The following is a 72089-nucleotide window of genomic DNA, read 5'->3' as shown; positions in this document are numbered from 1 at the left end:
TGCTCAACATGATTGATTCCATCCCACTCGGCTCAATGCGCATTAGACCGCAAGTGACCAAACATGTTTTCCTAGATAGCTGCCAGGACAGTTGATGATATGTGAAGTTGATGAACCACGTGGAGATGTTTTGGGATTTGAAGCGGTGTGTTGCTGCTTAGGACAGTTGAAATTCACCACCACAATACCTTTCTTAGGTGTCATATCCACTTACACACATATATATGCGGCCAGAGCACTTGGTTTCCAGGGCAATGGGAAATGGCTTATGCACAGAACTTGTCTTTGGCTGTGGAGTTTTCAGCGCATAGAATGAGGAGCTATACTAAAGTTTTACTGGGGTGCTCAATATGCTTTATTCCATCACACATGGCTCAATTGGCATTGGAGCGAATATGACCCTTTAGGATTTCCTAGATATCTGCCAGGACAGCTGATGGTATGTGAAGTTCATGCGCCAGGTGGAGTTGTTTGACACTGGAAGAGCTTTGTTGCTATTCGTGCAGTTGCAATTCACCACCACACTACCTTCCTTAGGTGTCACATCCACTTTCAGAAATATGTGATGCCAGAGCACTTGGTTTACTTGGCAACGGGAAATGGCTTGAGCACTGAACTTGTCTTTGGTTGTGGAGTTTTGAGCGCCCTGAGTGAGGAGCTACATGTTAGTTGTGTGTGAGTGCTCAACATGCTTTATTCCATCCCACTGGTCTCCATGGGCATTTACCGAAAGTGAACAAACAGGGTTTCCTGCATAGCTGCCAGGACAGCTGATGGTATGTGAAGTTCATGAGCCAGGTGGAGTTGTTTTTCCACTGGAAGAGCTGTGCTGCTGTTCAAGCAGTGGCCATTCACCACCACACTACCTTCCTTAGGTGTTATATCAACTTTCAGAAATTTGTGCTGCCAGAGCACTTGGTTTCCATGGCAGCAGGAAATGGCTTTGGCGCTGAACTTGTTTTTGGCTGTGGAGTTTTGAGCGCCTCTTGTGAGCAGCTCCATCTTAGTTGTGTTTGTGTGATCATCCTGCTTGTTTAAATCAAACTGGGCACAATGGACATTTGGACCGCAAGTGACCAAACAGGGTTTCCTAGATAGCTGCCAGGACAGTTGAGGTTATATGAAGTTCATTAGTCAGGTGGAGTTGTTCTGGCACTGGAAGAGCTGTGTTACTGCTTTGGGCAGTTGCCATTCACCACCACACTACTGTCCTTAGGTGTCATATCCACTTTCAGAAAAATGTGCTGCCAGAGCACTTGGTTTCCATGGCAGCGGACAATGGCTTGGGAGCTGAACTTGTCTTTGTCTCTGGAGTTTTGAGCGCTTTGAGTGAGGAGCTACATGTTAGTTGTGTTTGAGTGCTCAACATGCTTGATTCCACCACGTTGGTCTCTATGGGCATTGGACCAGTAGTGACCAAACAGGGTATCCTAGATAGCTGCCAGGACAGCTGATGGTATATGAAGGTGATCAGCCAGGTGGGGTTGTTTTGGCACTTGAAGAGCTGTGTTGCTGCTTCATTCATTGGCCATTCACCACCACACTACCTACCTTAGGTGTCATATCCACTTTCAGAAATATGTGCTGCCAGAGGACTTGATTTCCATGGCAACAGGAAATGGCTTGGGCGATGAACGTGTCTTTGGCTGTGGAGTTTTGAGCGCCTTGAGTGAGCAGCTCCATGTTAGTTTTTTTGTGTGAGTGCTAAACATGCTTGATTCCATGACACTGTGCTCAAAAGGCATTGGACCACAAATGACCGTACAGGGTTTCCTAGATAGCTGCCAGGACAGCTGATGGTATGTGAAGTTGATGAGCCAGGTGCAGTTGTTTTGGCAGTGGAAGAGCTGTGTTGCTACTTCGGACAGTTGAAATTCAAAACCACACTACCTTCCTATGGTGTCATATCCACTTTCACACTTATGTGCCGCCAGAGTACTTGTTTTCCATGGTAACGGGAAATGACTTGGGCGCTGAACTTGTCTTTCGTTGTGGAGTTTTGAGCGCCTTGAGTGAGGAGCTCCATGTTATTTGTGTGTGGTTGCTCAACGTGGTTTATTCCATCACACAGGTTTCCATGGGCATTGGACCAGAAGAGACCAAACAGGGTTTCCTAAATAGCTGCCAGGACAGTTGATGGTATGTGAAGTTCTTGAGCCAGGTTGAGTTGTTTTTGCCCTGGAAGAGCGGTGCTGCTGCTTAGAGCAGTTGTCATTCATCAGAGAACCTACATTCCTTGGTGTCACATTCAGTGTTCCACATATGTGTTGCCAGAGCACTTGTTTTCCATGGCAGCGGAAAATGGCTTTAGGGACTGAGCTGTGTTTGGTTGTGGAGTTCTCCGTGCCCTTAGTGAGAAGCTCCATGTTAGCTGTGTGTTTGTGATCCAGCGGCTTGATTCCGTCACAATGGGCCCAATGGGCATTTGGACCGGAAGTGACCAAACAGGGTTTCCTAGATAGCTGCCAAGACAGCTGATGGTATATGAAGTTCATGAGCTAGGTGTAGTTGTTTTGGCACTGGAAGACCTGATCTGCTGCTTCGGGCAGTGTCCATTCACCAATGAACATATATTCCCTTGCTGTCACATCCAATGTTCCACATACGTGCTGCCACAGCCCTCGGTTTCCATGGCAAAGAGAAATGTATTGGGCCCTATCTTGTCTTTTGCTGTGGAGTTCTAATGGCTTTGAGTGAGGAGCTACATGTTTGTTGTGTGTGGGTGCTCAACTTGCTTGATTCCATCACACTTGGCCCAACGGGTCTTGGAGCACTGGTGACCAAAAAGGGTTTCCTAGATAGCTGCCAGGACAGCTGATGGTATGTGAAGTTCATGAGCCAGGTGGAGTTGTTTTTGCACTGGAAGAGCTGTGCTGCTGCTTCGGACAGTTGAAATTCACCACCACACTGCCTTCCTTAGGTGTCATATCCAGTTTCATGCATATGTGCTGATAGAGCACTTGGTTTCCATGGCAACGGGAAATGGCTTGTTCAATGAACTTGTCTTTGGCTGTGGAGTTTTGAGCGCCTTGAGTGAGGACCTCAATGTTAGTTTTGAGTGGGTGCTCAATCGGCTTGATTCCACCACACTGGGCCCAAATTTCATTGGACCACAATTGACCAAACAGTGTTTCCTAGATAGGTGCCAGGACAGCTGATGGTATGTGAAGTTCATGAGCATGGTGGAGTTGTTTTGGCAATGGAAGAGCTGTGCTGCTGCTTTGGGCTATTGCCGTTTACCACCACACGGTGTTCCACAATCGTCACTTCCACTGTTCCACATATGTGCTTCCAGAGCACTTGGTTTATATGGCAACAGGAAATGTTTTGGGCACTGTGCTTGGCTTTGGCTGTGGAGTTTTCAGCGCCTTCAGTGAGGAACTTCATGTTAGTTTTGTGTTGGTGCTCAACTTGCATGATTGCATCACACTAGGAAAAATGGTCATTGGAGCGAAAGTGACCACATGGGTTCCAAAGAGTGCTGCCAAGACTGTTGATGGTATGTGAAGTTCATGAGCCAGGTGGAGTTTTTTGGCACTGGAAGAGCTTTGTTGCTGTTTCAGGCAGTGACCATTCACCACCACACTAACTTCCATAGTTGTCACATCCACTTTCGCTCATATGTGCTGCCAGAGAATTTGGTTTCCTTGGCAACAGAAAATGCTTGGGCACTGAACTTGTCCTTTGCTGTGGAGTTTTAAGCGCCTGGCGTGATTAGCTCCATATTAGTTGTGTGTGTGTGATCATCCTGCTTGTTTAAATCACACTAGGCTCCCTCTGCGTTTAGACCGCAAGTGACCAACAGGGTTTCTTAGATGGCTGCCAGGATAGCTGATGGTATGTGAAGTTCATGAGCCAGGTGGAGTTGTTTTGGCACTGGAAGAGCTGTGCTGCTGTTCAAGCAGTGGCCATTCAACACCACACTACTTTCCTTAGGTGTCATATCCACTTTCAGAAATTTGTGCTGCCAGAGCACTTGGTTTCCTTGGCAACGGATAATGCTTGGGCGCTGAACTTGTCTTTGGCTGTGGAGTTTTGAGCGCCTCCAGTGAGCAGCTCCATGTCAGTTGTGTTTCTGTGATCATCCTGCTTGTTTAAATCACACTGGGAACAATAAACATTTGGACCGCAAGTGACCAAACAGGGTTTCCTAGATAGCTGCCAAGACAGCTGATGGTATATGAAGTTCATGAGCCAGGTGGAGTTGTTTTGGCACTGGAAGAGCTGTGCTGCTGTTCAAGCAGTGGCCATTCTCCACCACACTGCCTTCCTTAGGTGTCATATCCACATTCAAAAATTTGTGCTGCCAGTGCACTTTGTTTCCATGGCAGCAGGAAATGGCCTGGGCGTTGAACTTGTCTTTGGCTGTGGAATTTTGAGCGCCTTGACTGAGGAGCTACATGTTAGTTGTGTGTGAGTGCTCAAGCTGCTTGATTCCATCCCAGTGGGCTCAAGGGTCATTGGACCAGAAGTGACCAAAAAGGGTTTCCTAGATAGCTGCCAGGACAGCTGATGATATGTGAAGTTGATGAGCCAGGTGGAGTTGTTTTGGCACTGGAAGAGCTGTGCTACTGCTTCGGGCAGTTGCCTTTCACCACCACACAACCTTCCTTAGGTGTCATATCCAGTTTCAGAAATGTGTGCTGCCAGAGCATTTAGTTTCCATGGCAATGGGAAATGGCTTTGGCGCTGGTCTTGTCTTTGGCTGTGGAGTTTTGAGCGCCTTGAGTGAGGAGCTACATGTTAGTTGTGTGTGGGTGCTCAAGCTGCTTGATTCCATCCCAGTGGGCTCAATGGCCATTGGACCAGAAGTGACCAAACAGGGTTTCCTGGATAGCTGCCAGGACAGCTGATTTTATATGAAGGTGATGAGCCAGGTGAAATTGTTTTGGCACTGGAAGAGTTGTGTTGCTGCTTCGGGTTGTGGCCATTTAGCACCACACTTTGTTCTCTATGTGTCACATCCACTGTTCCACATATGTCCTGCCAGAGCACTTGGTTTCCCTGGCAGCGGACAATGGCTTGGGCGCTAAACTTGTCTTTGGCTGTGGAGTTTTGAGCGCCTTGAGTGAGGAGCTCCATGTTAGTTGTGTTTGGGTGCTGAATCTTCTTTATTCTATCCCTCTGGGGTCAATGGGCATTGGACCTGAAGTGACAAAACAGGGTTTCCTAGATAGCTGCCAGGACAGCTGATGGTATGTGAAGTTCATGAGCCAGGTGGAGTTGTTTTGGCAATGGAAGAGCTGTGCTGCTGTTCGGTCAGTTGTAATTCACCAAACACTACCTTTGATAGATGTCATATCCAGGTTAAAATATATGTGCTGCCAGAGCCCTTGGTTTCCTTGGCAACAGGAAATACCTTCGGCGCTGAACGTGTCTTTGGCTGTGGAGTCTTGAGCGCCTTGAGTGAGCAGCTCCATGTTAGTTTTGTTTTGGTGCTCAATATGCTTGATTCCATGACACTGTGCTCAAAGGGCATTGGAGCGGAAGTGACCAATCAGGGTTTCCTAGATAGCTGCCAGGACAGCTGCTGGTGTGTTCAGTTCATGAGCCAGGTGGAGTTGTTTTTGCACTGGAAGAGCTGTGCTACTGCTTCGGGCAGTTGAAATTCACCCCCGCACTACCGTCCTTAGGGGTCATATCCTCTTTCACACATATGTGCTGCCAGAGCACTTGGGTTCCATGGCAGCAGGAAATGGTTTGTGCGCTGATCTTGTGTTTGGCTGAGGAGTTTTGGGCGCCTTGAGTGAGGAGCTCCATGTTAGTTGTGTGTGGGTGCTCAACATGCTTGTTTCCATCACACTGGGCTCCATGTGCTTTTGGTCGGAAGTGACCAAACAGGGTTTCCTAGATAGCTGCCAGGACAGCTGATGGTATGTGAAGTTGATGAGCTAGTTGGAGTTGTTTTGGCACTGGAAGGGCTGTGCTGCTGCTTCGGGAAGTGGCCATTAACCACCACATTTTGTTCTCTATGTGTCACATCGACAGTTCCACATATGTCCTGCCAGATCACTTGGTTTCCATGGCAGCGGGAATTGACTAGGGTGCTGAACTTGGCTTTGGCTGTGAAGTTTTGAGCGCCATGAGTGAGGAGCTACATGTTAGCTGTGTGTGCGTGATCATCCTGCTTCTTTAAATCACACTGGGCTCCATGGGCATTTGGTCCTCAAGTGACCAAACAGGGTTTCCCAGGTAGCTGCCAGGACAGCTGATGGTATGTGAAGTTCATGAGCCAGGTGGAGTTGTTTTGGCACTGGAAGAGCTGTGCTGCTGTTCAAGCAGTGGCCATTCACCCCCACACTACCTTCCTTAGGTGTCACATCCACTTTCGCACATATGTGCTGCCAGAGCACTTGGTTTCCTTGGCAACGGAAAATGCTTGGGCGCTGAGCTTGTCTTTGGCTGTGGAGTTCTAAGCGCCTTGCGTGAGGAGCTCCATATTAGTTGTGTGTGTGTGATCATCCTGCTTGTTTAAATCACACTGGTCTCCATGTGCGTTTGGACCGCACGTGATGAAAGAGGGCTTTCTAGATAGCTGCCAGGACAGCTGATGGTATGTGAAGTTGATGAACCAGGTGGAGTTGTTTTGGCACTGGAAGAGCTGTGCTGCTATTCAAGCAGTGGCCATTCACCACCACACTACCTTCCTTAGGTGTCATATCCACTTCCAGAAATTTGTGCTGCCAGAGCACTTGGTTTCCATGGCAGCAGGAAATGGCCTGAGCGTTGAACTTGTCTTTGGATGTGGAATTTTGAGCGCCTTGAGTGAGGAGCTCCATGTTAGTTGTGTGTGAGTGCTCAAGCTGCTTGATTCCATTCCAGTGGGCTCAAGGATCATTGGACCAGAAGTGACCAAAAAGAGTTTCCTACATAGCTGTCAGGACAGCTGATGATAGGTGAAGTTCATGAGCCAGGTGGAGTTGTTTTGGCACTGGAGGGGATGTGCTGCTATTTCAGACAATTGAAATTCACCACCACACAACCTTCCTTAGGTGTCATATCCAGTTTCAGAAATATGTGCCCTCCCAGAGCATTTGCTTTCCATGGCAATGGGAAATGACTTGGGAGATGAACTTGTGTTTTGTTGTGGAGTTTTGAGCGGCTTGAGTAAGGAGCTCCATCTTAGTTGTTCTGGGTGCTGAACCTTCTTTATTCTATCGCTCAGGGCTCAATGGGCATTGGACCGGAAGTGACCAAACATGGTTTCCTAGATAGCTGCCAGGACAGCTGATGGTATGTGAAGTTCATGAGCCAGGTGGAGTTGTTTTGGCTCTGCAAGAGCTGTGGTGCTGCTTCTGGCAGTTGCCATTCACCAACACACTACCTTCCATAGGTGTCATATCCACTTTCAGACTTATGTGCTGCCAGAGCACTTGGTTTCCAAGGCAACGGGAAATGGCTTGGGCGCTGAACGTGTCTTTGGCTGTGGAGTTTTGAGCTCCTTGAGTGAGGAGCTACATGTTAGTTGTGTGTGGGTGCTCAACATGATTGATTCCATCTCACTCGGCTCAATGCGCATTAGACCGCAAGTGACCAAACATGTTTTCCTAGATAGCTGCCAGGACAGTTGTTGATATGTGAAGTTGATGAACCACGTGGAGATGTTTTGGGATTTGAAGCGGTGTGTTGCTGCTTAGGACAGTTGAAATTCACCACCACAATACCTTTCTTAGGTGTCATATCCACTTACACACATATATATGCGGCCAGAGCACTTGGTTTCCAGGGCAATGGGAAATGGCTTATGCACAGAACTTGTCTTTGGCTGTGGAGTTTTGAGCGCATTGAATGAGGAGCTATACTAAAGTTTTACTGGGGTGCTCAATATGCTTTATTCCATCACACATGGCTCAATTGGCATTGGAGCGAATGTGACCCTTTAGGATTTCCTAGATATCTGCCAGGACAGCTGATGGTATGTGAAGTTCATGCGCCAGGTGGAGTTGTTTGACACTGGAAGAGCTTTGTTGCTATTCGTGCAGTTGCAATTCACCACCACACTACCTTCCTTAGGTGTCACATCCACTTTCAGAAATATGTGATGCCAGAGCACTTGGTTTACTTGGCAACGGGAAATGGCTTGAGCACTGAACTTGTCTTTGGTTGTGGAGTTTTGAGCGCCCTGAGTGAGGAGCTACATGTTAGTTGTGTGTGAGTGCTCAACATGCTTTATTCCATCCCACTGGTCTCCATGGGCATTTACCGAAAGTGAACAAACAGGGTTTCCTGCATAGCTGCCAGGACAGCTGATGGTATGTGAAGTTCATGAGCCAGGTGGAGTTGTTTTTCCACTGGAAGAGCTGTGCTGCTGTTCAAGCAGTGGCCATTCACCACCACACTACCTTCCTTAGGTGTTATATCAACTTTCAGAAATTTGTGCTGCCAGAGCACTTGGTTTCCATGGCAGCAGGAAATGGCTTTGGCGCTGAACTTGTTTTTGGCTGTGGAGTTTTGAGCGCCTCTTGTGAGCAGCTCCATCTTAGTTGTGTTTGTGTGATCATCCTGCTTGTTTAAATCAAACTGGGCACAATGGACATTTGGACCGCAAGTGACCAAACAGGGTTTCCTAGATAGCTGCCAGGACAGTTGAGGTTATATGAAGTTCATTAGTCAGGTGGAGTTGTTCTGGCACTGGAAGAGCTGTGTTACTGCTTTGGGCAGTTGCCATTCACCACCACACTACTGTCCTTAGGTGTCATATCCACTTTCAGAAAAATGTGCTGCCAGAGCACTTGGTTTCCATGGCAGCGGACAATGGCTTGGGAGCTGAACTTGTCTTTGTCTCTGGAGTTTTGAGCGCTTTGAGTGAGGAGCTACATGTTAGTTGTGTTTGAGTGCTCAACATGCTTGATTCCATCACGTTGGTCTCTATGGGCATTGGACCAGTAGTGACCAAACAGGGTATCCTAGATAGCTGCCAGGACAGCTGATGGTATATGAAGGTGATCAGCCAGGTGGGGTTGTTTTGGCACTTGAAGAGCTGTGTTGCTGCTTCATTCATTGGCCATTCACCACCACACTACCTACCTTAGGTGTCATATCCACTTTCAGAAATATGTGCTGCCAGAGGACTTGATTTCCATGGCAACAGGAAATGGCTTGGGCGATGAACGTGTCTTTGGCTGTGGAGTTTTGAGCGCCTTGAGTGAGCAGCTCCATGTTAGTTTTTTTGTGTGAGTGCTAAACATGCTTGATTCCATGACACTGTGCTCAAAAGGCATTGGAACCACAAATGACCGTACAGGGTTTCCTAGATAGCTGCCAGGACAGCTGATGGTATGTGAAGTTGATGAGCCAGGTGCAGTTGTTTTGGCAGTGGAAGAGCTGTGTTGCTACTTCGGACAGTTGAAATTCAAAACCACACTACCTTCCTATGGTGTCATATCCACTTTCACACTTATGTGCCGCCAGAGTACTTGTTTTCCATGGTAACGGGAAATGACTTGGGCGCTGAACTTGTCTTTCGTTGTGGAGTTTTGAGCGCCTTGAGTGAGGAGCTCCATGTTATTTGTGTGTGGTTGCTCAACGTGGTTTATTCCATCACACAGGTTTCCATGGGCATTGGACCAGAAGAGACCAAACAGGGTTTCCTAAATAGCTGCCAGGACAGTTGATGGTATGTGAAGTTCTTGAGCCAGGTTGAGTTGTTTTTGCCCTGGAAGAGCGGTGCTGCTGCTTAGAGCAGTTGTCATTCATCAGAGAACCTACATTCCTTGGTGTCACATTCAGTGTTCCACATATGTGTTGCCAGAGCACTTGTTTTCCATGGCAGCGGAAAATGGCTTTAGGGACTGAGCTGTGTTTGGTTGTGGAGTTCTCCGTGCCCTTAGTGAGAAGCTCCATGTTAGCTGTGTGTTTGTGATCCAGCGGCTTGATTCCGTCACAATGGGCCCAATGGGCATTTGGACCGGAAGTGACCAAACAGGGTTTCCTAGATAGCTGCCAGGACAGCTGATGGTATGTGAAGTTCATGAGCCAGGTGGAGTTGTTTTGGCACTGGAAGAGCTGTGCTGCTGCATTGAGCAGTGACCATTCATCACCACACTACCTTCCTTAGGTGTCATATCCACTTTCAGACATATATGCTATGAGAGCACTTGGTTTCCAAGGCAGCGGTAAATGGCTTGGGCGCTGAAATTCTCTTCGGCTGTGGTGTTCTGGGCGCATTGAGTGACGAGCTCCACTTTACTTATGTTTTGTGTTCAACCTGCTTGATTTTATCCCACTGGACTTATTGGACATTTGATTGGATATGATCCATCAGGGTTTCCCAGATAGCTGCCATGACAGCTGATGGTATGTGAAGTTCATGAGCTAGGTGGACTTGTTTTGGCACTGGAAGAGCTGTGCTGCTGCTTCAGACAGTTGTCATTCATCAGAGATTCTGCATTCCCTTGTTGTAACATTCAGTGTTCCACATACGTGCTGCCACAGCCCTCGGTTTCCATGGCAAAGGGAAATGAATTGGGCGCTGATCTTGTCTTTTGCTGTGGAGTTCTGAGGGCTTTGAGTGATGAGCTACATGTTTGTTGTGTGTGGGTGCTCAACCTGCTAGATTCCATCACACTTGGCCCAACTGGTCTTGGAGCACTGGTGACCAAAAAGGGTTTCCTAGATAGCTGCCAGGACAGCTGATGGTATGTGAAGTTCATGAGCCAGGTGGAGTTGTTTTTGCACTGGAAGAGCTGTGCTGCTGCTTCGGACAGTTGAAATTCACCACCACACTGCCTTCCTTAGGTGTCATATCCAGTTTCATGCATATGTGCTGATAGAGCACTTGGTTTCCATGGCAACGGGAAATGGCTTGGGCAATGAACTTGTCTTTGGCTGTGGAGTTTTGAGCGCCTTGAGTGAGGACCTCAATGTTAGTTTTGAGTGGGTGCTCAATCGGCTTGATTCCACCACACTGGGCCCAAATTTCATTGGACCACAATTGACCAAACAGTGTTTCCTAGATAGGTGCCAGGACAGCTGATGGTATGTGAAGTTCATGAGCATGGTGGAGTTGTTTTGGCAATGGAAGAGCTGTGCTGCTGCTTTGGGCTATTGCCGTTTACCACCACACGGTGTTCCACAATCGTCACTTCCACTGTTCCACATATGTGCTTCCAGAGCACTTGGTTTATATGGCAACGGGAAATGTTTTGGGCACTGTGCTTGGCTTTGGCTGTGGAGTTTTCAGCGCCTTCAGTGAGGAACTTCATGTTTGTTTTGTGTTGGTGCTCAACCTGCATGATTGCATCACACTAGGAAAAATGGTCATTGGAGCGAAAGTGACCACATGGGTTCCCAAGAGTGCTGCCAAGACTGTTGATGGTATGTGAAGTTCATGAGCCAGGTGGAGTTATTTTGGCACTGGAATAGCTGTGCTGCTGTTTCGGGCAGTGGTCAATCACCACCACACTACCTTCCCTAGGTGTCATATCCACTGTTCCACATATGTGCTGCCAGAGCACTTGATTACCATGGCAGCGTTAAATGGCTTGGATACTGAGCATGTGTTTGGCTGTGGAGTTTTGAGCCCTTTGAGTGAGGAGCTTTATGTTATTTTTTGTGGGTCCCCAAGCTGCTTGTTTCCATCAAACTGGACACAATTGTCATTGGATCACAAGTGATCAAACAGCTTTTCCTAGATAGCTGCCAAGACAGCTGATGGTATATGAAGTTCATGAGCTAGGTGTAGTTGTTTTGGCACTGGAAGACCTGATCTGCTGCTTCGGGCAGTGTCCATTCACCAATGAACATATATTCCCTTGCTGTCACATCCAATGTTCCACATACGTGCTGCCACAGCCCTCGGTTTCCATGGCAAAGAGAAATGTATTGGGCCCTATCTTGTCTTTTGCTGTGGAGTTCTAATGGCTTTGAGTGAGGAGCTACATGTTTGTTGTGTGTGGGTGCTCAACTTGCTTGATTCCATCACACTTGGCCCAACGGGTCTTGGAGCACTGGTGACCAAAAAGGGTTTCCTAGATAGCTGCCAGGACAGCTGATGGTATGTGAAGTTCATGAGCCAGGTGGAGTTGTTTTTGCACTGGAAGAGCTGTGCTGCTGCTTCGGACAGTTGAAATTCACCACCACACTGCCTTCCTTAGGTGTCATATCCAGTTTCATGCATATGTGCTGATAGAGCACTTGGTTTCCATGGCAACGGGAAATGGCTTGGGCAATGAACTTGTCTTTGGCTGTGGAGTTTTGAGCGCCTTGAGTGAGGACCTCAATGTTAGTTTTGAGTGGGTGCTCAATCGGCTTGATTCCACCACACTGGGCCCAAATTTCATTGGACCACAATTGACCAAACAGTGTTTCCTAGATAGGTGCCAGGACAGCTGATGGTATGTGAAGTTCATGAGCATGGTGGAGTTGTTTTGGCAATGGAAGAGCTGTGCTGCTGCTTTGGGCTATTGCCGTTTACCACCACACGGTGTTCCACAATCGTCACTTCCACTGTTCCACATATGTGCTTCCAGAGCACTTGGTTTATATGGCAACAGGAAATGTTTTGGGCACTGTGCTTGGCTTTGGCTGTGGAGTTTTCAGCGCCTTCAGTGAGGAACTTCATGTTAGTTTTGTGTTGGTGCTCAACCTGCATGATTGCATCACACTAGGAAAAATGGTCATTGGAGCGAAAGTGACCACATGGGTTCCAAAGAGTGCTGCCAAGACTGTTGATGGTATGTGAAGTTCATGAGCCAGGTGGAGTTTTTTGGCACTGGAATAGCTGTGCTGCTGTTTCGGGCAGTGGTCAATCACCACCACACTACCTTCCCTAGGTGTCATATCCACTGTTCCACATATGTGCTGCCAGAGCACTTGATTACCATGGCAGCGTTAAATGGCTTGGATACTGAGCATGTGTTTGGCTGTGGAGTTTTGAGCCCTTTGAGTGAGGAGCTTTATGTTATTTTTTGTGGGTCCAAAAGCTGCTTGTTTCCATCAAACTGGACACAATTGTCATTGGATCACAAGTGATCAAACAGCTTTTCCTAGATAGCTGCCAAGACAGCTGATGGTATATGAAGTTCATGAGCTAGGTGTAGTTGTTTTGGCACTGGAAGACCTGATCTGCTGCTTCGGGCAGTGTCCATTAACCAATGAACATATATTCCCTTGCTGTCACATCCAATGTTCCACATATGTACTGCCAGATCACTTGGTTTCCAGGGCAAAGGGAAATGGCTTGTGCGCTGAACTTGTCTTTTGCTGTGGAGTTTGGAACACCTTGAATGAAGAGCTACATGTTAGTTTTGTTTGGGTGCTCAAGCTGCTTGATTCCATCACAATGGGCCCAACGGGCCTTTGAGTGGAAGTGACAAAGCAGGGTTTCCTAGATAGCTGCCAGGAAAGCTAAGGGTAGGTGAAGTTGATTTGCAAGGTGGAGTTGTTTTGGCACTGGAAGAGCTGTCCTGCTTCTTAGGCAGTGGCCATTCACCACCACAGTAACTTCCCTTGGTTTCATATCCACTTTCAGAAATATGTGCTGCCAGAACATTTAGTTTCCATGGCAACGGGAAATGTCCTGTGCGCTGAACTTGTCTTTGGCTGTGGAGTTTTGAGCATCTTGAGTGTAGAGCTACATGTAAGTTTAGTTTGGGTATCAATATGCTTTATTGCATCACACTAGGCTCCATGGGCATTGGAGTGGAAGTGACCAAGCAGGGTTTCCTAGATAGCTGCCAGGACAGCTGAGGGCAGGTGACGTTGATGAGCCAGCTGGAGTTGTTTTTGCACTGGAAGAGCTGTGCTGCTGCTTCGGGCAGTGGCCATTCACCACCACACAACCATTCCTAGCTTGCACATCCACTGTTCCACACATGTGCTGCCAGAGCACTTGGTTTCCATGGCAATGGGAAATGGCTTGGTTGCTGAACTTGTCTTTGACTGTGGAGTTTTGAGAGCCTTGAGTGAGGAGCTCCATGTTAGTTGTGTGTGTGTGATCAACCTGCTTGATTCTATCCCACTGGTCTCAAAGGGCAGTGGACCAGTTGTGACCAAACAAGGTTTCCTAGATAGCTCCCAGGACAGCTGATTGTATGTGAAGTTCATGAGCTAGGTGGAATTTTTTGGCACTGAAAGAGCTGTGCTGCTTCTTAGGCAGTGGCCATTCACCACCACAGTACCTTCCATAGGTGTCATATCCAGTTTCACACATATGTGCTGATAGAGCACTTGGTTTCTATGGTAACGGGAAATGACTTGTGCGCTAAACTTGTCTTTGGCTGTGGAGTTTTAAGCACCTTGAGTGAAGAGATACATGTTAGTTTTGTTTGAGTGCTCAATATGCTTGATTCCATCACTCTGTGCTCAATGGGCATTTGACCGGAAGTGACCAAACAGGGTTTCCTAGATAGCTGCCAGGACAGCTGATGGTATGTGAAGTTCATGAGGCAGGTGGAGTTGTTTTGGCACCGGAAATTCTCTGCTGCTTCTTCGAGCAGTAGCCATTCACCACCACAGTAGTTTCACTTGGTGTCATATCCACTTACACACATATGTGCTGCCCAAGCACTTGGTTTCCATGGCAGTCGGAATTGCTTTGGAGGCTGAACTTGTCTTTGGCTGTGGAGTTTTGAGCGCCTTGAGTGAGGAGATACATGTTAGTTGTGTGTGTGTGATAATCCTGCTTGTTGAATCTCGCTGGGCTGAATAGGCATTTGGACCGCTAGTGACCAAACAGGGTTTCCTACATAGCTGCCAGGACTGCTGATGGTATGTGAAGTTCATGAGCCAGGTGGAGTTGTTTTGGTGCTGGAAGATATGTGCTGCTGCTTCGGACAGTGGAAATTCACCACCACACTACCTTCCCTAGGTGTCATATCCACTGTTCCACATATGTGCTGCCAGAGCACTTGGTTTCCGTGGCAACGGGAAATGGGTTTTGCGCTGAACTTGTCCTTGGCTCTGGAGTTTTGAGCGCCTTGAGTGAGGAGCTCCATGTTATTTGTGTGTGGTTGCTCAACCAGGTTGATTCCATCACACAGGTTTCCATGGGCATTGCACCAGAAGTGACCAAACAGGGTTTCCTAAATAACTGCTAGGACAGCTGATGGTATGTGAAGTTCATGAGCCAGGTAGAGTTGATTTGGTACTGGAAGAGCTGTGCTATTGCTTCGGGCAGTTGTCATTCATCAGAGAACCTACATTCCCTTGGTGTCACATTCAGTGTTCCACATATGTGCTGCCAGAGTACTTGGTTTCCATGGCAGCAGGAAATGGGTTTAGGCACTGAGCTTGGGTTTGGTTGTGGAGTTCTGAGTCCCCTTAGTGAGAAGTTCCATATTAGTTGTGTGTGGGTGTTCAAGCTGTTTGTTTCTATCATACTTGGCTAAATGGGCATTTGGACCGCTAGTGATCAAAACAGGTTTCCTAAATAGCTACCAGGACAGCTGATGGTATGTGAAGTTCATGAGCCAGGTGGAGTTGTTTTTGCACTCGAAGAGCTGTGGTGCTGCTTCGGACAGTTGAAATGCATCACTATATTAGCTTTCCTAGGTGTCATATCCACTTAAACACATATGTGCTTCCAGAGCATATGGTTTCCATGGCAACGGGAAATGGCTTGTGCGCTGAACTTGTCTTTGGCTGTGGAGTTTTGAGCGTCTTGAATGAAGAGCTACATGTTAGTTTGGTTTGGGTGCTCAATATGCTTGATTCCATCACACTGGGCTCCATGGGCATTGGACAGGAAGTGACCAAACAGGGTTTCCTAGATAGCTGCCAGGACAGCTGAGGGTATGTGAAGTTCATAATCCTGGTTGAGTTGTTTTGGCACTGGAAGTGCCGTGCTGCTGCTTCGTGCAGTGGCCATTCACTACCACACAACCATTCCTAGTTTTCACATCCAATGTTCCACATATGTGCTGCCAGAGAACTTGGTTTCCATGGCAATGGGAAATGTGTTGTGCGCTGAACTTGTCTTTGGCTGTGGAGTTTTGAGTGCCTTGAGTGAGGAGCTCCATGTTAGTTGTGTGTGTGTGATCATCCTGCTACTTTAAATCACACTGGGCTCAATGGGCATTGGACAACAAGTGACCAAACAGGGATTCCTAGATAGCTGTCAGGACAGCTGATGATATGTGAAGTTCATGAGTCAGGTGGAGTTATTTTGCACTGGAAGAGCTGTGCTGCTGCTTCGGAGAGTTGAAATTCACCACAACACTACCTTACATAGGTGTCATATCCATTTTCAAAAATATGTGCTGCCAGAGCATTTGGTTTCCATGGCAATGGGAAATGGCTTGGGCTCCGAACTTGTCTTTGGTTGTGGAGTTTTGAGCGCCTTGAGTGAGCAGCTCCATGTTAGTTGTGTGTGTGTAATTATCCTGTTTGTTTGAATCTCACTGGCCTGAATAGGCATTTGACCGCAAGTGACCAAACAGGGTTTCCTAGATAGCTGCCAGGACAGCTGATGGTCTGTGAAGTTGATGAGCCAGGTGGACTTGTTTTGGCACTGGAAGAGTTGTGCTGCTGCTTTGGGCAGTTGCCATTCACCTTAACACTACCTTCCATAGGTGTCATATCCACTTTCACACATATGTGCTGCCAGAGCACTTGGTGTCCATGGCAATGGGAAATGGCTTGTGCACTGAACTTGTCTTTGGCTGTGGAGTTTTGAGCGCCTTGAGTGAGGAGCTCCATGTTAGTTGTGTGTGGTTGCACAACATGCTTGATTCCATCACATAGGGCTCAGAGGGCATTGGAACCAAAGTGACGAACAGGGTTTCCTAAATAGCTGCCAGGACAGCTGATGGTGTGTGAAGTTCATCAGCCAGGTGGAATTGTTTTGGCACTAGAAGAGCTGTGCTGCTGCTTCGGGCAGTGGCCATTCTCCACCACACTTCATTGCCTTGGTGTCATATCAACATACAGAATTTTGTGCTGGCAGAGTACTTGGTTTCCATGGCAACGGGGAATGGCTTGGGCGCTGAACTTGTCTTTGGCTGTGGAGTTTTGAGCGCCTTTAGTGAAAAGCTACATGTTTGTTTTGTTTGGGTGCTCAATATGCTTGATTTCATCACATTGGCCTCAATATGCTTTGGAGCGGGAGTGATCCAACAAGGTTTCCTAGATAGCTGCCAGGACAGCAGCTGGGATGTGAAGTTCATGAGCCAGGTGGAGTTGTTTATGCTCTGAAAAAGCTGTGCTGCTTTTTGGACACTTGAAATTCACCACCACACTACCTTGCATAGGTATCATATTCAGTTTCAGACATATGTGCTGCCAGAGCACTTGGTTTCCATGGCATCGGGAAATGGTTTGGGAGCTGAACGTGTCTTTGCCTTGGAATTTTCAGCGCCTTGAGTGAGGAGCTACATGTTAGTTGTGTGTGGGTGCTCAACATTCTTGATTCCATCCCACTGGTTTCCATGGGCATTTGACCACAAGTTACCAAACAGGTTTTCCTCGAGTGCTGCCAGGACAGCTGATGGTGTGTGATGTTCATGAGCCAGGTGGAGTTGTTTTTGCACTGAAATAGCTGTGCGGCTTCTTCAGGGAGTTGTTTTTCATCTGAGAACCTACATTCCCTGATGTCACATTTAGTGTTCCACATATGTGCTGCCAGATCACTTGGATTCCATGGCAGCTGGAAATGGCATGGGCGCTGAAATTCTCTCTGGCAGTCCAGGTTTTCACGCCTTGAATGAGGATCTCCATCTTTGTTTTGTGTGGATATTTAACCCTCTTGATTCCATCAACCTGGGCTCAGTTGACATTGGATAGGAAGTAACCAATCTTGGTTTTGGGAAGACCTGCCAGGACAGATGATGGTATGTGAAGTGAATGAGTCAGGTGGAATTGTTTTGGCACTTGGAGAGCTGTCCTGTTGATTCGGGCAATTGTCATTCACCAACACACTGAGTTCCTCAGGTGTCACTTCGACTTTCAGATATATGTGCTTCCAGAGCACTTGGTTGCCATGGCAGGTGGAAATGGCATGGGCGCTGAAATTGTTTCTGGGTGTCGAGTTTGTCACTCATTGAGTGCAGATCTCCATCTTTGTTTTGTGCTGTTGCTGAGCCTACACATTCCATCAGCCTGGGCTCAATGAGCATTGGAGCGGAGTGACCAAACAAGATTTCGTGGAGACCTGTTTGGACAGCTGATGGTATGTGATGTGAATGTGACATTTCTAGTTATTTTGGCACTGGGAGAGCTGTCCTGTTGATTCGGGCAATTGTCATTCACCAACGCACTGTATTCCTCAGGTGTCATGTCGACTTTCAGATATATGCTGCCAGAGCACTTGGTTGCCATGGCGGGTGGAAATGGCTTTTGCGCTGAAATTGTTTCTGGGTGTTGAGTTTGTCACGCCTTGAGTGCGGAACTCCATCTTTGTTTTGTGCTGTTGCTGAGCCTACACATTCCATCAGCTTGGGCTCAATGAGCATTGGAGCGGAAGTGACCAAACAAGATTTCGTGGAGACCTGTTTGGACAGCTGATGGTATGTGAAGTTCATGAGCCAGGTGGAATTGTTATGGCACTGGACGTGTTGTACTGCTTCTCCAGGCAGTTGCCATTCACCAACACACTGAGTTCGCCAAGTGTCACGTCCACTTTCATACATATGTGCTGTGAAAGCACTTGGTTTTCTTTTTTTTTAAACATATTTTTATTGCCTTTCATTTTTTTACTTAATTACATTTCATTATGTGATACACATTTTATGTACTGGGATTCCCCCTGCCCCTACCCACACCCTCCCCTATGACGGATTGCTCCACCTTGTTGCATTTCCATAATTCAAATTCAGTTGGCATTCTTTCATTGGAGGTATTTACCAAGCATAAAGTCCAGCATCTTATTGTCTTGGTAAGTTCCATGGTTTGTTTGTGAGACCATCTCTGGTCTGATGGTAGAGCCGGCAGAGTATCATCCCAATCCATTAAAAGCCCCAACATAATATTTCCAACCACTTACAACATTGTGCCAATAATTGACATGGTATTGATTAACTAATATATTACTAGGAAAATGCAGGTTCTCAACCATAACATGTGGCTTCTTCTTAGACATTTCAATTTTGGTTTATATTCAACCATGCTCTATACACATTAAATGGCTATAGATTGCTATTCAGCTGTCTCATGCATATTTAAATTTTAGTCTTTAGCAGTTTATAGCATTGAAGCATGTTTTCGTCGAACCTGGCTGTTTTTCAGGTGGTCTAACTCTATGATTCCAATGGGATATAAGTCAACTGTTTAGGTGAGCATGTTTAGGAGGGGTGTGCAGAGAAATCATCCATACCCCAGTGAGGAGTAACAAATCTTTGTGTCCCACCCAGTGAGTTATAAGTGCATCCCCGCTGAATGCTTCCTGTCAGTTTCTAAGCTTTCCTTGTTGTTCTCTATCTATTCTAGTTTTGTTTGTTTATTTGTTTTGAGGGGTTTCTGGAGTGTTCCTGATGGTTATAACGAGAGGGGGTGGGGACCCAAAATTGGAAGCAGAAAAGGACCAGAGAAAGCTCCTCTCCCTAGTCCCAAAGGAAGTTTACTGTTCTTCTGTTTCTGCGGACCACTCAGGGATACTGGTTGTTGTTCCAATGACCTTGGATCCTGCAAGGTAGGATTTGGGCTTCTTCCATCCCATGTGGTAGATCCAAATGGGGGTGGGTGACCTCAGAGTTCTTGGTCTCCGAAGGCACTCCATTTCCCCATGGTCTCCTTGGCAGTAGGGATGTAGTCCTCGGTGCTCGTACTGATAGTCCTTGGTGAGGATCTACGAGTCTTCAGGTTTGGGATAAAAGCCTCCTTCTGTCCACCTGCTCCACTCTGGGGACCCCTCCCTGCTCTAAGGGCATGACCTCCTGTTAAGAGGTTGTTAGGATTACTCCTGATTCCCCCATTTGCCTTTGTAGTTTTGCTATTGTCTAATGCTAATTCGAGTCTGTTGTCTATAAGTTACCAGTTATGATCCTGATAGGTTATATTTCCCGTCTTCCTCACACCTTCTGGGTGATGCAAGATTTCTCTGCTCTTCCTCCCCATTTCCAAGTGTCATGGGTTCTTACAAGTGCATTAGGTCTCACAATTCTTTGATGTAGATCATAAGCAATCTGCCTCATATCATTGGTTACTTCACAAAATCTTATTGCATGAGATACATGCTGTTTGGTGTTGAGATAATATTACTGGTTTTGGATTGACATCATTTCATAACAGCCACATCGATCACAATAACAACAACAACATCAACAACAAATTGTAGCACCCTGCGAAAATCATGTGCCACTGAGTATGCAACACATGCTGAACCAAAAGGAAACACAGAAGTCTTTTGGGAAATGTGATGCCCTCGTATACTTCATGAGCACTTGGTGAATTCTACTAGAGAATAGAGATTATTTGGAAGCAAACAAACTGACATAAAAACATCAAAACATATGTGATACAGCCAAAAGAGCAAACAGATAATCACCGAAAAAAAAAGTATAGATTGGACTGTTGGAGTTACACTTTCCATGTTGGCCTCCTTATATGAAAGAGAATATATGGTATTTGTTCTCTTGTAAATGACTCATTTCACTGAGCATAATGACTTCTAGTTGGGACCAGCTGGATTTAAATAGAATAATATCATTCTTCTTAATAGCTAAATAATATTCCATAGAGTAGATGTACCACAGTTTCTTTAACCACTCTTCCTTGGACGCACATCTGTTTTGTTTCCATGACTTTGCTATTGTAGATTGTGCTGCTGTAAATATAGGATTAAAGATCCCCTTCTCATATGCAGATTTCACTCCTTTTGGGTATATTCCTAAGAGTGGGATTGCTGGGTCATATGGCAGGTTTATTTGCAATTTTCCAAGCACTCTCCATACTGATTTCCACAGTGCTTGTACTAGCCTACACTCCCACCAGCAGTGAAGGAGGGTGTCGGAGTCCAGCTCTGGCTGAGTTTGGAGCTCGGGAAGGGTGCGTGGATGAGGCGTGAAGAGAGAAAGAAAGGAGACGGACCACCAGGATTCCTTGAACGTGGTGGATAAAGCGAGAAATCTGTCCGCTTTATTTATACAGAAGCAGTTTTTTTCTTAGGGCATATTGACATAGCTTCAGGGGGGCACAATTTACAACTCCTTGAGAAATGATTGAGGAAGGATTCCATATTCCTTGCTTATCTTGGCTTGCCAGTCTTCATCTGCTCTCCTCAGGTCTGGACTATAACCTAGGCGCCGCCTGTGTCAACCAGACCCCTATCTTGTATGAGTTAAAAGGTCTGGGGCCTTGGTCTATGGGGATTGGGGTTATTGACATTAGTTGGCCATTAGGTCTGTAAGCTCACACAGTTTGTTGACCAAACAAGTAAAGCAAGGATTATAACGGCGGAAAGAATTGAAGTTAGCATGAGCTAAGTTACTCTATTTAAGTTTCAACTCTTCAATGGATGAGTGAGTGTTTCCAAAGACAATTCTACAAATTATTTCAGTATTAGACAAGGCATTATCCATTCCAATGTTGCAGCCAAGAGTTTCTCAGTAGACAACACATCTTATGCAGTAATACACTCCTACTACAATTCTTATTCTACAACTTAGCTATCACGAAATGGGAGAAATACATCAAGAGAGAAAAAACATGAAGATCTAAGACAAAAAGCTTTAAACATTACATTCCTCTACAACCGCAGGCTCTACAAATTCATAAGTGATCAAACAATAATCAAAAATATATCTTTATGATATTAGTGAAATCACCCTGTATTTCCTCTAGCTAAAAATTTGTGAAAACAACTAAAGCAAATGCATTTTCTATATTCTAAAGAATTGCAAGGACAGGCTAACCTTTTAAGACCACAGTGACTATATTTTTTGCCTTAGCAGGAAAGCCTTCAGAGTTACAGTAGCTATATTCTCCGTCATAGCAGGATGGCCTTTAGGGTCACAGTAACTATATTCTTTGTCATAGCAGGATGGCCTTTAGAGTCATAGTAAGTAAATTCTTTGTCATAGCAGGATGGCCTTTAGGGTCACATAACTATATTTTTGTCATAGCAGAATGAGCTTTAGGGTCACAGTAACAGGATAACTTTTAGGGTCCCTCTTATCAAGCCATTTCCTAGAAAGCATGATAAATATCTGGGCCAGATTTTCTGGCAATGGGTAAACAGCACAGACTTAATTATACTCCTGTGTGTAGTTAAAGGCCCACTCACCAGGACATCCTCAGTCACATTAACTCTTAACCTCACATTGGTTGTAAAAGCCATCTCACAGGGGCAGACAATGCATCAATAGATTACAAAATTCTTAGTGGGGTGGTTGAGTGCCCATGCGAAGGGGGGTGAAAACTGCGTCAAGGTGGTCAGAAATGAATCCACTTAGTCCTGCTAAGCAGCTGGTAGCTCCACGGGCCCAGCCAGTCAGGGAGCTGTTCTCTTCACACCTTCGTGTTATTCACACCTACTGCATGGATCCCATTAGGAGGGTACCTTTCTCCCCACATCCACGCCAGCAGGTGTTGTTTTTTAAGTTCTGAATGTAGGCCAGTCTCACTGGAGTTAGGTGGTACCTCAAGGTGGTTTTCATTTGTATCTCTGTGATGGCTAGAGAGCCTGAGCATCTTTTCATATGTCTGTTAACCATTTGAACCTGTTCTTTTGAGAAATGTCTGTTCATTTCTTTTGCCCATTTTGCTACAGGGTTGGTTTATTTTACTGTGCCTGTGTTTCTGAAGCTCTTTGTAATTCTGGATGTTAGTCCCCTATCACTCATGTAGAATGCAAACATTTTCTCCCATTCTGTTGGTTGCTTCTTCACTTTGTTAATTGTTTCTTTTGCTGTACAGAAGCTTTTTAGTTTGATGTAGTCCCATTTGTTCATTTTGGATTTGATTGCCTTTGCTTTAGGCGTCTTTTCTAAGAAGTCTTTCCCTGTTCCTATATCTTGGAATGTGTTTCCTATGTTTTCCTTTAATAGTTTGATGGTTTCTGGGTGTAGATTTAGGTCCTTGAGCTGATTTTTGTATAGTGCAACAGGTGCGGGTCTTGCTTCTTTATTTTGCAAGCTGCTATCCAGTTGTCCCAACAGCATTTGTTGAATAGACCAGGTTTTTTTGTTAACCTGGATTGTTTTCCATTTTCTTGTCAAAGATTAGTTGACTATACATGTGTGGATTCCCTTCTGGTGTTTCTGTTCTGTTCCACTGATCTTCTTCTCTGTTTCTGTACCAGTATCAGACTGTTTTGATAACCACTGCTCTGTAATATGTCTTGAGGTCTGCAATTGTGATTCCTCCAGTTTGATTTCTATTTTTCAGGACAGCTTTAGCTACTCGTGGTCTTTTGTGATTCCAGATGAACTTCTGTTATCATCTTTTCTATTTCTGAGAAGAATGTTGCTGGGATTTTGATTGGGATTGCGTTGAATCTATATATTGCTTTTGGTAATACGGCCATTTTGATAATGTTGATCCTGCCAATCCAAGAGCATGGTAAGGTTCTCCATTTTTCGTGGTCTTCTTCTATTTGTTTTTTAAATGATTTATAGTTTTCATCATAGAGGTCTTTCACATCTTTAGTTAGCTTAATTCCTAGGTATTTAAGATTCCTTTCCTCTATTTTAAAGGGAACTGTACTTACAATTTCTTTCTCAGCAGTGGAATTATTTGTGTACACTAGTGCCATCGATTTGTGTTAATTAATTTTGTATCCTGCTAATTTGCCAAAGTCTCTTAGAAGTTTCAACTGTCTCTTGACTGAGTCTTTTGGTTCTCCTATGTAAAGAATCATGTCATCTGCAAATAGCGATAATTTCAATTCCTCATTTGCAAGTTGCATTCCTTTAATTGCTTTTTCTTGCCTAATAGCTCTGGCAAGGACTTCCAAAACTACATTGAAGAGTAGCGGTGAGAGTGGACATCCCTGTCTAGTTTCAGATTTTAGCGGGATGACTTCCAGTCTTTCCCCATTTAGTATGATACTGGCATTGGGTTTATCGTAAATTGCTCTGATTGTGTTATAGATTGTTTCTTCTATGCCTATCTTGTTTAGGGTTTTTAACATGAAGTGGTGTTGGGTTTTATCAAATGCCTTCTCTGCATCTATTGAGAGGATCATATGGTTTTTATTTGTCAATTTGTTGATATGATGTATCACATTTATTGTTTTGCAAATGTTGAACCATCCCTGCATGCCTGGGATGAATCCCACCTGGTCCTGGTGAATGATCTGCCTGATGTGTTGTTGGAGTCTGCTGGCTAGTATTTTATTGAAGATCTTTGCATCTGTGCTCATCAAGGATATTGGTCTGTAGTTCTCTTTTTCTGTTGTTTCTCTCTCTGGCTTTGGTATTAAGGTGATATTAGCTTCATAGAAAGAGCTTGGAAGGATTGCCTGTTTTTCTATTGTTTGGAAAAGCTTGTGTAAGATTGGGGTAAGTTCCTCTTGGAATGTTTGGTAGAATTCAGCAGTGAAGCATCTGGTCCTGGACTCTTCTTGGTTGCGAGGGCTTTAATTACTGATTCAATCTCAGTATATGTTATTGAGCTGTTTAGATTGTTAATTGCTTCTTGACTCTATTTTTTCTGATTTGTTCGCATATAGTTGCTTGTAATAGTTCCTGATGATTCTTTGTATTTCTGAGGTATCTGTTGTTATATCTCCTTTCTCATCTCAGATGCTATTGATGTGTATTTTCTCCCTGCTTTTTTTAATTAGTCGAGCTAGTGGGGAGTCTATTTTGTTGATTTTCTCAAAGAACCAGCTCTTTGATTGATTGATCTTGGTCTCTATTTGGTTTATTTCCTCCCTTATTTTGATGATTTCTTTTTTCCTACTCATCTTGGGATTGCTTTGTTGTTGTGTTTCTAGTTCCTTCAACTGTAAGGTTAGCTGATTTACTTGGTGCTTTTCTTGTTTCTTGACGTAAGCACTGATTGAATGAACTTTCCTCTCAGCACCGCCTTGATTGTGTCCCATAAGTTTTGATAAGTTGTGTTGATGCCTTCATTTGTTTCCAGCAATTTTTTAATTTCCCCTTTGATTTCCTCTCTAACCCATTGCTCATTTAGTAACATATTATTCAGCCTCCATATGTTTGTAACTCTTCCTTGGTGCTTTGAATTCTTGGTCTCAAGCTTCACTCCTTGGTGGTCTGAGAAGATGCATGGTATGATTTCCACTTTTTTAAATTTGCTGAGGTTTGTTTTATGGCTTATAATATGATCAATTCTGGAGAAAGTTCCATGTACTGATGAAAAAAAGGTGTATTCTCTGTCTGTAGGATGAAAGGTTCGATAGATGTCAACTAAGTCCATTTGCTCTAGGGTTTGGGTGAGTTCTATCATTTCTTTGCTGAGTTTCTGTTTTTTTTTTGATCTGTCCATTTGCATTAATGGGGTATTATGGTCTCCCACTATGATCGTATTGGAGTCTATTTCTCCCTTTAAGCCCGTTAATATTTGTTTCGCGCAGCTAGATGCTTTGGCATTTGGAGCGTAAACATTTATTATGCTGATCTCTTCCTGCTGGAGGCTTCCTTTGATCATTATGTGGTATCCTTCTTTGTCTCTTTTGAGGCTCTTCACATCAAAGTCTATGTCATCTGATGTAAGTATGGCTACACCTGCTCGCCTTTCTTTACCATTAGCTTGAAATATCTTTTTCCATCCTTTCACTTTCAAATTTTTCTGATCTTTGTTGGTGAGATGCATCTCCTGTAAGCAGCAGATAGTTGGGTTTTGTTTTTTGATCCAATCCTCCAATATATGGCGTTTGACTGATGAGTTTAAGCCATTTACATTCAGCGTTATTATGGATAAGGGGCAGTTTGATCCTGTCATTTTGGCGATGTGTTGTTCTATGATTGGGTCTTCGGTTAGCCTTTTAGTGGGATGTTCTCCACATTTGCCTTTGTTTCTGGTGGTTGCTGTTTCTTTTTTCTTTCATGGGAACATCCTTGAGTATCATTTGTAGGGCAGGTTTAGATGAGACAAAATCTTGAAGTTTTTCTTTATTGTGGAAGAATTTTATTTCATTTTCAAAGACAAAGGAGAACTTTGCAGGGTAAGTTATTCTGGGTGGAAAATTTTTCTCTTTTAGAATCTGGAATATGTCACTCCAGTCTCTTCTGGCCTGTAGTGTTTCCTCTGAAAGGTCAGCTGTGAGTTTGATTAGGGTTCCCCTATATGACACCTGATATTTTTCTGGTGCACATTTAAGGATTTTTTCTTTTTGTTCAACTGAAGAGAGCTTGATTATCATGTGTCATGAGGAAGTTTGTTTTTGGTCAACTCTGTTGGGAGTTCTGTAGCCCTCCTGTATATTACTTTCTAATTCTTTGCTCAGATTAGGAAAGTTTTCCTGTATTATTTCACTGAATAGGCCTCTAATCCCAGCTTCTCTTTCTGCACCTTCTGGAACTCCCATAACTCTTATGTTAGACCTTTTAATTATATCTTTTAATTCTTGGATATTTTTTTAGCTTGACCTAGCTCTGCTTCCAGCTTTTTGCTTGTTTCTTCATGGTGATAGAAACTATCTTCTAGTTCTGAAATTCTTTCTTCTGCCTCATTCATTCTGTTGTTGAGACTCTCCACTGTATTTTTAGTTTTCTCTACTGTATTCTTCATTTCTGATATATCAGCCTTAATTTGATGTATTACTGCTATTTCTTCTTTGAACTCTTGTTTGTACTTCTCATTGTTGACCAGCAGCTTTGCAATGAGTTTTCTGAGTTCTTTGTCCCCCATTTTCTCAATGTCTTCCTCAGTTAACTCTGGGAGTGGGCGAAGCTTTTGCTCCTTTGTTGGAGAGACTTCAGTAACATTCATAGTGCTTTTGTCTTGTCTTTTACCTTTTGTAGTTGCCAATCTGGTGGATGAAATCATCTCTATGGTGTATTACCTACAGGTCTATAAGTTGATTGTTATGTTCAATCAGTGCCCTGGGTTTGGGGAACACAGCTGCCAGGAATAATTTCTTCGTCTGTGGCACTGATTTTGTAAGCAGCACTGAGCTTGTCGTCCCCTGCTGGCCAATAAGTCTAAGTACCTCTTGGGGTTATTTTGGGTGGAGTTGGAGGCGTGCCTTTTCAGGGCTGTTTTTTTCCGTGGAGCTAAGACAGAGGTATTTTTGTCCCCAGGTCAGCTCTTGGGTGATTCAGCTGACCTCCCTTCAGTGTAAGAGCGTCTGCTCCCGTGACACTGTTATCTGAGAGTTGCTGAATTAGCGCATGCGCAGTTTGCCACTTCTCCTCTTGCAATTTATCAGTGTTTGGAGCACATGCGTCAGTCCAAGATGGCACCCGTATGAGGCAACAGTAAAGATCAGGGGGCTGTCGCCATCAACTCCAGGGACCACACAGACCCCACAGGCTGCAAGGTTGTTGCCGTGGGCTCAGCTCCATGCAATTAACCAGCAACACGCCCACTCTGGATCTGCACTTAGGGTTCACACCTGCTGCCCTGCCACCCAATATGGCTCCAGGTGGAGAGCTGCAGCTGCTGTCTTTCAGTTCCACGGACCACACATACCCTGCAGGGAGCAAAGCTGGTGCTCCCCTCCACCCTTGGATCAGTTCCGTATGAACAGCCAGAAAGGAGCCTGTGTGTTGCTCTGTCAACTCCGTGTTCTGTCTCTCCACACAAGATGGCACCCTCAGTCCCCGAATTTCTCTGCCTGCAGCTAGTCCCAGTCACTCAGCTTGTCTGTCCGCTCCCAGACCACACTCACTTTCCTAGCTCACCACATGGACACAGGCTCTCACCTGGCGGTCACAACTTCTGTGTGGAGGCCACTGCTGGATGTTTGGCTGGCACTGGAAACGGATTGCTGGAGCATGGATCACCAGAGCCTGGATCATTAGAGACCGGATCACTGGGATTTGAGTTGCTGCTTGCCGACTACTGGTGGGAACTTCTATCCACTACAACACTGCTGTCTCATTTCCACAGCTTCCCTGTGTCCAGGGGGGGTTCCTGGTAACACTGCTTACTGCCTGAACCCTACTTATCCCCTGTAATCTGCTTATTGTACTACTCCCTGCCTAAAGATTCTCCACCTTATCAAACGTGCTGAACTCTTTGCCGTCATCTTGGTTCCTCAGCACTTGGTTTCGATGGTAGCTGGAAATGGCTTGGGCATTGAAATTCTCCCTGGCTGTTGACTTTTGCATGAATTCTGTGAGGATCTCCATCTTTGCTTTGTGCGGTTGCTGAACCTATAAATTATATTATACTGGGCTCAATGGGCATTGGACAGGAAATGACCAAACAAAATTTCCTGGAGACCTGACAGGACAGCTGATGGTATGTGAAGTGAATGAGCCAGGTGGAGTTGTTCTGTTACTGGAGGAGCTGTCCTGCTGCTTTCGGCAGTTGCCATTCATTAACACATTGAGTTCCTCAAGTGTCATGTCCACTTTCAGAAATATGTGCTGCCAGAGCACTTGGTTTCCATGGCAGCTGGAAAAGGCTTGGGAGCTGAACTCGTCTCTCACTGTCAGTTTTACATGTGCTCAGCCTGCTTGATTCTCTCCCACTGGGCTCAATGGGCATTGGAACAGAAGTGACCAAACAGGGTTTCCTAGATAGCTGCCAGGATAGCTATGGTATGTGAAGTGAATAACCCAGGTGCATTTGTTTTGGCACTAGAAGAGCTGTGCTGCTGCTTCGAGCAGATGCCATTCACCACCACAAGCAGTTCCCCAAGTTCACCTCCCAGCCACTTTCAGAAATATGTGCTGCCAGAGTTCTTAGTTTCCGCAGCAGCGTGAAATGACTTGGGCGCTGGAATTCTCTCTGGCTTTGGAGTTTTGAGCGCCTTGAGTGAGGATCTCCACCTTTGTTTTTTGTGGGTGCTCAACCTGTTTGATAACATCACACTGGGTTCAATGCACATTGGACTGGAAGGGATCAAACTGGGTTTCAGAAGACCTGCAAGGACAGCTGTTGGTATGTGAAGTGAATGAGCCAGGTGGAGTTGTTTTTCCCTGGATGAGCTGTGCTGCTGCTTCGGGCAGTTGCCATTCACCAACACACAGAGTTCCCCAAGTGTCACCTCCCAGCCACTTTCAGAAATGTGTGCTGCCAGAGCACTTGATTTCCATGGTAGCTGGAAATAGCTTGGGCGATAAACTGCTCCCGGACTGTGGAGTTTTGAACACCTTGAGGGAGTATCTCCCTTTTTATTTCTGTGTGTACTCATCCTGCTTGATTACATCCCCTCGGGGTAAATAGCATTGGATAGGAAGTGACCAGACAGGGCTCCGGGAGACCTGCAAGGACAGCTGATGATATCTGAAGTTCATGAGCCAGGTGGAGTTGTTTTTTTCCCTGGACGAGCTGTGCTGCTGCTTCGTTCAGTTGCCATTCACCAACAAACTGAGTTTTTCAAGTGTCACGACCCAGATACCTTCAGACATATTGGCTGCCAGAGCACTTGGTTTCCATGGCAGCTGGAAATGGCTAGGGCGCTGAACTTCTCTCTCGCTGTGAAGTTTTGAACGTTTTGAGTGAGAATCTTCATATTTGTTTTTTGTGGGTGCACAACCTGCTTGATTCTATCCCCTGTGTTCATTAGGCATTGGACAGGATGTGACCAACTACGGTTCCAGGAGAACTGCAAAGAGAGCTGACGGTATGTGAAGTGAATGAGCCAGGTGGAGTTGTTTTACCAATGGAAGATGAGCTGCTGCTTCTTGCATTTGCCATTTACCAGCACACTGTGTTCCTTAGGTGTCACATCCACTTTCAGACAAATGTGCTGCCAGAGCACTTGATTTCCAAGGCAGCTGGAAATGGCTTGGGCACTGAAATTCTCTCTGGCTATCAAGTTTGTTACGCCTTTAGTGAGGATCTCCATCTTTGTTTTTTGCAGTTGTTGAACATACAGATTCCATCAGCTGGGGCTCAATGGGCTTTGGACAGAAAGTGACCAAACAAGATTTCCTGGAGACCTGTTTGGACAACTGATGATATGTGAAGTGAATAACCAATGTGGAATTGTTTTGGCACTGGAAGAGCTATGCTGCTGATTAGGGCAGTAGCCACTCACCAACAGAGTTAAGCATGTGTCACGCCCACTTTCAGACTTATGTGCTGCCAGAGCTTTTTGTTTCCATGGCAGCTGGAATTGGCTTGGGAGCTTAACTTCTCTCTGGCTCAGAAGTTTTGAGTGCCTTTAGTTTGGATCTCCATCTATGTTATTTGTGTGTGTTCATCCAGCTTGATTCCATCCCCCTGGGCTCCTTGGGCATTTGACAGAAAAGAACCAAACAGGGATTCCGGGAGACCTGCAAAGATTATTGATGTTATGTGAAGTGAATGACTCAGATGTAGTTGTTTTGGCACTGGAAGAGCTGTGCTGCTGCTTCAGGCAGTTGCCATTGATCAACATACTGAGTTCCCCAAGTGTCACGTCCACTTTCAGACATATGTGCTGCCAGAATTTTTGGTTTCCATGGCAGCTGGAAATGGTTTGGGTGCTGAACGTCTCTCTGATTGTGGATTATAAGCGCCAGTAGTGAAGATCTCCATCTTTGTTTTGTGTGTGTGTGCTCAACCTACAAATTCCACCTCCCAGGGCTCAATGGACATTTGACATGCATTGAACAAACAAGATTTCTGGGAGATTTGCTAGGACAACTGATGCTATTTGAGTGAATGTACCAGATGGAGTTGTTTTGGCACTAGACGAGCTGTGCTGCTGCTTCGATCAGTTGGAAGTCACCACCAAACTGAGTTTCCTAGGTGCAATAACACTGCTAGATATATGCGCTGCCACAGTTCTTGGTTTCCATGGCAGCTGAAATGTCATGGAGCTGAATTTCTTTCTGGCTGTGCAATTTGTCACGCCTTGAGTGAGGATTTCCATGTTTGTTTTTTGTGTGTGCTGAACCTGCTTGATTCCATCCCACAGGGCTCAATGGGCATTGGACAAGAAGTGACCAAACAGGATTTTACATAAACGTCTTAGAAGGTCTCCTGAAAAGCATGTCTGGTCACTTCCTGTGCAATGTCATTTGAGAGCAGGGGGAAAAAATCATCCTGCTTGATTCCATCCCATTGGCCTCAATGGGCATGGGGCAGGAAGTGACCACATAGGGTTTCTGGGAGACCTGCAAAGACAGCTGATGGTATGTGAATTGGAGGAGCCAGGTGGAGGTGTTTTGCCACTGGTAGACCTGTGCTGCTGCTTCGGGCAGTTGTCATATACCAGCACACTGTGTTACCTAGGTGTCACATCCACTTTAAACAAATGTGCTGCCAGAGCACTTGGTTTCCATGGTAGCTGGAAATGACTTGGGCGCTGAAATTCTCTCTGACTGCCTAGTTAGTCACGCCTTGAATGAGGATCTCCATCTTTGTTTAGCGGGGTTGCTGAACAAACAGACTATATCACACTGGGCTCAATGGGCATTAGACAGGAAGTGCCCAAACAAGATTTCCCGGAGACGTGACAGGGCAGCTGATGGTATGTGAAGTGAATGAGCCAGGTGGAGTTGTTTTGGCAATGGAGAGCGGTGCTGCTGCTTCAGGTAGTTGCCATTTACCAACACTCAGTTCCCCAAGTGTTGCCTCCAAGCCACTTTCAGAAATATGTGCTGCCAGAGCACTTGGTTTCCATGGCAGCTGGGAATGTCTAGGGTGCTGAGGTTCTCCCTAGCTGTGTACATTTGAGCGTCTTTAGTGAGAATCTCCATCTTTGCTTTGTGTGTGTGCTCAACCTGCTTGATTCCATCCCTCTGGGCTAAATGGGCATTGGAAAGGAAGTGACCAAACAAGGTTTCAGGGAGGTCTGCAGAGACAGCTGATGGTATGTGAAGTGAAGGAGCGAGTTGGAGTGTCACGTTCATGTTCAGACATGTGTGTTGTCAGAGCACTTGGTTTCCATTGTAGCTGGAAATAGCTGGGGCACCGAAATCTTCTCTGGCTGTGCAGTTTTATGTGAATTCTGTGAGGATCTGCATAACACTGGGCTCAATAGGCATTGGACAGAAGGGACCAAACAAGATTTCCCAAAGACCTGATTGGACAGCTGATGGTATGTGAAGTGAATGACCCAGGTGCATTTGTTTTGCCACTGGACGAACTGTTCTTCTGCCTTTGGGGGCAGTTGCCATTCACCACCACACTGATTTCCTCAAGTGTCACATCCAATTACAGACATATGTGCTGCCGCAGCAATTGGTTTCCATGTAAACTGGAAATGGCTTGAGCGCTGAATTCTTCTCTGTTGAGTTTTACATGAATTCTGTGAGGATCCCGACCTTTGTTTTGTGAGTGTGCTCAAACTGCTTGATTGTATCCACCTGGGCTCAATGGGCATTTGACAGGAAGTGACCAACCAGGATTTGGGGGAGACCTGCAGGGACTGCTGTTGGTATGTGAAATGAATGAGCCAGGTTGAGCTCTTTTGGCACTGGAAAAGCTGTGATGCTGCTTCGGGCAGTTGTCATTTAACAATCCACTGTGTTTCCTAGGTGTGACAGCCACTTTCAGATATATGTGCGGCCAGAGCACTTGGTTTCCATGGCAGCTGGAAATGGCTTGGGCACTGAACTTATATCGTGCTGTCGAGGTTGTTACGCCTTTAGTGAGGATCTACTTCTTTGTTTAGTGCGGTTGCTGAAACTCCAGATTACATCACCTTGAGCTCAATGGGCATTAGACAGGAAGTGACCAAACAGGGTTTCAGGGAGATCTCACGGAGTACTGATGGTATGTGAAGTGAATCAGCATGGTGGAGTAGTTTTGGTACTGGAAGTTCTGTGCTGCTGTTTCGGGCAGTTGCCATTCACCACCACAGTGCTTTCCCAAGTGTCACGTCCCAGCCAGTTTCAGACAAATGTGTTGCCAGAGCACTTGGTTTCCATAGCAGCTGTAAATGGCTTGATCTTCTCCCTGGGTGTGGAGTTTTGAGCGCCTTTAGTTATGATCTCCATCTTTGTTTTGTGCGGTTGCTGAACCTACAGATTCCATGAGCCTGGGCTCAATGATCATTGGACAGGATGTGCTCAATGATCATTGGACAGGACATGATCAAGCAAGATTTCCTGGACATCTGCTGGACAACTGATGGTATGGGAAGTGAATGAACTAGGTGGTGTTGTTTTGGCACTAGAGAGCTCTGCTGCTGCTTTTGGCACTTGCCACTCACCAACACAGTTTTCCATAGGTGTCACTACAACTTTGATTTTGTTGCCAGAGCATTTGGCTTCCATGGCAGCTGAAAATGGCTTGGACGCTGACCTCTTGTCTGGCTTTGGAGTTTTACATGAATTCTGTGAGAATCTCCGTCTTTGTTTTGTGCGGATGATGAACCTATATATTACATCACACTGGGTTCAATGGGCATTGGACAGGAAGTGACCAAACAAGAAATCCTGGAGACCTGCATGGACAGCTGAAGGTATGTGAATGAATGAGCCAGGTGGAGTTGTTTTGGCACTGGACAAGCTGTGTTGCTGCTTCGGGCAGTTGCCTTTCTCCACGGCACTGATTTCCCCAGTTGTCATGTCCCAGGCTCTTTCAGAAATAGGCGCTGCCAGAGCACTTGGTTTCCGAAGCAACTGGGAAATATCTTGTATGCTGATGTTCTCCCTGGCTGTGGAGTTTAGAGCACCTTGACTGAGGATCTCCATCTTTGTATTGAGTGTGTGTCAACCTGTATGATTCTATGCCCCTGGGGCTTAATGGGCATTGGATAGGAAGTGACCAAACAGTGGTTCCGGAAGACCTGCAGGACAGCTGATGGTATGTGAAGTGAATGAGCCAGGTGGAGTTGTTTGGGTCCTGGAAGAAGTGTGTTGCTTCTTCAGGCAGTTGACATATACCACCGCACTGAGTTCCTCAAGTGTCACCTCCCAGTCACTTTCAGAAATATGTGCTGCCAGAGCACTTGATTTCCATGACAGCTGGAAAAGGCTTGGGTGCTGAAATTCTCTCTGGCTGCGGAGATGTGAGTGCCTTGAGTGAGTATCTTCATCTTTGTTTTGTGTGCGTGGTCAACCTACTTTATTGTACCTCCTGGGCTCAATTGGCATTGGACAGGAAGTGACCAAACACGCTTTCCTGGAGACCTGCCAAGACAGCTGATGGTATGTGAAGTGAATGAGCCAATTGGAGTTGTTTTGGCACTGGAGAGATCTTCTGCTTTTTCGGGCAGTTGCCATTCACCACCACATTGAGTTCCTCATGTGTCACATCCGCTTTCAGATATATGTGCTGCCAGAGCACTTGGTTTCCATAGCATCTGGAAATTGGTTGGGGACTGAAATTCTCTCTGGCTCAAGAAATTTATGTGCATTGAGTGTTAATCTCCAACTTTGTTTTGTGTGTGTGCTCAACCTGATTGATTCCAACTGATTGAGTGCAATGTGCTTTTGGGCAGGAAGTGACCAAACATGGATATCGGGAGACCTAAAAGGACAGCTGAGAGCATGGGAGTTGGATGATCCAGGTGAAGTTGTTTTGCAACAAATGCCTGTGCTGCTGCTTTGGGCAGTTGCTATTCACAACCACACTATGTCCCCTAGGTGTCCCATCCACTTTCAGACATATGTTCTACCAGATGTTTTGGATTCCATGGCAGCTGGGAATGTCTCTTCAATAAATGCCATTGGGACAACTGGTTAATAGCCTGTAGAAACATAAAAATAGATCCACATCTCTCACCATACACTAAGATCAGATCTAAATGGATAAAGATCTAAACCTACATCCAGAAACCTTCAAACTTTTGGAAGAAAATGTCGGAAACACACTGCAACACTTAAGGGTAGGCCCTCACTTCCTAAAAAAGACTCCAAATGCAGTAGAAATCAAGACCAAAATAAACAAATGGGACCTCATCAAACTAAGAAGCTTCTGTACAGCAAAGGAAACAATCAACAAAATAAAAAGGCAACCCACAGAATGGGAGAAGATCTTCGCACACGGCATAGGTGATAGAGGGCTGATCTCCAGAATATACCTAGAGCTACAAAACAACCAAAATGTCGAAACAAACAAGCCACTCAAGAAATGGGCATGGGAAATGGGTAAACACTTCACAAAGGAATAAACCCAAATGGCAAATAAACATGTGAAAAAATGCTCAAGTTCCCTGGCAATAAGGGAAATCCAAATTAAAACATCAATGAGGTACCACCTAACGCCAGTAAGACTGGCCTACATGAATAAAAGAACCAACAACACTTGTTGGCGAGGTTGAGGGGAAAAGGGATCCCTACTCCACTGCTGGTGGGGCTGCAGGCTGGTGCAGCCTCTATGGAAATCAGTATGGAGAATATTCAAACAACTCAATTCAACATACCGTATGATCCAGCAATAGCACTGCTAGGAATATGTCCAGAACAATTGTTTTATGAGAAACCAACATGCACTCCTATGCTCATAGCAGCACAATCAGTAATTGCAAAAACATGGAAGCAAACAAAATGCCCATCAACAGAGGATTGGATAAGAAAGCTATGGTTCATCTACTCCATGGAATACTACTCAGCTATTAAACAAAACAAAATGCAGTTCTTTGTGGCCAAATGGGCCAAACTGGAAACCATAATGCTAAGGGAAATGATCCAATCCCAAAAGGTTAAATACCACATGTTTGCCTTAATTTAAGATGATATGATGTTATGTATAACATGTTATGTTTTGAATGTTATATGTTGTGTATAAACTAAAATTGAAGTATAGGTGAGGTGGTCACAGAAGGTGGCTGGGAACTCGCATTTACTTTTAACATATTGGTTACTCATTACTATGTCAATTAATTCCATAATGATGTAAATTTTTGCTGATGGTATGTTGGAGCTTTCAATTGACTGGGATGATACTCTGCTGGCTCTGTCTTCAGACCAGAGAGGGTATACCAAAGAAGCCGTTGAACTTGACGGGACAATAAGATGCTGGACTCTATGTTTGGTATACGCTTGCAATGGGGGAATCTCAACTGAACTTGAGCTGTGATTATGCAACAAGGTGGAGGAATCCACCAGGATGGGAGGGTTTGGGCAGGGGTGGGGAGAACCCAAGTACCTATGTAACTGTGTCACATAATACAATGTAAAAATGAAGTAAAATAATAAATAATTAAAAGAAAAAAAAAAACAAAATGGCTTGGGCGTGCTGAACTTCTCTTCGCATTTTGAGATTTTAGCGCCTTTAGTGAGAATCTCCATGATTCTTTAGTGCAGCTGCTCTAACTGTTTGATTCCTTCAAGCCTTGCTCAATTGGTTTTTGGGAGGAACTGACAAAACAGGGTTTCTGTGAGACCTGCTAGGACAGCTGATTGTATGTGTAGTGAATGAGCCAAGTGGAGTTGTTTTGTCAGGGGAAGACTTATGCTGCTGCTTCGGGCAGTTACCATTTACCACCATAATGAGTTTGCTAGGTGTCCCACCCACTTTCAGACATATGTGCCTCCAGAACACTGGGTTTCCATAGCAGCTGGAAATGGCTGGGGCGCTGAACTTCTCTCTGAGTCTGGAGTTTTGAGCGCCTTCAGTGAGGATCTCCATCATTGTTTTGTGTGTGGTTCAACCTGCTTGATTCCATCCCCCTGGGCTGAATGGGCATTGGACAGGAAGTCATCTAACAGGGTTTCCGTGAGATCTACTATGACAGCTGATGGTATGTGAAGTGAATGAGCCAGGTGGAGTTGTTTTGGCACTGGAAGAGCTGTGCTGCTGCGTCAAGCAGCTGCCATTCACCACCACACTGAGTTCCCTAGATGTCACATCCACATTCAGACATACGTGCTGCCAGAGCACTTGGTTTCCATTTCACCTGGAAATGGCTTGAGGGCTGGGCATCTCTCTGGCTCTGAAGTTTTTCGTGCCTTGACTGTCATTCTCCATCTTTGTTATGTGTGAATGCTCATCTTGCTTATTTCCATCTGACTCAGCACAATGAGCATTGGAAAGCAAGTGATCCGATCAATTAAAGGGTCCAACACACCGTCAGCAACAATTAACTTCGTTGTCTAATCAATAGTTATAATATTGAGTAAGCAATATGTTAAAAACAATTGCAATTTCGGGCCCGACGGCGTGGCCTAGCAGCTAAAGCCCTTGCCTTGAAAGCCCCGGGATCCCATATGGGCGCCCGTTCTAATCCCGGCAGCTCCACTTCCCATCCAGCTCCCTGCTTGTGGCCTGGGAAAGCAGTTGAGGACGGCCCAATGCATTGGGACACTGCACCCGTGTGGGAGACCCGGAAGAGGTTCCTGGTTCCCGGCTTCAGATCAGCGTGCATCGGCCCGGTGCGGCTCACATGGGGAGTGAATCATCGGACGGAAGATCTTCCTCTCTGTCTCTCCTCCTCTGTGTATATCTGGCTGTAATAAAATGAATAAATCTTTAAAAAAAAACAATTGCAATGTCTTGACCTTCTTCTGTGATCACCCCATTGTTAATTCAGTTTTAGTTTATATACGATATATGACGTAATATCCATTACATAATATGTTATACATAACATCATATCATCTTAAATTAAGGCAAACATGTGTTATTTAACCTTTTGGGATTGGATCATTTCCCTTAGCATTATGGTTTCCAGTTTGGCCCATTTGCCACAAAGAACTGAATTTTTTTTTTTTTTTACTAGCTGAGTAGTATTCCATGGAGTAGATGAACCATAGCTTTCTTATCCAGTCTTCTGCTGATGGGCATTTCGGAGGCTTCCAGGTTTTTGCAATTACTGATTGTGCTGCTATGAGTATAGGGGTTCATGTTGGCTTCTCATAAAACAAGTGTTTTGGGTATATTCCTAGGAGTGCTATTGTTGGATCATACAGTATGTCGATTTTGAGTTGTTTCAGTGTTCTCCATACTGATTTCCATAGAGGCTGTACCAACCTGCAGCCCCACCAGCAGTGGGGTAGGCTTCCCTTTTCCCCACAACCTCGCCAACAAGTGTTGTTGGTGCTTTTATTCATGTAGGCCAGTCTTACTGGCGTCAGGTAGTACCTCATTGATATTTTAATTTGGATTTCCCTTATTGCCAGGGAACTTGCGCATTTTTCATATGTTTATTTGCCCTTTGGGGATGTTCCTTTGTGAAGTGTTTACCCATTTCCCATGCCCATTTCTTGAGTGGCTTGTTTGTTTTGACATTTTGGTTATTTTGTAGTTCTTTGTATATTCTGGAAATTAGCCCTCTATCACCTATGTCGTGTGCCAAGATCTTCTCCCATTCTGTGGGTTGCTTTTTTACTTTGTTGATTGTTTCCTTTGCTGTACAGAAGCTTCTTAGTTTGATGAGGTCCCATTTGTTTATTGTCGTCTTGATTTCTATTGCTTTTTGAGTCCTTTTTAGGAAGTAGGGGCCTACCCCTAGATCTTGCAGAGTATTTCTCACATTTTCTTCCAAAAGTTTGAAGGTTTCTGGATGTAGGTTTAGATCTTTATGCATTTCGATTTGATCTTAGTGTATGGTGAGAGATGCAGGTCTAGCTTTTTGTTTCTGCAGGCTATTAACCAGTTGTCCCAATGGCATTTATTGAAGAGACCTTCCCATTTGCCTGGATTGTCGTTTGTCTTTTTGTCAAAGATTATTTGGCTGTATTTGTGTGGGTTCCCATCTGGTGTTTCTATTCTGCTCCATTGATCTTCTTCTCTAGTTTTTTTCCAGTACCAGGCTGTTTTGATAATCACTGCCCTATAGTATGTCCAGAGGTCCGGAACTGTGATTCCCCCTGCTAACTTCCTGTTCTTGAGAACGGTTCTAGCTATCCGTGGTTTTTTGTGTTTCCAAATGAACCTTTGAATCATTGTTTCCACTTCCATGAAGAATGTTTTGGGCAAGTTGATTGAGATTGCGTGAATGTATATATTGCTTTTGCCAGTATAGACACTATAATGATATTGATTTTACCTATCCAGGAGCATGGGATGTTATTTCATCTTTTGAGGTCCTGCTTGATTTCTTTTTTAAGTAGTTTGTAGTTTTCCTCAAATAGGTTTCCTACATTTTTGGTTAGGTTTATTCCCAGATACTTCATACTTTTCTCTGTTATTTTGGACGGTATCTTGCTGGTTATGTCTTTTTCCATCTTTGGGCTATTTGCATACACTATGGCTGTTGATTTTTGTTCATTAATTTTGTATCCTGCCACTCTTCCAAACTCTCATTTAAGATCTAGCAGTTTCTGTATTGAGTCTCTTGGCTCTTCTATGTAGAGAATCATGTCATCTGCGTGTAGTGAGAGTTTGACTTCTTCCACTCCCATTTGGATACTTTTTTTTTTTCTTGTCTTATGGCCTCAGCGAGTACCTCTAGAACTATGTTGAACAGCAGTGGATAAAGCTGACATCCTTGTCTTGTTCCAGATTTCAGTGGGAAGGCTTCTCCATTCAGTATGATGCTGGCGTTGGTTTTTCATATATTGGTTTGATTATGTTGTGGATTTTTCCATCTATGCCTACCTTGCTTAGGGTTTTTAGTAGGATGTGGTGTTGGATTTTGTCAAAAGCTTTTTCTGCATCTATTGATACTATCATGTGGTACTTGTTTTGCAATTTTTGGATGTGGTGTATCACATTTATGGATTTCCGGGTCTTGAACCATCCCTGCATTCCAGGGATGAATCCTACTTGATCTGGATGAATGATCTGTCTGATGAATAATCTGTCTGATGTGTTTTTGAGTTCTATTGGCTAGGATTTTGTTGAGAATCTTAGTGTCGATGTTCATCAGAGAAATGGGTCTGTAGTTTTCCTTCTCAGTTGGGTCTCTGTCGGGTTTTGGGATTAAGGTGATGTTGGCTTCATAGAATGAGCTTGGAAGAGTTGCCTTTTTTTTTATTGTATTGAAGAGTTTGTAGAGGACTGGGGTCAGTTCTGTTCGGAATGTTTTGTAGAATTCTGGAGTGAAGCCGTCTGGGCCTGGGCTTTTCTTTGTTGGGAGGTCTTTAATCACTGATTCAATCTCTACTTCAGTTATGGGTTTGTTCAGGTCGTTTGTTGCCTCTGGGCTAAGTTTTGGCAGGTGGTAGAAGTCTAAGAACTTTTCCATTTCTTGGTGGTCTTCTGATTTGTTGGAGTACAGTGCTTTGTAGTAATTTCTAATTATGTCCTTAATGGATGCGGTGTCTGTTGTTATGTTGCCTTTTTCATCTTTGATGCTGTTAATTCTAGCTTTCTCTTGTTTTTTTTCTTTATTAGTTGGGTCAGCAGGGTGTCTATCTTGCTTATCTTTTCAAAAAACCAGCTTTTTGATTCATTGATTTTGTGTATAGTTTTTTTGTTTCTATCTGATTAATTTCTTCCCTTGTTTTGATGATTTCTTATTTCCTGTTGTGTGTGTGGCTCTTCTGCTGTTTTCTCCAATTCCTGGAGGTGTGTGTTTAGTTCCTGTATTTGGTGTATCTCTTGGGCCAAGACATGGGCTCCAATTGTGATGAGTTTACCCCGTAGCACTGCTTGGGCAGTGTCCCACAAATTTTGGAATGTTGTGTCAGAGTTTTCATTGGTTTCCATAAATTTTAGATCTTATCTTTAATTTTTTCTCTGACCCATTGTTCGTTTAATAACATATTTTTCAACCTCCAGGTGTTTCTGTGTTTCCTGGGGCATTTTGAATTGCTGGGGAAGGTGCCATATACTGCTGAAAAAAATGTATAATCTGTGGCAGTGGGGTAAAAAATTCTATAAATGTCTACCAAGTCCAGTTATTCTATTGTTTGTATGAGCTCTGTTGTTCCTTTGTTGAGTTTTGTTTTGTTGATCTGTCTATTGTTGTTAGGTGGGTGGTAAGGTCACCCAATATTATTGTGTGCATATCAATGTCTCCCCTTTAGTCTGTATGTAATTGCTTCACGTAACTAGGTGCGTTGGAATTTGGTGCATATATATTCACAATGGTGATTACTTCCTGATGTATCAGTCCCTTCACCAATAAATAATGACTTTCCAGTCTTTCTTCATGTTTGTCAGCTTGAGGTCTATATCATCTGAAATTAGAAAGGCTACACCTGCTTTGAGCTAGAGAAACAGATTATATATTTTTTTCAGCAATATATGTCAACTTCCAAAGGATCAACCACATGATAGGACACAAAGCAAACCTAAATAACTGCAAAAATATAGGAATCATAACACGAACCTCACAGAACAACATGGAATGAAACTAGAAACCTAGCTTTAAGCATAATCATTCAGACATAGACTAGAACCTCACCATGATACTCAAATTCACATAAAACAACCTCTTCATCCTCAATGGAGCCACAGCTTTCATCCTAACCTCAAGAGTAACCCTAACTGTATTCTGAATCCACACAGTCCTTTCCACAGTCCTAACAATAACCCTCAATCAAAGCACTAACTCAAACCAAGCCTGAACAGGAAATGGAACCCAAACTCTCTATCCAACATTAATCCAAACACTATTCTTTACCTAGTACTAATCCTCACACAAATCCTACTTCATGCCACATACAAAACCTAAGTCTGGACCTAATCTTATTTGTCAGTTGAACCCTCACTCTCACCCTCACCCTAACCCTAACCCTCACCCTCACCCTAACCCTAACCCTAATCCTAACCCTAACCATTGGGATAACCATAACTCAAATCTCAAAACCTCACAGTAACCTCATTACTAGACTTGACCTTTAGCATTAGACCTAGCTCTCACCTTAATTCCACCTAAGCATAATCCTAGCTCTATTCCTACTAGTAACCCAAATCAGAAACCTCAATTGAACCTTTACACTCCACCTTGCCCTAAACTGAAATCTAGGCTTTGACATCACTGCAACCATAAGCCTAGATAGCATTCTAACCCTGATTCCAACCCTGTATCCAACCATGGTATTGATCCCAACCATCTCCCGGAAGTCATCTCTTTTACACTATGGTGACCCACTTACATGACACTGGACTGCACTAGGGAAACTTCACTGAGAGCCGTGACAGGAAATGGAATGTAAGGTCTGCCTATGGAAATCAGCTTGGCTTGGCTCTTCCACATTACATAGGTTATTCCACACACTACCTCTAATGGAGAACTAGGATTAGATTGGCTCCTTGAAGAGACACAAGGATTCTCATTGACGGAAAATGGCAATGCTTTCACAGTACCGCTGTTGAAATGTTCCTAGGCTTCAACACATTGTCAGCGGATTTGCTAACTCACATTCAAGGGAAACCCAACCCCACACACTCACGCTCTGCTGGCTTCCATGGAGTCTGCACGTCTTCTCTGCTAGGGCCTGTGGCGAGAAGGAACAAAGAAAGCAGAGCTTGAAGCACTCACCATCTTTCTCTACTCCACAGAATAGACCGCCTGTCACCATGGCTTTTCTAGAATACTGAGGCTACAGGATTCTGGGCTGCTATGACCAGGCAGCTGCTGATTGGACAGCTTGCAGGGCCACACAGCCCTGTGAGGTCTTAGAGATGCAGCCAATCAGAATGCTCCCTGTCATCAGGACAGCCACAGGGAGTGACGTGAGTGAAGCAAGAGTGATGCCCGAGCGTGTGCTGGGCAGAATCAGGCTGGACTGCAAGACCCATTGGTTCCAGTGGAAGACAGGCCTGCAAACACAACCAACCCAGCAACTGCAACAAGCAGCTGATCGGGCTGATGGGCTGTGCCGGGCCCTGGACTTGCTAGTATAGGCAGAATCTGGACTGGGAATACCTCAGACACAGAGGAGATCTTTGGGGATCTCTCTATTGAAACTGCTGCACACAGAACCCTAACCATGAGAAGACAGAGGACAGAACAAGTCAATCACCCACTTCAGCCACGTATTGGCAGAGAAAACCTGGGCAAACGCAGACTCTAAGATGGACTGTGTCAATCAGTGTATGCTGCAGAGAACTCATCGTGCTTACAGTTGCATGATTGGCAGCAATTCATGACTATCAAAACCACTTGAGAAACAAAGAAACAAACAAGAAACCCACTTGAGCAGGACTCTCGCAGCAGGCCCCACATCAGGGTCCTGGGGCCGGGAGGAGACTGGGTGGGGCTTCTTCCTTTATCTCCCTCCCCATTTACCCCCAGATACAGTAAAGGAACGGGATATGGAAATAATAGCCTTACTCACTGTCCTGTAGCCCTTGAACCTTTTGACCCAAATCAACTACGTACAGATTGTCAACAATAGAATTCAACAAAAACAAAAGGAGTTAGGGTTAGCTTTAGGAGTTTGATTTGTGTTTGAGCTAGGGATGCACTTAGTAGTAGTAGTAGAAATCGGGTCATGATTTGGTCTGGGGGTATGATCAGGTAAAGTCTAGGGCTTGGCTTAGAGTCACAGAAAGGGCTGGCCTCAGGGAAGATTTGTTTCAGGAAGCCGGCTGGTTCAGCATGAAGGGAATCTTTAGTGTTGTTTTTGACACTTGGGGCTATGATTCTGCTTGGTTTTCTGTTGTGCTTGAATGCTGCTATTTCAGTTAGATTGTTGTAAAAATGTTGGGATTACGATTGGCGTAGGACTAAGGTTAGGTCGAGGAGTAGAGATGGACAAAGATTAAGGTTAGTATTTGGGACAGGGTTAAGTCAAAGCAGAGGTCGATGAGAGTAGCGCTAGGATCTAAGATTAGAATTAGGGCTACTTCTACAGGAAGAGTTGAGACTAACCCTGCCTGTAAGGCTGACTGAGTCATAGATGTAATCAGCAGACAGGCTATAGGCCTAATCCTAAACCTCACGTTGACCCTAGTCATAAATTCAAGCTAGAGTGCCATAACTCTTTTGCTTTTAAGAATTACGATGTTTTATTGGATAGTATGATATACAGCACTTACCCATCCCCTAGATAGAAGACTACCACAAATACGTATTGCAACCTAGAGCACACCCAAAGCCAGACAGGTTGATCTCCAACCCTGGCCATCATCCTAACCCGCATGCTGATACTAGCTCTAGTTCTAACTCTAGCCAAAATCCTAAAAGTGATCCTATTCCTAAACCCAACTAAATCCCTAGTCCCAACAACAACTCCAACCCTGACACAGATGGAGACATCACTGTCATACTAAGCCTAGCCCTAACACTGAATCCAATCCCAGCGACATTTCTAAACCTAAACTGCAATGCTAATGTGAATCATCACCCCCATTAGAACACTAAGCCTAAATCCAACTGTAGCCTAAAACTTCACCACAAGATTTGCACCTAACACTAGATTTGGACCTAACCTTAATCCTACAACAACTTTCACAGCAGCATTAGCCCACACCCGAACATGAACTCTAGCTCTAAGCATAATCATTTGGACATAGACTAGAACCTCACCATGATACTCAAATTAACACAAAACAACCTCTTCATCCTCAATGGAGCCACAGCTTTCATCCTAACCTCAAGAGTAACCCTAACTGTATTCTGAATCCACACAGTCCTTTCCACAGTCCTAACAATAACCCTCAATCAAAGCACTAACTCAAACCAAGCCTGAACCAGAAATGGAACCCAAACTCTCTACCCAGCATTAATCCAAACACTATTCTTTACCTAGTACTAATCCTCACACAAAACCTACTTCATGCCACATACAAAACCTAAGTCTGGACCTAATCTTGTTTGTCAGTTTAACCCTCACCCTCACCCTCACCCTAACCCTCACCCTCACCCTAACCCTAACCCTAACCCTAACCATTGGGATAACCATAACTCAAATCTCAAAATCTAACAGTAACCTCACTACTAGAATTGACCTTTAGCATTAGACCTAGCTCTCACCTTAATTCCACCTAAGCATAATCCTAGCTCTATTCCTACTAGTAACCCAAATCAGAAACCTCAATTGAACCTTAACACTCCACCTTGCCCTAACCTGAAATCTAGGCTTTGACATCACTGCAACATAAGCCTAGATAGCATTCTAACCCTGATTCCAACCCTGTATCCAACCATGGTATTGATCCCAACCATCTCCCGGAAGTCATCTCTTTTACATTATGGTGACCCACTTACATGACACTGGACTGCACTAGGGAAACTGCACTAGGAGCTGTGACAAGAAATGGAATGTAACGTCTGCCTATGGAAATCAGCTTGGCTTGGCTCTTCCACAATACATAGGTTACTCCACACACTACCTCTAATGGAGAACTAGGATTAGATTGGCTCCTTGAAGAGACACAAGGATTCTCATCGATGGAAAATGGCAATGCTTTCAAAGTACCGCTGTTGAAAAGGACCTAGGCTTCAACACATTGTCAGCGGATTTGCAAACTCACATTCAAGGGAAACCCAACCCCACACACTCACGCTCTGCTGGCTTCCATGGAATCTGCACGTCTTCTCTGCTAGGGCCTGTGGCGAGAAGGAACAAAGAAAGCAGAGCTTGAAGCACTCACCATCTTTCTCTACTCCACAGAGGAGACTGCCTGTCACCATGGATTTTCTAGAATGCTGAGGCTACAGGATTCTGGGCTGCTATGACCAGGCAGCTGCTGATTGGACAGCTTGTAGGGCCACACAGCCCTGTGAGGTCTTAGAGATGCAGCCAATCAGAATGCTCCCTGTCATCAGGACAGCCACAGGGAGTGACGTGAGTGAAGCAAGAGTGATGCCCGAGCGTGTGCTGGGCAGAATCAGGCTGGACTGCAAGACCCATTGGTTCCAGTGGAAGACAGACCTGCAAACACAACCAACCCAGCAACTGCAACAAGCAGCTGATCGGGCTGATGGGCTGTGCCGGGCCCTGGACTTGCTAGTATAGGCAGAATCTGGACTGGGAATACCTCAGACACAGAGGAGATCTTTGGGGATCTCCCCATTGAAACTGCTGCACTCAGAACCCTAACCATGAGAAGACAGAGGACAGAACAAGTCAATCACCCACTTCAGCCACGTATTGGCAGAGAAAACCTGGGCAAACGCAGACTCTAAGATGGACTGTGTCAATCAGTGTATGCTGCAGAGAACTCATCGTGCTTACAGTTGCATGATTGGCAGCAATTCATGACTATCAAAACCACTTGAGAAACAAAGAAACAAACAAGAAACCCACTTGAGCAGGACTCTCGCAGCAGGCCCCACATCAGGGTCCTGGTCTCGGGAGGAGACTGGGTGGGGCTTCTTCCTTTATCTCTCTCCCCATTTGCCCCCAGATATAGTCAAAGAAGGGGATGTGGAAATAGAGCCTTACTCACTGTCCTGTAGCCCTCGAACATTTTGACCCAAATCAACTACGTACAGATTGTCAACAATAGAATTCAACAAAAACAAAAGGAGTTAGGGTTAGCTTTAGGAGTTTGATTTGTGTTTGAGCTAGGGATGCACTTAGTAGTAGTAGTAGTAGAAATCGGGTCATGATTTGGTCTAGGGGTATGATCAGGTAAAGTCTAGGGCTTGGCTTAGAGTTACAGAAAGGGCTGGCCTCAGGGAAGATTTGTTTCAGGAAGCCGGCTGGTTCAGCATGAAGGGAATCTTTAGTGTTGTTTTTTGACTCTTGGGCTATGACTCTGCTTGGCTTTCTGTTGAGCTTGAATGCTGCTATTTCAGTTAGATTGTTGTAAAAATGTTGGGATTACGATTGGCGTAGGACTAAGGTTAGGGCGAGGAGTAGAGATGGACAAAGATTAAGGTTAATGTTTCGGACAGGGTTAAGTCAAAGCAGAGGTTGATGAGAATAGCGCTAGGTTCTAAGATTAGAATTAGGGCTACTTCTACAGGAAGAGTTGAGACTAACCCTGCCTGTAAGGCTGACTGAGTCGCTTGACTTTTCATAGATGTAATCAGCAGACAGGCTATAGGCCTAATCCTAAACCTCACGTTGACCCTAGTCGTAAGTTCAAACTAGAGTAGCCATAACTCTTTTGCTTTTAAGAATTACGATGTTTTATTGGATAGTATGATATACAGCACTTACCCAACGCCTAGATCGAAGACTAGCTCAAATACGTATTACAACCTAGAGCACACCCAAAGCCAGACAGGTTGATCTCCAACCCTGGCCATCATCCTGACCCGCATGCTGATGCTAGCTCTAGTTCTAACTCTAGCCCCAATCCTAAAAGTGATCCTAGCCCTAAACCCAACTAAATCCCTAGTCCCAACACCAACTCCAACCCTGACACAGATGGAGACATCACTGTCATACTAAGCCTAGCCCTAACACTGAACCCAATCCCAGCGACATTTCTAAACCTAAACCGCAATGCTAATGTGAATCATCACCCCCATTAGAACACTAAGCCTAAATCCAACTGTAGCCTAAAACTTCATCACAAGATTTGCACCTAACACTAGATTTGGACCTAACCTTAATCCTACAACAACTTTCACACCAGCATTAGCCCACACCCTAACATGAACTCTAGCTCGAAGCATAATCATTCGGACATAGACTAGAACCTCACCATGATACTCAAATTCACATAAAACAACCTCTTCATCCTCAAAGGAGCCACAGCTTTCATCCTAACCTCAAGAGTAACCCTAACTGTATTCTGAATCCACACAGTCCTTTCCACAGTCCTAACAATAACCCTCAATCAAAGCACTAACTCAAACCAAGCCTGAACCAGAAATGGAACCCAAAATCTCATTCCAGCATTAATCCAAACACTATTCTTTACCTCGTACTAATCCTCACACAAATCCTACTTCATGCCACATACAAAACCTAAGTCTGGACCTAATCTTATTTGTCAGTTGAACCCTCACCCTCACCCTAACCCTCACCCTCACCCTAACCCTAACCCTAACCCTAACCATTGGGATAACCATAACTCAAATCTCAAAACCTCACAGTAACCTCACTACCAGACTTGACCTTTAGCATTAGACCTAGCTCTCACCTTAATTCCACCTAAGCATAATCCTAGCTCTATTCCTACTAGTAACCCAAATCAGAAACCTCAATTGAACCTTTACACTCCACCTTGCCCTAACCTGAAATCTAGGCTTTGACATCACTGCAACCATAAGCCTAGATAGCATTCTAACCCTGACTCCAACCCTGTATCCAACCATGGTATTGATCCCAACCATCTCCCGGAAGTCATCTCTTTTACACTATGGTGACCCACTTACATGACACTGGACTGCACTAGGAAAACTTCACAGAGAGCCGTGACAGGAAATGGAATGTAAGGTCTGCCTATGGAAATCAGCTTGGCTTGGCTCTTCCACATTACATAGGTTATTCCACACACTACCTCTAATGGAGGACTAGGATTAGATTGGCTCCTTGAAGAGACACAAGCATTCTCATTGATGGAAAAAGAAAATGATTTCACAGTACCGCTGTTGAAAAGTTCTTAGGCTTCAACGCATTGTCAGCGGATTTGCAAACTCACATTCAAGGGAATCCCAACCCCACACACTCACGCTCTGCTGGCTTCCATGGAGTCTGCACGTCTTCTCTGCTAGGGCCTGTGGCGAGAAGGAACAAAGAAAGCAGAGCTTGAAGCACTCACCACCTTTCTCTACTCCACAGAGGAGACTGCCTGTCACCATGGCTTTTCTAGAATGCTGAGGCTACAGGATTCTGGGCTGCTATGACCAGGCAGCTGCTGATTGGACAGCTTGTAGAGCCACACAGCCCTGTGAGGTCTTAGAGATGCAGCCAATCAGAATGCTCCCTGTCATCAGGACAGCCACAGGGAGTGACATGAGTGAAGCAAGAGTGATGCCCGAGCGTGTGCTGGGCAGAATCAAGCGGGACTGCAAGACCCATTGGTTCCAGTGGAAGACAGGCCTGCAAACACAACCAACCCAGCAACTGCAACAAGCAGCTGATCGGGCTGATGGGCTGTGCAGGGCCCTGGACTTGCAAGTATAGACAGAATCTGGACTGGGAATACCTCAGACACAGAGGAGATCTTTGGGGATCTCCCCATTGAAACTGCTGCACTCAGAACCCTAACCATGAGAAGACAGAGGACAGAACAAGTCAACCACCCACTTCAGCCACGTATTGGCAGAGAAAACCTGGGCAAACGCAGACTCTAAGATGGACTGTGTCAATCAGTGTATGCTGCAGAGAACTCATCGTGCTTACAGTTGCATGATTGGCAGTAATTCATGACTATCAAAACCACTTGAGAAACAAAGAAACAAACAAGAAACCCACTTGAGCAGGACTCTCGCAGCAGGCCCCACATCAGGGTCCTGGTCTCGGGAGGAGACTGGGTGGGGCTTCTTCCTTTATCTCCCTCCCCATTTACCCCCAGATACAGTCAAAGAAAGGGATGTGGAAATAATAGCCTTACTCACTGTCCTGTAGCCCTCGAACCTTTTGACCCAAATCAACTACGTACAGATTGTCAACAATAGAATTCAACAAAAACAAAAGGAGTTAGGGTTAGCTTTAGGAGTTTGATTTGTGTTTGAGCTAGGGATGCACTTAGTAGTAGTAGTAGTAGAAATCGGGTCATGATTTGGTCTAGGGGTATGATCAGGTAAAGTCTAGGGCTTGGCTTAGAGTTACAGAAAGGGCTGGCCTCAGGGAAGATTTGTTTCAGGAAGCCGGCTGGTTCAGGATGAAGGGAATCTTTAGTGTTGTTTTTGACACTTGGGGCTATGACTCTGCTTGGCTTTCTGTTGAGCTTGAATGCTGCTATTTCAGTTAGATTGTTGTAAAAATGTTGGGATTACGACTGGCCTAGGACTAAGGTTAGGGCGAGGAGTAGAGATGGACAAAGATTAAGGTTAATATTTGGGACAGGGTTAAGTCAAAGCAGAGGTCGATGAGAATAGCGCTAGGTGTAAGATTAGAATTAGAGCTACTTCTACAGGAAGAGTTGAGACTAACCCTGCCTGTAAGGCTGACTGAGTCGCTTGACTTTTCATAGATGTAATCAGCAGACAGGCTATAGGCCTAATCCTAAACCTCACGTTGACCCTAGTCGTAAGTTCAAACTAGAGTAGCCATAACTCTTTTGCTTTTAAGAATTACGATGTTTTATTGGATAGTATGATATACAGCACTTACCCAACGCCTAGATCGAAGACTAGCTCAAATACGTATTACAACCTAGAGCACACCCAAAGCCAGACAGGTTGATCTCCAACCCTGGCCATCATCCTGACCCGCATGCTGATGCTAGCTCTAGTTCTAACTCTAGCCCCAATCCTAAAAGTGATCCTAGCCCTAAACCCAACTAAATCCCTAGTCCCAACACCAACTCCAACCCTGACACAGATGGAGACATCACTGTCATACTAAGCCTAGCCCTAACACTGAACCCAATCCCAGCGACATTTCTAAACCTAAACCGCAATGCTAATGTGAATCATCACCCCCATTAGAACACTAAGCCTAAATCCAACTGTAGCCTAAAACTTCATCACAAGATTTGCACCTAACACTAGATTTGGACCTAACCTTAATCCTACAACAACTTTCACACCAGCATTAGCCCACACCCTAACATGAACTCTAGCTCGAAGCATAATCATTCGGACATAGACTAGAACCTCACCATGATACTCAAATTCACATAAAACAACCTCTTCATCCTCAAAGGAGCCACAGCTTTCATCCTAACCTCAAGAGTAACCCTAACTGTATTCTGAATCCACACAGTCCTTTCCACAGTCCTAACAATAACCCTCAATCAAAGCACTAACTCAAACCAAGCCTGAACCAGAAATGGAACCCAAAATCTCATTCCAGCATTAATCCAAACACTATTCTTTACCTCGTACTAATCCTCACACAAATCCTACTTCATGCCACATACAAAACCTAAGTCTGGACCTAATCTTATTTGTCAGTTGAACCCTCACCCTCACCCTAACCCTCACCCTCACCCTAACCCTAACCCTAACCCTAACCATTGGGATAACCATAACTCAAATCTCAAAACCTCACAGTAACCTCACTACCAGACTTGACCTTTAGCATTAGACCTAGCTCTCACCTTAATTCCACCTAAGCATAATCCTAGCTCTATTCCTACTAGTAACCCAAATCAGAAACCTCAATTGAACCTTTACACTCCACCTTGCCCTAACCTGAAATCTAGGCTTTGACATCACTGCAACCATAAGCCTAGATAGCATTCTAACCCTGATTCCAACCCTGTATCCAACCATGGTATTGATCCCAACCATCTCCCGGAAGTCATCTCTTTTACACTATGGTGACCCACTTACATGACACTGGACTGCACTAGGAAAACTTCACAGAGAGCCGTGACAGGAAATGGAATGTAAGGTCTGCCTATGGAAATCAGCTTGGCTTGGCTCTTCCACATTACATAGGTTATTCCACACACTACCTCTAATGGAGGACTAGGATTAGATTGGCTCCTTGAAGAGACACAAGCATTCTCATTGATGGAAAAAGAAAATGATTTCACAGTACCGCTGTTGAAAAGTTCTTAGGCTTCAACGCATTGTCAGCGGATTTGCAAACTCACATTCAAGGGAATCCCAACCCCACACACTCACGCTCTGCTGGCTTCCATGGAGTCTGCACGTCTTCTCTGCTAGGGCCTGTGGCGAGAAGGAACAAAGAAAGCAGAGCTTGAAGCACTCACCACCTTTCTCTACTCCACAGAGGAGGCTGCCTGTCACCATGGCTTTTCTAGAATGCTGAGGCTACAGGATTCTGGGCTGCTATGACCAGGCAGCTGCTGATTGGACAGCTTGTAGAGCCACACAGCCCTGTGAGGTCTTAGAGATGCAGCCAATCAGAATGCTCCCTGTCATCAGGACAGCCACAGGGAGTGACATGAGTGAAGCAAGAGTGATGCCCGAGCGTGTGCTGGGCAGAATCAAGCGGGACTGCAAGACCCATTGGTTCCAGTGGAAGACAGGCCTGCAAACACAACCAACCCAGCAACTGCAACAAGCAGCTGATCGGGCTGATGGGCTGTGCAGGGCCCTGGACTTGCAAGTATAGACAGAATCTGGACTGGGAATACCTCAGACACAGAGGAGATCTTTGGGGATCTCCCCATTGAAACTGCTGCACTCAGAACCCTAACCATGAGAAGACAGAGGACAGAACAAGTCAACCACCCACTTCAGCCACGTATTGGCAGAGAAAACCTGGGCAAACGCAGACTCTAAGATGGACTGTGTCAATCAGTGTATGCTGCAGAGAACTCATCGTGCTTACAGTTGCATGATTGGCAGTAATTCATGACTATCAAAACCACTTGAGAAACAAAGAAACAAACAAGAAACCCACTTGAGCAGGACTCTCGCAGCAGGCCCCACATCAGGGTCCTGGTCTCGGGAGGAGACTGGGTGGGGCTTCTTCCTTTATCTCCCTCCCCATTTACCCCCAGATACAGTCAAAGAAAGGGATGTGGAAATAATAGCCTTACTCACTGTCCTGTAGCCCTCGAACCTTTTGACCCAAATCAACTACGTACAGATTGTCAACAATAGAATTCAACAAAAACAAAAGGAGTTAGGGTTAGCTTTAGGAGTTTGATTTGTGTTTGAGCTAGGGATGCACTTAGTAGTAGTAGTAGTAGAAATCGGGTCATGATTTGGTCTAGGGGTATGATCAGGTAAAGTCTAGGGCTTGGCTTAGAGTTACAGAAAGGGCTGGCCTCAGGGAAGATTTGTTTCAGGAAGCCGGCTGGTTCAGGATGAAGGGAATCTTTAGTGTTGTTTTTGACACTTGGGGCTATGACTCTGCTTGGCTTTCTGTTAGCTTGAATGCTGCTATTTCAGTTAGATTGTTGTAAAAATGTTGGGATTACGACTGGCGTAGGACTAAGGTTAGGTCGAGGAGTAGAGATGGACAAAGATTAAGGTTAATATTTGGGACAGGGTTAAGTCAAAGCAGAGGTCGATGAGAGTAGCGCTAGGTGTAAGATTAGAATTAGAGCTACTTCTACAGGAAGAGTTGAGACTAACCCTGCCTGTAAGGCTGACTGAGTCGCTTGACTTTTCATAGATGTAATCAGCAGACAGGCTATAGGCCTAATCCTAAACCTCACGTTGACCCTAGTCGTAATTTCAAACTAGAGTAGCCATAACTCTTTTGCTTTTAAGAATTACGATGTTTCATTGGAAAGTAAGATATACAGCACTTACCCAACCCCTAGATCGAAGACTAGCACAAATACGTATTACAACCTAGAGCACACCCAAAGCCAGACAGGTTGATCTCCAACCCTGGCCATCATCCTAACCCGCATGCTGATACTAGCTCTAGCTCTAGTTCTACCCCCAATCCTAAAAGTGATCCTATTCCTAAACCCAACTAAATCCCTAGTCCAAACACCAACTCCAACCCTGAAATAGATGGAAACATCACTGTCATACTAAGCCTAGCCCTAACACTGAACCCAATCCCAGCGACATTTCTAAACCTAAACCGCAATGCTAATGTGAATCATCACCCCCATTAGAACACTAAGCCTAAATCCAACTGTAGCCTAAAACTTCACCACAAGATTTGCACCTAACACTAGATTTGGACCTAACCTTAATCCTACAACAACTTTCACACCAGCATTAGCCCACACCCTAACATGAACTCTAGCTCTAAGCATAATCATTTGGACATAGACTAGAACCTCACCATGATACTCAAATTCACACAAAACAACCTCTTCATCCTCAAAGGAGCCACAGCTTTCGTCCTAACCTCAAGAGTATCCCTAACTGTATTCTGAATCCACACAGTCCTTTCCACAGTCCTAACAATAACCCTCAAACAAAGCACTGACTCAAACAAAGCCTGAACCAGAAATGGAAACCAAACTCTCTATCCAGCATTAATCCAAACACTATTCTTTACCTAGTACTAATCCTCACACAAATCCCACTTCATGCCACATACAAAACCTAAGTCTGGACCTAATCTTGTTTGTCAGTTGAACCCTCACCCTCACCCTAACCCTAACCCTAATCCTAACTATTGGGATAACCATAACTCAAATCTCAAAACCTAACAGTAACCTCACTACTAGACTTGACCTTTAGCATTAGACCTAGCTCTCACCTTAATTCCACCTAAGCATAATCCTAGCTCTATTCCTACTAGTAACCCAAATCAGAAACCTCAATTGAACCTTTACACGCCACCTTGCCCTAACCTGAAATCTAGGCTTTGACATCACTGCTACCATAAGCCTAGATAGCATTCTAACCCTGATTCCAACCCTGTATCCAACCATGGTATTGATCCCAACCATCTCCCGGAAGTCATCTCTTTTACACTATGGTGACCCACTTGCATGACACTGGACTGCACTAGGGAAACTTCACTGAGAGCCGTGACAGGACATGGGATGTAAGGTCTGCCTATGGAAATCAGCTTGGCTTGGCTCTTCCACATTACATAGGTTATTCCACACACTACCTCTAATGGAGAACTAGGATTAGATTGGCTCCTTGAAGAGACACAAGGATTCTCATTTACGGAAAATGGAAATGCTTTCAAAGTACCGCTGTTGAAAAGTTCCTAGGCTTCAACACATTGTCAGCGGATTTGAAAACTCACATTTAAGGGAAACCCAACCCCACACACTCACGCTCTGCTGGCTTCCATGGAGTCTGCACGTCTTCTCTGCTAGGGCCTGTGGCGAGAAGGAACAAAGAAAGCAGAGCTTGAAGCACTCACCATCTTTCTCTACTCCACAGAGGAGGCTGCCTGTCACCATGGCTTGTCTAGAATGCTGAGGCTACAGGATTCCGGGCTGCTATGACCAGGCAGCTGCTGATTGGACAGCTTGTAGAGCCACACAGCCCTGTGAGGTCTTAGAGATGCAGCCAATCAGAATGCTCCCTGTCATCAGGACAGCCACAGGGAGTGACGTGAGTGAAGCAAAAATGATGCCCGAGCGTGTGCTGGGCAGAATCAAGCTGGATTGCAAGACCCATTGGTTCCAGTGGAAGACAGGCCTGCAAACACAACCAACCCAGCAACTGCAATAACCAGCTGATCGGGCTGATGGGCTGTGCCGGGCCCTCGACTTGCTAGTATAGACAGAATACTTCAGACACAGAGGAGATCTTTGGGGATCTCCCCATTGAAACTGCTGCACTCAGAACCCTAACCATGAGAAGACAGAGGACAGAACAAGTCAATCACCCACTTCAGCCACGTATTGGCAGAGAAAACCTGGGCAAACGCAGACTCTAAGATGGACTGTGTCAATCAGTGTATGCTGCAGAGAACTCATCGTGCTTACAGTTGCATGATTGGCAGCAATTCATGACTATCAAAACCACTTGAGAAACAAAGAAACAAACAAGAAACCCACTTGAGCAGGACTCTCGCAGCAGGCCCCACATCAGGGTCCTGGTCTCGGGAGGAGACTGGGTGGGGCTTCTTCCTTTATCTCTCTCCCCATTTGCCCCCAGATATAGTCAAAGAAGAGGATGTGGAAATAATAGCCTTACTCACTGTCCTGTAGCCCTTGAACCTTTTGACCCAAATCAACTACGTACAGACTGTCAACAATAGAATTCAACAAAAACAAAAGGAGTTAGGGTTAGCTTTAGGAGTTTGATTTGTGTTTGAGCTAGGGATGCACTTAGTAGTAGTAGTAGAAATCGGGTCATGATTTGGTCTAGGGGTATGATCAGGTAAAGTCTAGGGCTTGGCTTAGAGTTACAGAAAGGGCTGGCCTCAGGGAAGATTTGTTTCAGGAAGCCGGCTGGTTCAGCATGAAGGGAATCTTTAGTGTTGTTTTTGACACTTGGGGCTATGACTCTGCTTGGCTTTCTGTTGAGCTTGAATGCTGCTATTTCAGTTAGATTGTTGTAAAAATGTTGGGATTACGACTGGCGTAGGACTAAGGTTAGGTCGAGGAGTAGAGATGGACAAAGATTAAGGTTAATATTTGGGACAGGGTTAAGTCAAAGCAGAGGTCGATGAGAGTAGCGCTAGGTGTAAGATTAGAATTAGGGCTACTTTTACAGGAAGAGTTGAGACTAACCCTGCCTGTAAGGCTGACTGAGTCGCTTGACTTTTCATAGATGTAATCAGCAGACAGGCTATAGGCCTAATCCTAAACCTCACGTTGACCCTAGTCATAATTTCAAACTAGAGTAGCCATAACTCTTTTGCTTTTAAGAATTACGATGTTTTATTGGAAAGTAAGATATACAGCACTGACCCAACCCCTAGATCCAAGACTAGCTCAAATACGTATTACAACCTAGAGCACACCCAAAGCCAGACAGGTTGATCTCCAACCCTGGCCATCATCCTAACCCGCATGCTGATACTAGCTCTAGCTCTAGCTCTAGCTCTAGCCCCAATCCTGAAGGTGATCCTAGCCCTAAACCCAACCAAATCCCTAGTCCCAACACCAACTCCAACCCTGACACAGATGGAGACATCACTGTCATACTAAGCCTAGCCCTAACACTGAACCCAATCCCAGCGACATTTCTAAACCTAAACCGCAATGCTAATGTGAATCATCACCCCCATTAGAACACTAAGCCTAAATCCAACTGTAGCCTAAAACTTCACCACAAGATTTGCACCTAACACTAGATTTGGACCTAACCTTAATCCTACAACAACTTTCACACTAGCATTAGCCCACACCCTAACATGAACTCTAGCTCTAAGCATAATCATTCGGACATAGACTAGAACCTCACCATGATACTCAAATTCACACAAAACAACCTCTTCATCCTCAATGGAGCCACAGCTTTCATCCTAACCTCAAGAGTAACCCTAACTGTATTCTGAATCCACACAGTCCTTTCCACAGTCCTAACAATAACCCTCCATCAAAGCACTAACTCAAACCAAACCTGAACCAGAAATGGAACCCAAACTCTCTATCCAGCATTAATCCAAACACTATTCTTTACCTCATACTAATCCTCACACAAATCCTACTTCATGCCACATACAAAACCTAAGTCTGGACCTAATCTTGTTTGTCAGTTGAACCCTCACCCTCACCCTAACCCTAACCCTAACCCTAACCATTGGGATAACCATAACTCAAATCTCAAAACCTAACAGTAACCTCACTACTAGACTTGACCTTTAGCATTAGACCTAGCTCTCACCTTAATTCCACCTAAGCATAATCCTAGCTCTATTCCTACTAGTAACCCAAATCAGAAACCTCAATTGAACCTTTACACTCCACCTTGCCCTAACCTGAAATCTAGGCTTTGATATCACTGCAACCATAAGCCTAGATAGCATTCTAACCCTGATTCCAACCCTGTATCCAACCATGGTATTGATCCCAACCATCTCCCGGAAGTCATCTCTTTTACACTATGGTGACCCACTTGCATGACACTGGACTGCACTAGGGAAACTTCACTGAGAGCCGTGACAGGAAATGGAATGTAAGGTCTGCCTATGGAAATCAGCTTGGCTTGGCTCTTCCACATTACATAGGTTATTCCACACACTACCTCTAATGGAGAACTAGGATTAGATTGGCTCCTTGAAGAGACACAAGGATTCTCATTTACGGAAAATGGAAATGCTTTCAAAGTACCGCTGTTGAAAAGTTCCTAGGCTTCAACACATTGTCAGCGGATTTGCAAACTCACATTCAAGGGAAACCCAACCCCACACACTCACGCTCTGCTGGCTTCCATGGAGTCTGCACGTCTTCTCTGCTAAGGCCTGTGGCGAGAAGGAACAAAGAAAGCAGAGCTTGAAGCACTCACCATCTTTCTCTACTCCACAGAGGAGGCTGCCTGTCACCATGGCTTTTCTAGAATGCTGAGGCTACAGGATTCTGGGCTGCTATGACCAGGCAGCTGCTGATTGGACAGCTTGTAGAGCCACACAGCCCTGTGAGGTCTTAGAGATGCAGCCAATCAGAATGCTCCCTGTCATCAGGACAGCCACAGGGAGTGACGTGAGTGAAGCAAGAGTGATGCCCGAGCGTGTGCTGGGCAGAATCAGGCTGGACTGCAAGACCCATTGGTTCCAGTGGAAGACAGGCCTGCAAACACAACCAACCCAGCAACTGCAACAAGCAGCTGATCGGGCTGATGGGCTGTGCTGGGCCCTGGACTTGCTAGTATAGATAGAATACTTCAGACACAGAGGAGATCTTTGGGGATCTCCCCATTGAAACTGCTGCACTCAGAACCCTAACCATGAGAAGACAGAGGACAGAACAAGTCAATCACCCACTTCAGCCACGTATTGGCAGAGAAAACCTGGGCAAACGCAGACTCTAAGATGGACTGTGTCAATCAGTGTATGCTGCAGAGACCTCATAGCGCTTACAGTTGCATGATTGGCAGCAATTCATGATTATCAAAACGACTTGAGAAAAATAAGAAACAAACAAGAAACCCACTTGAGCAGGACTCTCGCAGCAGGCCCCACATCAGGGTTTTGGGGTCAGGAGGAGACTGTTTGGGGCTTCTTCCTTTATCTCCCTCCCCATTTACCCCCTGATACAGTCAAAGAAGGGAATGTGGAAATAATAGCCTTACTCACTGTCCTGTATCCCTTGAACCTTTTGACCCAAATCAACTACGCAAAGATTGTCAACAATAGAATTCAACAAAAACAAAAGGAGTTAGGGTTAGCTTTAGGAGTTTGATTTGTGTTTGAGCTAGGGATGCACTTAGTAGTAGTAGTAGTAGAAATCGGGTCATGATTTGGTCTAGGGGTATGATCAGGTAAAGTCTAGGGCTTGGCTTAGAGTTACAGAAAGGGCTGGCCTCAGGGAAGATTTGTTTCAGGAAGCCGGCTGGTTCAGCATGAAGGGAATCTTTAGTGTTGTTTTTGACACTTGGGGCTATGACTCTGCTTGGCTTTCTGTTGAGCTTGAATGCTGCTATTTCAGTTAGATTGTTGTAATATGAACTCTAGCTCTAAGCATAATCATTCTTACATAGACTAGAACCTCACCATGATACTCAAATTCACACAAAACAACCTCTTCATCCGCAATGGAGCCACAGCTTTCATCCTAACCTCAAGAGTAACCCTAACTGTATTCTGAATCCACACAGTCCTTTCCACAGTCCTAACAATAACCCTCCATCAAAGCACTAACTCAAACCAAACCTGAACCAGAAATGGAACCCAAAACTCATTCCAGCATTAATCCAAACACTATTCTTTACCTAGTACTAATCCTCACACAAATCCCACTTCATGCCACATAGAAAACCTAAGTCTGGACCTAATCTTATTTGTCAGTTGAACCCTCACCCTCACCCTAACCCTCATCCTCACCCTCACCCTCACCCTAATCCTAACCCTAACCATTGGGATAACCATAACTCAAATCTCAAAACCTCACAGTAACCTCACTACTAGACTTGATCTTTAGCATTAGACCTAGCTCTCACCTTAATTCCACCTAAGCATAATCCTAGCTCTATTCCTACTAGTAACCCAAATCAGAAACCTCAATTGAACCTTTACACTCCACCTTGCCCTAACCTGAAATCTAGGCTTTGACATCACTGCAACCATAAGCCTAGATAGCATTCTAACCCTGATTCCAACCCTGTATCCAACCATGGTATTGATCCCAACCATCTCCCGGAAGTCATCTCTTTTACACTATGGTGACCCACTTGTCGCTGTCCCGCAGTAATGGACTTGGTGCATGGAGCCGATAATAACACACGTGGACCCTGACGGTCAAAAGCCATAGTTTATTAGTAGCATCAAACTATATACACTAAGGACCATACAGGATAAGGGAGGAAGTATTGAGCTCATCAACAAAAGCATCAATGCTTTTGTTTGGAACTCTTTTGTCTTGTATATTCTACCAATTGTTCTCATATACATACTCTCCACTCAACTGTTCTTATGCAAATGATATCCAATAAGGTATACAAAAGGTAGCCATTTGGTTATTCTCGTACAAATATTATGCAACCAACTGTAATCCTGTGCTCACTGACCTTCTACTGTCACAATGTCCTCCTACAAATCCCCCTTCTGTGTTTTGTAAAATTAGTCCTGAATGATGTATGTAGGGGGAACATGCTCTTGGAAGAGCAGAAAAATCGGGAGAACAATATTATATATTATATAATTTCTGCCGAGGTTAGATGCTTTTATGTTTAACTGAAATCAGAGTGGCAGAGGAACAGTGTAAAGACCAACATTAACATACATAGTAGCTGAGTTCAACCATAACATCAAAGTTCTTTACAGTTACAGTTACATCTTGTTTAGCATTATCAGTTTTAAATTGATAAAAACTTTTCAGGGAGATTCTTAACCTAATTTAAACTTTGCAGTTTATAGTGATTAAGCACTGTTTTTTACAGAATTTTGCATTTAACAATTGAAGAATAGAAAAGTCTTAGGCAGGTGAGCAGGGAAATCCCCAACAACTTAGTGAGTGAGGAAGAATTTAACTCTGCATGGGGCTCACAAGCAACCCTGATGTTTGGTATAAGAGAGGGCTGGGAGCCAAGGCTGGAACTAGTTAAGAACTAGAGGAAGCTCCTCCTACAATCCTTTTGTCTCTGAGTGCCTCCCGGGGCTCCTGGCTTAAGTTCCCAGGTTACCAGACCCTATGAGCAGGGTACTGGGCTGCTTCAATCCCTTGCGAGAAATCCAATTGGAAAGGACTGACCTCAGAGTTCTCGGCCTCCAAGGTCACTCATCTTCCTTGTGATGTCCTTGGCAGTCGGGATGCCATTCTCGATGTCCTTGATGAGGCAGGTTTCCACTGCTCCTGCAGCGAAAGCACACGGGAGGCCTCTGGGGGTCTCTGGGACTAGGATAGAGGGCTCCTCTTATCCTCCTGCTCCACCCTGAGATCCCCCTTGCTCTATACACACAAACTCCTTTAAGAGGGTGTCAGAGTCATCCTTGGATACCACCACAAATTTCTATGGCTTTTCTAATGTCTAAGGTCATTAAATCTATAAATAACAAGTTACACTTAAAGTCTTCCTCAAACATTCTAAGAAGGTGGAGAATTTCTCTGCACTCCTGACCTGTAGTGGAACCAGAGGAATATTAAACAAATTTAGCTTTTCAGTTCTTAGAGGCAGCTCCACTGGAGGTTCCATCTTCTCCAGGGGCAGCGTTCAGTTCAAGGGAGTTGCAGCACTTTCGAGGTCAGATAAGCCATAGTTTTGAGGATCCATCAGGAAATTCTAGGGACAAGAGCATAACCTATCCCATGGATTATTGGTGTTTATCAAATGCATCATAATGTCAAGGACAGTTGCGCTTGATGCACCAATCTCTTAGAATCCCTCATGTCACCCGGTGTTGGGAGGGGTCTGGCCTCCTCCTCCTCCAATGTCTCCTTGATAGCGATGGATCTTTCAGGATGAAGTCGCGAAGTTGTATTACTGCAGGCGCTTCCTCCGGTGAATGGAGTCCAGAGCTTTACATTACCAGCTGGCACCCACACAGGCTGCAGCTCAGTTTCTGGAAAAACACACACAAACCCTCTTCCCACAGTTAGCAAGGGATCAGGACCTCTCCACTTGTGAGTGGCTGGGTCCCTCCATCAAACGAAAGGCATCTGTGTTGGGCCTGCAAGCAGCCTCTAGTGACGCAGAGCTGGTGCTCACCAGGAGACAAAATCTGAACAAAATTTAAGGTGAGTAAGACCAAATTAATGCATTTACAGGGGTAGCATATTCCCCCCTCTGCTTTTAAAGCATAACTTTAACATTCTTGTGCTTTTACAATCCTATCAGAAAGTTCTGGGCATGGCTGCAGGTTGCCACAGCCCCAAGGCAACCTGCTCTTGATAAACAAACAGCAATACATGATAACAATTTAAAACAACCTTTTACAAAGGACAAAATGTTAAGACACACATGTATGCGTGCACACACACACACACACACACACACACACTTTTGGAGACTTGAATATTATTCTCAACCAAGCTTAGTAGTAGTGTTCACCAAAAACCAGTAAGTGAAACGCCATTAAATAGTTTTGAACTGAGAAACTCAGACAAAAACATTGATCACGCTATGAAATCCCTCCATCAATCTAAAATTGCAAATTTCAGTCTTCCCAGCAATACAGCCATGTTAAGAATACATAATTAGCAACACAAACTAAAATTAAACCTTCACAACTCCATGGATGGATACAACGTTTTGACACAATAAAATTTTACTCCATTTGTTATTTGGCAATAATCTTAGTATAATCCAATAGCCTGGTCAACTGTCTCCACAAAATGGGAGATAGATCCATTGGCATTCTTGAGGCCTCGTAAGAATACCAAGGGAAGCCCTAGGATTTGAAACCTTTGAATTCTTAAATGCTTTTTTAAGGATAGCTAAAAATATCTGAAACAAGATTTGCTGTTGACATTAGCATAACACATGATAGATTACAATTGGTTATTGATGCGAGATCATCACTCAAATAGCTTTAAAACAAATACAAAACCTTGACACTTTAAAGGCAGTGAGAGATTTGATAACCAGCCAAAAACACAAGAATTACATTAATACATGCAATTAATACATGCAAACGCTTTGTAGACAATGAATATCACATTAACTTATACCTTGAAATAATCAAATAGTGTTAGTGTTCGAGTTCAATTTTATACCAAATTATTTATGATAAATTTTACATTTTTATTAAATGTCCCCCCAAAAAACCCTCAAGATTTACAAGCCTAGTATTTTCTTTGAATTCCAAGCTCCCAAAAGTTGCAATGGATATACAGATGAAGTCAGTTTGCTAAACATCTACCACAACAAAAGACCTTGAAATTGGTGATTATTATGAAAGCTAGCCATTAAACTGAAGGCCAGCTTCCTCAGCATTATAAAATATTCCAAAAGACATGCGGTTACAACTTGGGTACATTAACAAACAAAACAGCAAACATTCACTTTATAATGATATAATGACATCACCCAAACACTCCTTAAAGCAAGAACATCGCTTTTGTTAATTTTAAACAATGAGAACGTAATGAGACAGGGAACATAAAAATGAACTTAATATAAAGACTTGTACTTAAAAATTAGCATACATGATTAAGCAATGCTGTATAGGAAAAAGTGCTATATGAATAACATGCATACACCACAACTGATTGGAATTTCAGCCTCCAGGATTTATATTTGCAGGGTGAGGAGCAGAGGTGGGGCAATAAGACAGTGGCAGTTTTAAGTTTGTAGCTTCTCTGCAGATTCCCATTTTGTAAACCTGTGAATGTTTGGGACCTGGGCCTGACCTCTCCCGGAGTCTTCTGGCCACAGGCATCTGCCATCACGGTCAAATTTGGATTTACATTCTTTTTTCCAGTGTCGTCCTCTCTGGCACTTAGGACATATTCCAGGGGAGTGACTGTTAAAAGTATCCGCATGGTATTTTTGAGTTGAAGGAAGCATTTGGCAATCTTTTCTAAGGTGTCCTGGCTTGCCACAATTAAAACATTTAGCCTTCATTTGTTTTTGAATAGCAAAAGTTTCAAGTGCTGCTAGGCGGGCACAGTGCTTAAATGTCCCTCTGTTGCGACAGGCTCTCAGGTAACCCAGAAGATCCTCTTTTTCTTTTATAGGACAAACAACAGCCTGGCAGCCCTCATTTGCATTATCAAACGCCAGTTGCTTTAACAACAATTTCCTAGTGCCTTCTCCCCTAACTTGTTTTTCAATGGAGTCTGTCAAACGTCTTACAAAATCAGCATAAGATTCTCTGGCTCCTTGAATGACTTTTGTATAACTGCCTGTAAATTCAGACCCAGTTTCAGTTTTCTCCCATGCCCACAATGCTACGTCTCGTATATGCATGAGCGCAGCTTGAGGTAACTGTATCTGTTGCTCTGTAGTAACCCACTGTCCATCTCCAACCAACATATCATAAGTCAATTGTCCCCCATCAGGGAGTTGCCGACCTGATGCTCCTAAGGATCGCAGTTTTTCCTTAGCCATATCGCTTCTCCACATTTTCCATTGTAAATATTGAGAAGAAGAAAACCCTATTTTTGCTATTACTTCAAAATCATAAGGAATCCAGTTTGCTCCCTGGCTCCAGCCATTTAAATATTCCCACACATAAGAAGAAGTAGGTCCGTAGGACACACAAGCCTTTTTAAAAGCTATGATGGCATTAACATCTAGGCTTTCATAGGTAGGTTGGTTATTTTCTTGACTAAGTATGATTGGAAAAAGCAATCGGAATTCATGAGGTCTCCGGGGAACATCAGACATTTGGAAACATTTTTGATCAGATTTAAGAGCAAGATGGCATGGGCTGATATTTAACTGCTGCTTTATCCCTGCCTCATTTACCTCACTAGAGAAATCCTGTGGTTTAACACTGAAAATGTTCTTTTTCTTAGTTCTAATTTCATTTTCAGTCACATTATGGTAACATCTTCCAAGTTTTCTTTTCCTGATTTCCACATCTGTAGTATAAGGCCTTTCTCTTTTAGCTGCATTACAGTGGCATCTCCTCATGGGAGGGTCTCTCACACATTCTTTCTCATCTCCATCTGTAGTATAAGCCATTTCTTTCCTAGCCACATTACGGTGGCGTCTCCCATTAGGGAAATCTCTCACAGGCTCCTCTTTGCCATCCTCCTCATCTGTACTATGAGGCGTTTCCTTTTTAGCCATATTACAGCGTCCTTTCCTGTTAGGTGGGCCTCTTAAGGATTCCCTTTCTCTTTCTTCCTTGTTCGTATTATGAAACACTTCTTTTTTAGCTACATTTTGGGGGTGTCTCCCCTTAGAGGAATTTCTTGCAGATTCCCCTTCTAAAATTATAATAATAGCTCTAATTAAAGCCGATATAATCCAAAAACTAACTTGAATATCTTCTATCCATCCGGCCTTTTCACCATTTTTCTGAGTAAAATTCTTAAGTCCAGTTTCTAGTGTCCATTCATTTGGAGACCAAGGATTATATTCACTAACAAGCTCTAAATAAGAACGCAATTGCTGCCTAGTTACCTTCGCTCCACTTTTCACTAAAAAATTCTGCATAAGAGAGATAAAAGAGTGCCCTACACTGGTTCTGGCCCATTGTCCCACTCACCACTTTCTGTGGGGGTCTCCGCTGTACTTTCTTTTCTTCTTTCAAGTCCCCATTCAGGCGCCAGTTGTTGCTGTCCCGCAGCAATGGACTTGGTGCACGGAGCCGATAATAACACACGTGGACCCTGACTGATGGTAAAAGCCATAGTTTATTAGTAGCATCAAACTTTATACACTGAGGGCCATACAGGATAAGGGAGGAAGTATTGGGCTCATCAACAAAACCATCAATGCTTTTGTTTGGAAGTCTTTTGTCTTGTATATTCTACCAGGTGTTCTCATATACATACTCTCCACTCAACTGTTCTTATGCAAATGATATCCAATAAGGTATACAAAAGGTAGCCATTTGGTTATTCTCCTACAAATATTATCCAACCAACTGTAATCCTGTGCTCACTGACCTTCTACGGTCACAATGTCCACCTACACCCACTTACATGACACTGGACTGCACTAGGGAAACTTCACTGAGAGCTGTGACAGGAAATGGGATGTAAGGTCTGCGTATGGAAATCAGCTTGGCTTGGCTCTTCCACATTACATAGGTTATTCCACACACTACCTCTAATGGAGGACTAGGATTAGATTGGCTCCTTGAAGAGACACAAGGATTCTCATTGACGGAAAATGGAAATACTTTCATAGTACCGCTGTTGAAAAGATCCTAGGCTTCAACACATTGTCAGCGGATTTGCAAACTCACATTCAAGGGAAACCCAACCCCACACACTCACGCTCTGCTGGCTTCCATGGAGTCTGCACGTCTTCTCTGCTAGGGCCTGTGGCGAGAAGGAACAAAGAAAGCAGAGCTTGAAGCACTCACCATCTTTCTCTACTCCACAGAGGAGGCTGCCTGTCACCATGGCTTTTCTAGAATGCTGAGGCTACAGGATTCTGGGCTGCTATGACCAGGCAGCTGCTGATTGGACAGCTTGTAGGGCCACACAGCCCTGTGAGGTCTTAGAGATGCAGCCAATCAGAATGCTCCCTGTCATCAGGACAGCCACAGGGAGTGACATGAGTGAAGTAAGAGTGATGCCCGAGCGTGTGCTGGGCAGAATCAGGCTGCACTGCAAGATGCATTGGTTCCAGTGGAAGACAGGCCTGCGAACACAACCAACCCAGCAACTGCAACAAGCAGCTGATCGGGCTGATGGGCTGTGCTGGGCCCTGGACTTGCTAGTATACACAGAATCTGGACTGGGAATACCTCAGACACAGAGGAGATCTTTGGGGATCTCCCCATTGAAACTGCTGCACACAGAACCCTAACCATGAGAAGACAGAGGACAGAACAAGTCAATCACCCACTTCAGCCACGTATTGGCAGAGAAAACCTGGGCAAACGCAGACTCTAAGATGGACTGTGTCAATCAGTGTATGCTGCAGAGGCCTCATCGTGCTTACAGTTGCATGATTGGCAGCAATTCATGACTATCAAAACCACTTGAGAAACCAACAAACAGACCTAAATCCCACTAGAGCAGGATTCTCGCAGCATGCCCCACATCAGGGACCTGGGGTCAGGAGGAGACTGGGTGGGGCTTCTTCCTTTATCTCCCTCGCTATTTACCCCCAGGTACAATCAAAGAAGAGGATGTGGAAATAATAGCCTTACTCACTGTCCTGTAGCCCTTGAACCTTTTGACCCAAATCAACTACGCAAAGATTGTCAACAATAGAATTCAACAAAAACAAAAGGAGTTAGGGTTAGCTTTAGGAGTTTGATTTGTGTTTGAGCTAGGGATGCACTTAGTAGTAGTAGTAGTAGAAATCGGGTCATGATTTGGTCTAGGGGTATGATCAGGTAAAGTCTAGGGCTTGGCTTAGAGTTACAGAAAGGGCTGGCCTCAGGGAAGATTTGTTTCAGGAAGCCGGCTGGTTCAGGATGAAGGGAACCTTTAGTGTTGTTTTTGACACTTGGGGCTATGACTCTACTTGGCTTTCTATTGAGCTTGAATGCTGCTATTTCAGTTAGATTGTTGTAAAAATGTTGGGATTACGATTGGCGTAGGGCTAATTTTACGGTGAGGAGTAGAGATGGACAAGGATTAAGGTTAGTATTTGGGACAGGGTTAAGTCAAAGCAGAGGTCGATGAGAGTAGCGCTAGATGTAAGATTAGAATTAGAGCTACTTCTACAGGAAGAGTTGAGACTAACCCTGCCTGTAAGATTGGCTGAGTCTCTTGACTTTTCATAGCTGTAATCAGCAGACAGGCTATAGGCCTAATCCTAAACCTCACTTTGACTCTAGTTATAATTTTTAACTAGAGTAGCCATAAATCTTTTGCTTTTAACAGTTATGACATTTTATTGGAAAGTAAGATATACAGCACTTACCCAACCCCTAGATCGAAGACTAGCACAAATAGGTATTACAACCTAGAGCACACCCAAAGCCAGACACGTTGATCTCCAACCCTGGCCATCATCCTAACCCGCATGCTGATACTAGCTCTAGCTCTAGCTCTAGCCCCAATCCTAAAAGTGATCCTATCCCTAAACCCAACCAAATCCCTAGTCCAAACACCAACTCCAACCTGAGACACAGATGGAAACATCACTGTCATACTAAGCCTAGCCCTAACACTGAACCCAATCCCAGCGACATTTCTAAACCTAAACCGCAATGCTAATGTGAATCATCACCCTCATTAGAACACTAAGCCTAAATCCAACTGTAGCCTACAACTTCACCACAAGATTTGCACCTAACACTAGATTTGGACCTAACCTTAATCCTACAACAACTTTCACACTAGCATTAGCTCACACCCTAACATGAACTCTAGCTCTAAGCATAATCATTCGGACATAGACTAGAACCTCACCATGAACTCAAATTCACACAAAACAACCTCTTCATCCTCAATGGAGACACAGCTTTCATCGTAACCTCAAGAGTAACCCTAACTGTATTCTGATTCCACACAGTCCTTTCCACAGTCCTAACAATAACCCTCAATTAAAGCACTAACTCAAACCAAGCCTGAACCAGAAATGGAACCCAAACTCTCTATCCAGCATTAATCCAAACACTATTCTTTACCTAGTACTAATCCTCATACAAATCCTACTTCATGCCACATACAAAACCTAAGCCTGGACCTAATCTTATTTGTCAGTTGAACCCTCACCCTCCACCTAACCCTCACCCTAACCCTAACCCTAACCCTAACCATAACCCTAACCATTGGGATAACCATAACTCAAATCTCAAAACCTACCAGTAACCTCACTACTAGAATTGACCTTTAGCATTAGACCTGGCTCCCACCTTAATTCCACCTAAGCATAATCCTAGCCTTGGTTCCAGGGGAAGACAGGCCTGCAAACACAAACAACCCAGCTACTGCAACAACCAGCTGATCGGGCTGATGGGCTGTGCCGGGCCCTCGACTTGTTAGTATAGACAGAATCTGGACTGGGAATACTTCAGACACAGAGGAGATCTTTGGGGATATCCCCATTGAAACTGCTGCACTAGGACACTAACCATGAGAAGACAGAGGACAGAACAAGTCAACCACCCACTTCAGCCAGGTATTGCCAGGACAACTGATGGTATGTGATGCTGATGAGCCAGGTGGAGTTGTTTTGGCACTGGAAGAGCTGTGCTGCTGCTTCGGACAGTTGAAATTCACCACCACACTACCTTCCATAGGTGTCATATCCACTTACACACATATGTGCTGCCAGAGCCCTTGGTCTCCATGGCAACGGGAAATGGCTTGGGCGCTGAACTTGTCTTTGGTTGTGGAGTTTTGAGCGCCTTGAGTGAGGAGCTCCATGTTAGTTGTGTGCGGGTGGTCAAGCTGCTTTATTCCATCACACTGCCCTCCATGGGCATTGGACCGCAAGTGATCAAACAGGGTTTCTTAAATAGCTGCCAGAACAGCTGATGGGATGCGAAGTTCATGAGCCAGGTTGAGTTGTTTTGGCACTGGAAGAGCTGTGTTGCTGCTGCTTGGGACTGTTGTCATTCATGAGAGAACATACATTTCCTTGGTGTCACATTCCGTGTTCCACATATATGCTGCCAGAGCACTTGTTTTGCATGGCGGCTGGAAATGTTATGGATGCTGAACTTGTGTTTGGCTGTGGAGATTTGAGTGCCCTTAGTGAGGAGCTCCACGTTAGTTTTGTGAGGGTGCTCAAGCTGCTTGTTTCTATCACATTGGCTCAAAGGGCATTGGACCAGTAGTGATCAAACAGGGTTTCGTAGATACCTGCCAAGACAGCTGTTGGTTTGTGAAGTTTTTGAGCCAGGTGGAGTTATTTTTGCACTGGAAGAATTGTGCTGCTGCTTCGGACCGTTGCCATTCACCACCACACTACCTCCCCTTGGTGTTATATCCACTTACACACTTATGTGTTGCCAGAGCATTTGTTTTCCATGACAACGGGGAATGGTTTGGGCGATGAACTTGTCTTTGGTTGTGGAGTTTTGAGCGCCTTGAGTGAGTCGTTACATATCAGTTGTGTTTGGGTGCTCAAGCAGCTTGATTCCATCCCATTGGTCTTAAAGGGCATTGGACCGCAAGTGACCAAACAGGGTTTCCTAGATAGCTGTCAGGACAGCTGGTGGTATGTGAAGTTCATGATCCAAGTGGAGTTATTTTGGCACTGGAACAGCTGTGCTGCTGCTTCGTGCAGTTGTCATTCATCAGAGAAACTACATTCTCTTTTTGTCACATTCCGTATTCCACATATGTGCTCCCAGAGCACTTGGTTTCCATGGCAGTGGGAAATGGCTTTGTCGTTGAACTTGTGTTTGGCTGTGGAGTTCTGAGTGCCCTTAATGAGGAATTCCATGTTAGTTTTTGTAGATGCTCAAGCTGCTTGTTTCTATCACACTTGGCTCAATGGGAATTCAAGATGATGTGATCAAACAGGGTTTCATAGATAGCTGCCACGACAGCTGATGGTATGTGAAGTTCATGAGCCAGGTGGAGTTATTTTGGCACTGGAAGAGCTGTGGTGCTGCTTCGGGCAGTGGCCATTCACCACGACACTGTGTTCTCTATGTGTAACATTCACTGTTCCACATATGTGCTGCCAGAGCACTTGCTTTCCTTGGCAATGCGAAATGGCTAGGGCCCTGAACATGTCTTTGGCTGTGGAGTTTTGAGCGCCTTGAGTGAGGAGCTGCATGTTAGTTGTGTTTGGGTGCTCAAGCTGCTGTATTCCATCCAACTGGACTCAATGGGCATTGGACCAGAGGTGACGAAACAGGGTTTCCTACATAGCTGCCAGGACAGCTGATTGTATGTGAAGTTCATGAGCCAGGTGGAGTTGTTTTGGCACTGGAAGAGCTGTGCTGCATGTTCGGACAGTTGAAATTCAACACCACACTACCTTCCTTAGGTGTCATATCCAGTTTCAGACATATGTGCTGCCTGAGATCTTGGTTTCCATGGCAGCCGGAAATGGCTTGGACGCTGAATTTGTCTTTGGTGATGGTGTTTTGAGCACCTTTAGTGGGGCGCCATGTTAGTTTTGTGTGGGTGCTCAACCTGGTTGATTCCATTATACAGGGCTCAAAGGGCATTTGACCTGAAGTAATGAAACAGGGATTCCTAGATAGCTGGCAGGACAGCTGATGGTATGTGAAGTTGATGAGCCAGGTGGATTTTTTTTGGCACTGGGAGAGCTGTGTTGCTGCATCGGGAGTTCCCATTCACCCCCAAACTACCTTCCTTAGGTGTCATATACACTTTTACCCATATGTGCTGCCAGAGCACTTGGTTTCCATGGCATTGGGAAATGGCTTGGGCGCTGAACTTGTCTTTTTCTGTGGAGATTTGAGCGCCTTGAGTCAGCAGCTCCATGTTAGTATTGTTTGGGTGCTCAGCATGCTAGATTCCATCCCACTGAGCTCAATGGGCATTTGACCGGAAGTGACCAAACAGGGTTTCCTAGATAGCTGCCACGACAGCTGATGGTATGTGAAGTTCATGAGTCAGGTGGAGTTGTTTTGGCACTGGTACAATTGTGCTGCTGCTTCGGGCAGTGGCCATTCACCACCACACTAACTTTCCTAGGTATCATATCAACTTTCACACATATGTGCTGCTGAGTACTTGGTTTCCATGGAAACGGGAAATGGCTTCGGCGCTGAACTTGTCTTTTGCTGTGCAGTTTTGAGCGCATTGAGCGAGAAGTTCCATGTTAGTTGTGTGTGTGTGATCATCCTGCTTGTTTAAATCACACTGGGCTCCACTAGCATTTTGACTGGAAGTGACCAAACAGGGTTTCCTGGATGGCTGCCATGACAGCCGATGGTATGTGAAGTTCATGAGCCAGGTGGAGTTGTTTTGGCACTGGGGGAGCATTGCTGCTTCTTTTGGCAGTGGTCATTCAACAGCACACTACCTTCCTTAGGTGTCATATCCACTTACACACATATGTGCTGCCAGAGCACTTGGTTTCCTTGGCAACGGGAAATGGTTTGGGCGCTGAACTTGTCTTTGGCTGTGGAGTTTTGAGCACCTTGAGTGAGGAGCTGCATGATAGTTGTGTTTGGGTGCTCAAGCTGCTTTATTCCATCCCTCTGGACTCAATGGACATTGGACCAGAGGTGACGAAACAGGGTTTCCTACATAGCTGCCAGGACAGCTGATAGTTTGTGAAGTTCATGAGCCAGGTGGAGTTGTTTTGGCACTGGAAGAGCTTTGCTGCATGTTCGGACAGTTGAAATTCACCACCACTCTACCTTCCTTAGGTGTCATATCCAGTTTCAGACATATGTGCTGCCTGAGATCTTGGTTTCCATGGTACCGGAAATGGCTTGGGCGCTGAATTTGTCTTTGGTGATGGTGTTTTGAGCACCTTTAGTGGGGCGCCATGTTAGTTTTGTGTGGGTGCTCAACATGGTTGATTCCATTATACTGGGCTCAATGGGCATTTGACCTGAAGTGATGAAACAGGGATTCCTAGATAGCTGGCAGGACAGCTGATGGTATGTGAAGTTGATGAGCCAGGTGGAGTTGTTTTGGCACTGGAAGAGCTGTGCTGCTGCTTCGGACAGTTGAAAATCACCACCACACTACCTTCCATAGGAGTCATATCCACTTAGAGACATATATGCTGCCAGAGCACTTGGTTTCCATGGCAACGGAAAATGGCTTGGGCGCTGAACTTATTTTTGCTGTGGAGTTTTGAGCGCCTTGTGTAGGCATCTCCATGTTAGTTGTTTGAGGGTGCTCAACATGCTTGATTCCATCACACAGTTGAGAACGGGCATTTGACCAGAAGTGACCAAACAGGGATTACTACATAGCTG

The sequence above is a fragment of the Ochotona princeps genome, chromosome Y (assembly GCF_030435755.1).
Source record: "Ochotona princeps isolate mOchPri1 chromosome Y, mOchPri1.hap1, whole genome shotgun sequence".
NCBI lineage: Eukaryota > Metazoa > Chordata > Mammalia > Lagomorpha > Ochotonidae > Ochotona > Ochotona princeps.
The sequence above is the reverse complement of the archived record's forward strand: the minus strand, read 5'-3'. Positions refer to the sequence as shown.